The following is a 72,089-nucleotide window of genomic DNA, read 5'->3' on the forward strand; positions in this document are numbered from 1 at the left end:
AAGCTGTGGTTCCACCCTGTGCTAAACCCTCGGTCCAACTACATGCTAACCATCTTCTAACCCCTCAGTTTTTGCCCCATTGCAACTAATGGTTTCTTCTCTATTCTGAACCTCAGCTGAACTGCATTCTAACCCTTGTTCCACCATGTTCTTGCCCAAAGTTCCACCATGTTCTAACCTTTAGTTGAACTACATCCAAACTCCAGGTCCCAGCATGTTCCAACCCCTTGGTTCCACAACATTGTCACCTGCGGTTCCACCAAGTCCTGACCTAGTTCAACCACATTGCAACCCTTGGTCCTACCATGTTCTAACCCTCGATTCTACCATGTTCTGACCCTTTGTTCAACTACCTTCTAACCCTTGGTTCCAGCATGTTCTAACCCTTGGTCCTGCCACGTTCTTACCCACAGTTCCACCATGCTTGAACCTTTAGTTGAACAACATTCCAACTCTGGGTTCCAACACGTTCCAAACCTCAGTTCAACCAAGTTCTGATCTTCAGTTCCACCATATTCTAACCTCTGGTCTTGCCACATTCTAACCCATGGTTCTACCATATTCCAACCCTTGGTCCAACTACATGCTAACCTTCAGTTCTACCATGTCCTAACACTCACTGTTGCCATGTTTTTAAACTCTTTGTTCAAACAAGTTCTGATCTTTGGTTCCTCCATGTTCTAACACTCAGTTCCACCATGATGTAACCCGTGGTTCCACCATGTTTGAACCTTTGTTTCCACAGTACTCTAACCCTTGGTTTTGCCACTTTCAATACCTTAGGTCCTCCATGTTGTAACCCAAGTCTCCAATATTCCAATAATCGGATCCCCCACGTTCTAACCCTGGGTTCTGACACGTTCTAACCCTTAGTTCCACCACGTTCTAAGTCGACATTTTGAATCTCGAAGCAACAGTGTTGCTGACATGATTGGTACGAATTGAAAACAAAAACAAAACAAATAGAACATTTAACTTATAAACTAAGAGACAGTAAAAGTGTTAATTTATACCTCAGAACATTGGTTTAATCAGAACAACACTTGTATTTTCTTTATATATTTATCTATTTATTTGTTTATTTATTTATTCATCTTAACTTCATGATTTTCATTCATTTATTTTTTCCTAGCTTATTTTATTCCTTTACACCTTATATATGAATGTGTTTAGAATGAGAATGAGAACAACTTTATTTATCCCGAAGAAAATTGTTAAAATTATTGATGGACGCTAATCAGACACAGTTATAATCAAATTCCGGCATGCTTTTCTTACAGTAAAACCAAATATGGAACAGTTGCTCAAATGTTTACATGAATTTTTCCAATATCTAGAAAGAAAGAAATGAATTAAATAAATTGAATATTCTTTACACAGTCACTGCACAGAAAACACAATCCATCTTTGTGGTTAATTTTTGATCCACTTTTTTATCCAACATTGACCATATTGATCACTTCTAACAGATCAATAAATCCCTTCTGCACTCGACTGATGTAATCAAACAAGTCCCTGCCAGGCCTGTTTATTTTGATTTCTATTCCTCGCTCTCCTGCTGCTGCCCCGGGATGACGTTCAATTAAATCTCCTTGATATATTCAAATGAATGTATTAATAATGCTAAGCTAACAAAACAAGTGATAATAATGCTAATAATAGTAAAAAACAACCAACCATTGAATCTATTTAAAAAAATCCAAGTTTAATAGTTATATTATCAAAATCCAGTTAAGAGATATCATTTATATATATATATATATATATATATATATATACTGTAAATCTGGGAAAAACATCTATTCATTATTGGTCTCAGAAGATTATGATTTTGTTGTTGTTGTTATACCTCCTCCTTTTTGGGCCTAAATTTATTATCATTATTTTTCTAATATTTGTCATTTTTTCAAAATTCTTTAAGTTTATTCAATTATTTTTTAAAGTTAATTGTTTTCCATTTTTTAAGTCATTCTCCATAATTTGGTAAAAAATGATTTAAATCATATATTATGTATGTTTGTATTTTGGATTGAATTTATTTTTGTATTTTTTATGTTTTTGTTTTTTTTTGTTTGTAAATTTGTGGACTTTTTTTTTAACATTCATGGTTAAATCCTTTATTTTATTTCTTATTATCAATTTTTTTTCAATATTTGTTTGTAAATTTGTGGACTTTTTTTTAACATTCATGGTTAAATCCTTTATTTTATTTCTTATTTTCAATCCTTTTTGTCTCAGGATTTTCATGTTAAATTAAAACCAGATTATCTTTTTATTCACTTATTATTCAATTTTTAAAATGAAAATCTTACTGTGACCAAATGGTTCCCTTTCATTTCATTTAGAAATGAATCAGGCTTTATGTTTTTGAATTATGAAATAAAGATTATTATTTTACATATGTCATAATATATATAGTGGAAATGCTATAGAGAGAAAAATCCGTCCAGGCTCGCCAAGTTTCCACGAGAATAAAAGAGGAAGAAGAATCCAAGCTGTTATCAAATGTTAACTCTTTATTCGAATAAGTAAAAAAAGGTGCAGGTATCACAGGTGCCGTCCGCCTCGCTCTCTGCTTCCTCGCATGAAACACACTGCTTATTTTTTATTTTCATTTTATTTCTTTTTTTTTTATCCTCTAAAACATATTTACATGTGAAATGTCCTCGTTTCCAAACCGTCTAATTATTTATTTATTTATGTATTTCTTTATTTTATCTATGTATTTATCTATTTTAAATCACGTACAGGATCCGAATCTCGACCGGTGATTAAACGTTTTATTAAAGTGCTTTTTTCTTCTTCTTCTTCTTCTTCTTCTTCTTCTGCTTCTTCTGCTTCTTCTTCTTCTTCACACACACAGGTGCGTGCGCGCGCACACACACACACACACGCGTACACACACACACACACACACAGGCAAAACCTCCGTCTTTACATAGAAATACATTATATAGATCTGCACTGTGGCATGTGGTGGTTGGGGCCAAGGGTGGAGGTGGAGGTGTGTACATTTGTGTGTGTGTGTGTGTGCGCGCGTGCACGCGTGTGTGTGTGTGGTGTGTGTCACAGAGAGTCCGTAAAAGTACAAGTATTCGTCATCTCCGAAGTACAATTTGAAACTTGACATATACAAATAAATAGTAGTCATAGCCGAGGGTAGGGGGCGGGGCCAGGGGGAGTGGGCGGGGCTATCGCATGCAAACATCAGCAATTATCAAGCAGTACCATGTTTCATTACTGGTGATGCGTTTGAGCAGGGTGCAAAAAAAAAAAAAAAAAAACTTTCTGGTGGCGTTTCCTCAAAGTATTTCTACTTAAACCAGTGTTTCCGCCGGGCGCCGTGAAACGTTTGTTTTTTTTTATTTGTTTATTCTCTAAGGATGCACACCGCATGACGCTAACAGAAAGCTGGTTTGAAGTATCTGACCCGTGTGTTATCATAAAAAAAAAAAAAAAAAGTGAGGATAATGTTGCAAAAAAAAAAAAAATAATAACAAAAAAAAAAAAAAATATCCCCGAACTACTCCTTGTCCATTTCCACGTACTGCGAGTGGTTGTCAGGGGATTTGCTGTGAGTTTTGCTCAAGTGCAGTTTGACGGCGTGGTTGCTGGCGAATGTCCGGCAGCAGAGCTTACACTTGAACTTGGAGTCGCCGTCGTCCTCCGAGGGCGGGGCCTCCGCCGCCCTGACGCTCAGCGCCTTTGACAGCTCCGCCTCCTCCACCTTGGTCTGGTTCTCCACGGGCATTTTGCACATGTCCTTGATCTGGAAGCCCAGGTGGGACTCCAGGTGGGAGATGAAGGCGGTCGGTGAGCGGAACTGGGAGGCGCAGTCATTGCAGTAAAACACCGGGTGGCCCGTGTCCATGTTCTTCAGGAACTTGGTGCCCCCGGTTTTCCGCAGCTGGTACTTAACGTTAGCTAGCCAGTGGCTGATGGTGGTCATGGAGAGTCCGGTGAACTTTGAGATGTGCATGCGCTCCTGCGGGCCCAGGTCTGAGAGCAGGTACTTCCCCTCCGACGTCAGGAAGAGGCTGGAAGCGAACTGGGCCTGCAGGATGAGGAGGTGGCGCGGGTTCCAGTTGGACTGCCGGCCCTTGCGCTTGTGAACGGAGTAGACCTCGGCCGACACGTCCTCGAACCGCCGCACGTCCGACTCCAGCTTCATGGCCGGGATCCTGGACGGCACGGACGGCTTGGGCGTGGTGGCCTTGGGAAGCACTTTGACCATGTCGGCGATGTCGGACAGGGCGTACTTGTGGGGCATCGGCGCGGAGCCGGCCTGCAGGAGCGACGAACCCGTCCGTCCGGGTTTGGACTTGGTCAGGTCTATCGGCTGGTCATCGCCCAGGAAGAGAAAGGCGCTCCGGGGCCGGTCCCTCGCGGATCCCCCGAGCTTGTCGGCGCCCCGGTTCACGTCGGCGAAGATGGACTGGATGTGCGAGAGCCTTTCCGCCCTGGAGCTTCCGGGCTTGTTGGCTTTGCCCAGGTGGTTGTTGAGCACCGACTGCAGCGCGCTGAGCGGGTTGACGCCCAGCGTTTCCACCATGTCATCCGGGGGCTCCGAAGTGGCGCCGCGCCTGACGCCGGCAGAGGGGCTGGGCGACTTGCCTCTGTCAGAGAAGTCCGGGCTCAGCTTCCCTTTGATCGCCTCGCTCCCTTCGTTCCCGCCGTCCGCCTCCAGCTTTGAAGACGGCGAGGCATCGTCCTGACAGTCGCTGTCATCGTTCTCCGCCAGATCAAACCCGCCGCTCTGACTGTCTTTGCCGTCGCTAACGCCGGCCTTTTCCTGTTTGACGTCCAGGCTTCTGCGGTGTCCCAGGGGAGCCTCGGCGCCGGCGGCACCTTGGCACTGCTTTCCCTTGGGGGCGATCGGCCTCAGCTTGTGGTTAAACGGCTGCCTCAGAGGCGTCGGAGGCGAGGCGGAGAGCGGAGCACCTTTGATGATCCCCGAGAGCTGATAGGCGGCGTGGATGCTCGGGTAGGCGCTCCAGCTCGGCGTCCCCGTCTGAGCTTTGTTGATAGCGGAGGCCACCGTGTTGGCTAAAGATTTCAGGATGTCGCCCCCTCCGCCAGAGTCCTGCTCCAGATCTTCCTCTCGCAGATAAGGGTACTTGAAATCCCCATCGTCCGCTTTTTGATCCTCGCTCTCCTGCTTGTCGTCTTTGCTTTCCGATTCCTCCGTCCCGTCCGACGCGCCGCCTCCCCGGCTGTCCTTCTCGCTGCTCCCCCCCGGGGACAGGTGCGCCTTCGGAGACGCCTTCCCGCCGTCGGCGGACTCGGCCAGACCCTGGATCTTCTCCACGGCCAGCGGGTCGAGCGCTAGCTGTTTCCCCTTCTTGGACGCCGAGCTGGTGACCTTGATGAAATGGCCCGTCACCATCATGTGCGTGGTGAGCTGCTGCAGGGTGTCGTGGGAGCTGCCGCACTCCATGCATTTCAGGATCTGCGACTTGCACGTCTCGAACTGCCACGTGTAGCTCGCCCCGTTCTGATAGCCGTAGCGGTTGTTGGCGGCGTTGGCGGCCGTGGCGGCCCGCTGCGCTTCGGCGTACCCGGGCGCGCCGGTGGTGGAGTCCGGGGAGCACGGCCTGGCCACCTCGAAGGCTCGCTTCTTGGCCGGCGGCAGCAACTTGGGCGTTATGACGGGGATGGGCTCTTTTAAAGGCACTTTCTGGTAATGCTTGGTTTTGATCATGTGAACGCTCAGGTCCTGAAGCGAGTCAAAGGAGTGGCCGCAGAACATGCACTTCAGCACCTTCTGCGCATCCTCCTTGCCCTCCATGTCCTGCAGGTTGCGCTTCCTGGATTTTGAGGAGGATGCAGCGCCACCGCCGCTCTGTCTACCATGATTGTTGTCCTGGTAGTGCCCGCTCTTGTTCATGTGCACCGTAAGCTCCACCAGCGTGTCGTACGCCGCGCTGCAGTCCTTGCAGCGGAAGCGGCTGGCGCCCGTGAAGACGGAGCCGCACGGCTTGGCGCTCTGGCGGTACAAGTGGACCGAGCTGAAGAGGTTGGGTTTGGAGGCGGGTTTCGGTGACAGCGTCTGCTGCAAGGTCTTGGACAAGGCGTCCTGGTGCCAGTCGAACTCGCTCTTGGCGCCGCCGTTGGTGCTGTCGCAGTTGGCTTTGCTGGTGTTTTTGCCCATTTTCAGATCTGAACCCAGGTGGGTCCAGTAGGAGTCGGAGAGAAAGTTCGCGTAGGCCGCCTTCATCTTCTGCAGGCTGCCGCCCGTCTCGTCTTTCTGTACCGAGCCGCGGCTCTCCTCGTCCCGCTGGCTCTCGGGCGGCGAGGAGGTCCTGAAGTCGGAGAGTCTGTCGCTGGCGTCGCTGAGCCGCGACTCCAGCTCCGCCTCCTGGTTGGAGAGGACGCTGACCGGGGAGTTCTGCTCGCTGTAGCTGTTGGTGCTCTTGGCTTCAGGCTCTCGGTCCTCCGACATTTTCGGGTTGGGCTTCTCGGAGCGCTCGTCCTCGGCCTGAGCGTCGTTCTCTCCATCGTCGTCCTCCGTGATGGCGCCGTCGGGGAGAGCGCCGTCCTCATCGGGCTCGTACACTGGAAGACACCAGAGGAGATGCGGCACTTTGTCAAAACTTTTTGCTCCCCAATTTTTTTTTTTTCATACAAAAAAACATGACGATCGCAATCATGGCTCCAGATCATGTGACCGTAACCATAGCGACAGCTAAGCACAACAAATGAGGCATAAGATGGATAGAGTAAGAACTAAGACGTGTGACTGTTTTAAAACTACAATCTATAAACTACGATTTTAAAAATGGCCGCCGTTGTGAGGACAAAGCGATGTTACGAACTCCAATCTCTGACGGTCCGTACCATCTCCGACAGTCGGGGGGGGGGCTGCCTTCCGCCCGGGTCGGACCACGATGACAATCTTTCTAACTAATTCATGCTTTCACTTCTCGGGTCCCGTACGACTGTTTTGCTCCGTCCGAGCCGTTCAGAGTCGGTCCAGGCTCTCGCCGCCCCAAATGTTTTCGTTACCAGACGGCCGTTGGCCGGCTGAGTCATGCAGCCTGCCGACTTCGTGACGCGTTCGGGGTCCGTCTGGCCGGGAGTCGTCGTTTTACGGTATTTGCCGGCACCCGAAGGGACCCCCGGTTCTTCTGAGAGCTCTTAACGCTGATCGCCCACGGCCGGTTAGGGGGTGATTATGGCAGTAATGGAGGCCCTAAAGCTGCGATGAAAATACAGACCCGTAACCACGGAAACCATCACGACACACCCCCAGGGCCAAAGGCGAAATGTTTTGGACGCAAAACCCGGAGAGCAGCTCAAACAAACACCTAAAAAAGATTAAAAAAAGGGGACGATCCGTCAAGGCGTTCTATTTTCCCTGACAGCCTCATAAACAGCAATTACTCCCCGCCATTATTCACCTGTTGGCGCCGCACAAACATTATTGCTTTAATTAACAGGTAATTAAACCGTGCTATGTCTAATTGACACGTTTCCCACCATCCAATTAAGAGCGAACCCCCGACTCAGCTTCAGGGTTTTTTGTTTTTTTAAATTTTTTTTTACCCCTGTCGCACGGCAACCGTGTCGGGAAAAACGTGCATTTTTGACGCACACATGCGGGTGGGCGCGATTTAATATTTTTCAATTTCGTTCGAGGAACGACGGGAACCTTTCAGTTGTTTTTTTTTTTTTTTTTCTTGTGTCCCGTCTGAAAATAAAACTCTCGCTTTTTGTCCTGTTTTTTTTTTTTTTTTTTTCATGAAATCAATATTTCACAAGAGCCTCCAGAGGACCCCTCCCCTCCTCCCGGAGGTGGAAACGCCTCGGCGGCTAATGGACGGGAGACGTTCGGACTTTTCGGAGTGTGTGCGGAGAACGGGGGCGGAAACACACACACACACACACCAGATCCCCCAATGCGCCGTGACCTTGATCTAACGCGAGATGGGAGTCATGATTGGCCGAGCCGGACGGCTGATGGCCTCCGAAACGCCCCCGATCCAGAGGGAGGGGTTTCTGGGTAGCACATAGGTATGTTTTATTTATCCTCCTCCATACAGGACCGGCGGTGAGGGAGGACACCGGCGGCTGTGACAGGCTGCCGCTTGATGCCCTCGCGCTTCAAAGGTGTCACTAAAAACTGAAAAGAGCGATAAGACGTCGACAACAAAGCGTGTGTGAGTGTGTGTCGCTGCTGTGATGGATAAATGGAAATGGATGATTCCTTTCACAAACATGCAATTTTCTTATCCTCCATATTTTTTTTCGAGGGGCTAACACCCACTAACACTTTTGGTGATTTTGTGGGTAACTGTGGCAACAGAAATTACGCTAAATCACACGGAAGTAGAAGAAATCCATAGAAACGAATGAGTAGTAGTTTTTCGGACGGTTCCTCCCGAGGGGTTTTCATCAAGCCTAACAACGTGTAAATCAATGGACGCGATGTTTCCAGTAACCATGGCGACAAAAATAACCACCAAAATCCACACATATAAATTAAGTGAACGGATTTGGATCCAAACTGGATTTGGACCCGAGAACCCCCGGCAGGGTGTTTATATCTAAATATGTGTCTCAAATCGTGGCTGGTGAGGAATATCATTTTTGGTGACGGTTTTCAGGTGACCATGGCAACGGGGGCAGCCAAGAAATACACACAAAGAATGTGTGTATTTTTCCCATAGGACTGAATACGGACTCCAAGAAAAAAAAAATGCCGCCAAAAACGAAACACAAAATCCAAAAACGCACACACACACACACACACACACACACACATCCCTGAAATGCACTTTGCAAAACTTTAATACCCGTGGTTGAGTCTTATCTCGGTATCTGAGGGGAGGTAAACACCAGGGCAGCGCCTCTCCATCAGACGGAGGGAAAAAAAGTACTTCTAAACTCTTAGCAAACAAGGTTGTTGGGGAAAAAAAGGAGCCTTAATATCGTTCAACAAAAACAGGAAGTCAGATCCAGAACAAAACGCAACTTTGAAGTCGACATCGGTGAGCAGTGTTTCATCGGCATCGACGCTCATATTTTTAAAATCCCCCGGGATCCTCGGATGTACGAGAGGCGACTGGAACCGCGGTGACGCCTCCGGCAGGAACAATTGGGAGAATTATGTTACGATTATGGTGATTGGCGGCCCGCTGGTTCGCCTCACAGCAAGAAGGTCTCTGATTGGATCACCGACTGAAGGGCCTTCCTGTGCCGTGTTGTTCTGCGCGGAACACGTTCTCATCCAAATGCATCAACAGCTTGGCGAAGGGTTCCCTTGGCATCAAATATTGATGCATTGGAATCCCCTTTTTGTGTCAACATCAATATCTCTATCGAAACCCAAGCAAAGTAAAAGCAGAGAATTTTCTACATTTGTGTTCGACATGAGAAATTGCAACACTTCTTCAGGTTCGGCGTAAAACGACGCTCCAGGTACGCCAAAAAAAAAGGGGTGCCCAGGGTGTCCCTGGGCTTATTAGCCTGTAACAGGATTATTAGCCTGTTGCGCTAATAGCATTCTAGCTGTCTTACGTGATAGGCCTCGCCGCGCTGCCGGATTTAAGGCCTTGTTTTTCCGGACAAAGACGATGCCTCTTTAAGGAGCGCCGGCTCCCGGCGAGCAGCCCGTCGTAAGTAGCCTGACGAAACAAGCGAAGATTTAGCGCGTCGTAAAGCCTCCAATCTGTGTCACTGCAAATTTATGTCTTCAGAAAGAGATATGCAAAAGGTCAAAAAACCCGAGGTGTCCGTCATAAATCAGGCGGGCTGAGATGTTTTATAACCTTTATCCGTGGGAGCAGACTCCTGGCACAGCCAGGCCCCGGATTTACCGAAGCGGCGGCCAAAATACTTCTTCCTCTTCATCTATGCCTTTTTTTTTTTGCGTCCGCCGAGAAAAGGTTTTCACCGCTGCAGCCACGGCAGCCCGACCGCGCAGAACGCCGTCCTATATTTAGAGAACAAATGTATATTTTTAGCCTTTCGATCTCAATATGCGCTAAAACCCGCCGCCGCTGCTACTGCCGCCCCCTCCCTCAAGATCCTAAACCCATCAGTCATTCGCTCTCTTTCCAGCGAAAACAGAAAGGTTTCGAGCATTAACACGCCGGCTGCGATGTTTGTAATAGCAAGGGCGCCGGCGTTTATCCCGGCGAAGGTCAGCGGTTCCGCTGTTGATCCGGCGAACCGGGGAAGGGAGGGGGGGAGGCGTAGCGGCCCGGGGCGCTCGGCTAATGGACGGCCGCAACGCCCGCTCCGGGACTCTGGCGCGTTTCCGCGGTAACACAATCTTCAGAGGAGATTGGGTAATTCATAGGTGCCGGTGACAGGTCTGCAGGCCCCCCCCCCCCCCAATACCACGCCGCCGCTGTGGCCCCTCCCAACCCCTCCTCACTTGTCTCAGGCTACAGTTTTTTGCAGCTCACAAATCAATATCTCTTTTTACTTCCCATTGATTGCCTGGCGGTGGGACCGACTTAAGCAGGACTGTTATGACATTTCTAGACATCCCCAACACACACACACACACACACACACACACACACACACAGACATATACACACCAAGCCGGAACAATCAATTACATGTGCGCGGCAATCAAAATCTCTTTGCAAGAAAACGAAGCTGCTCCGTGACATTTTCATCTCACGGATTTATGCCGTGGAAAGTAAAGGGGAGGGGGGCGTGGGTTGTGTGTGTGTGTGTGTGTGTGTGTGTGTGTGTGTTTGTGAGGGTACACTAACGACCAAGGGTCGGGGGCCGGGCGCTGTTTCCTGATGTCTGCGCTCGATGATCCCGCCGGTTTAGGGGGGTCCCTTTAGCAGGGAAAGTAGTAATGATTTACGACCTGGGAAGTTTTGGCTCATTTTTTTTGTTGTAAAATTTAAAAAAAAAAACATAAACAACAACATTGTTCCACTTCATGGTAATTTTAATTCTTTTAAATTAAATGTGTTTTTAAAAATGCGCATTATGACAGAAAAGTTAAGTCTGTTTAGTCTCAAAAAAGGCCTTGCAAGTTTTTTTAATTTTTACAGTGAAACATTTCAATATTAAAAATGAAGAACAATCCATTGTTATACTTTAAAGGTAATTTCGATTTTTTTTTTTTTTATATATAAAATATTTTTAAAAATCCCCATATTGATGGTAAAATCCGGTCTGTTTTGTTTGGGGAAAAAAACAAAATAAATTATCTTGCATTTTGCAATACAAAGAGGGGTCTATAAATAGATAAATGACTGTTAATCTCCAGGGGGAAATCAAATAAATAACTTAATAAATGCTACATCCCATTTGGACACCAGTGCAGTTTGTAGCAGTGTTGCCATGTCCAATGTTTTACAGTTATTTCGGGCAAACCAACCCAGACGTCCTGTATTACTGCAAAGGAGTACTCCGATGTACTAAAGTGATACTTCAAAAGTACTTCTCGCGTATTCCTTTTTAGTATCCTGCAGCTTTCCAAGTATCTTTTTACTTTTTCTCCTCGCAGTCCTTCAGCCGCCTACATTTCAATGCGGTTGTTAGTTTCCGGGTGATTTCTCGCTACTTCTGAGCGATTATTTTTCCGTTTGTCACCCCGATATTATTGTTATGAGTTACTTTTTTAATATTTCCCAACTGTCTCGCCCATTTTTCTCACGCTTAGCAGATTTAAAAATGCCATTTATTCCATTTGCATGCTTCATCGGCAGTTATAAATAGGAAATAGAAAAGTAGCTGCCATTTGAAACTCAAAAAGTTGCAAGGGCCTTTTGTGTCTTCTTTTTTTTTTTTTTTTTAGTCTTCGTGACGACGTCTGATGAGACGAGCATGACGGCGGCTCTGATACCCGACAGTCAAATCCGACGAATCTCGCCTCGCACCCGACATCAAACGGAAACCCTGCGATCGCCTTGACGACGCGTCTGATGTCGGCTGCGAAGCTCACGTGAGGAAAGGGCTCCAGGAGTTAATTCGCCCCGGAGCTGTTCGACAAAGATCCATAAACACCTTGTTTTTGTTTTTTTTTTAGCTCCCGGTTGCTTCCTGTCAGGAAATGGCGCCCTGGGAGGGCGGGGGACACGACGATGAAACGAAAAAAAAATAAAAAATTCACCTGCAGGTTAATTGATATTAGGCAGACAAGAGGGAGTTGCCAAAAGAGCTTGGAAAAAAAATCTTCATCTTTGAATACCAAGAATTGTTTAATAAGCAGACGCCATCTTTAATCTGCTTACAAGGCCTTTGTTTCTTCTTAACATTCACAGATACATGTAGAGATATTTATACCTATATATCCATTATATATATGCATATGCAGTATACATATCAAAGGGTAATGATTGATCTCAATTAATATATTGAGGTCATGAATGAAAAATCAATAATTGATGCAAATATAATAATTTAATAATTTTCATCAATTATTTATTTTTCAATCATGGCTACAATTTTTTGAAAATCCTGTTGCCGTTCTAGATAGCCCTCTGGACTAAATGGGACAGGCCTGAGCCCCTGACCCCCGTGAACCCTTTTGAGGTTTATGAATGAATGAATGAATGAATGAATGAATGAATGAATGAATGAATGAATGTTAACCTGGTAAAAATGTTGATTTACAATCTGCTTTAATTTCATGTCATTTATCCAAATGGGGATTTGATCTGTATCTGTTTAGAATTGAAAAATTTAATTCAAACTAAAACTAAAAATGTTAAAAATTCAAAAATTTGGAAATAAATATAAATACCAGCAGTATCTTTTGTTTTAGACTTGCCGATTGTCACCGCAATTGTTTCGTTATATTTTTCCGTGCCGAATGTTACAACTCTTTGCAGATGATTTCGGAAACTCACGAAGGGCAAGCGAGAAGTTACTCTCTGAATATCTGCAAAAGTGAAAAAAATAACATTTTAAAGGCATCTTCAAAACAGTTAATTTAAAAAAAAAACCTTCTGTGTGTGGTTTTACCAATTTTAATAATTTCTTCATTTTTATTTCAAACCCCCCCCCAAAAAAAACCAAGCATGTCCGCATCCTTCGATCAGATTTGTTTCAAGAAAATGTCGCGCCTCACATGAACGTTCAATGTTAAAAATAAAATAAACGAATGAATGAGCAAATAGGACATTGCGGTTCAGAGGTGGGCTTCGTTGGCGCTCCATCAGCAGGACAAAACCGCAAGACGGGAAAAAGAAAGATGTGTTAATTTCCGTATGCATGAAGGAGATGTTACTTAAAGCGCATTACGTCCTCCACTAAACACGAGCCGCTCAGGCGGATAAACGCCTCGCCTTCCTGCACCCTTCGCTTCAATATTTCATCCTCTAATGTCGTCCAAAAGTTTGGCGGGCGCATAACGCGTCCGAGGACGGAGGAGAGCGCGCTCACGTGCACGCCCCGGCGCCGCCCCTCCCCAAAGGCCCCCGATTGACCGTACGAGGGTCGCCAACGTTACGCTGTTAACCTGCCATCTGGCTGCTCCCTGGCTGGGAAAAAAAAAAAAAAAAAAAAAAAAAGGGAATGAAAGAATGAAAAAAAGAGGAAAAAAATTATAATAATTGCGGTAATTAATCAAAACTGTTTTCACGATCAACGGCCTGTGAAGTAAAAACACAGCGAAGCTTTTAGAGTGAAATACAGGGAAAGAGAGAGAGCTTTTTAAACACTGGTCGTTTTTTTTTTTTTTGAGCTTTATTTCTTTTCCAGGACATTTTCATAAATAAAACACAGCTTCTCCCCGTGAAACCCATACGTGGCATAAACACTGGCATTAAAATCTTTTTTACTTCTCTTTTACTTCTGCTAATTTACTGCAGTTCTTTTAATAGTGCTGTTGTGGGAGGGGGTCGGGGGTTGTCAGGAGAATATTGGTAGGTAGTCAATAAAAACAAAGTAAAACCAAAACAAGTCAACTAATTCCTGCCCATTTTGAAATTTGGCAAAATTTACACACACACACATACACACACACACACACACACACACACACACACACACACACATACATACACACACGCACACACACAGACTCACGAGCATTATTTTTGCTGAATTTTTTTTCTATCGATCATGTCTTCTTTCTAATCTCAGAAATGTTCTATCTAATGTCCCCAAAAAAGAAAAATATTTACATATATACGTGTGCATGTATACTCACACACACATGTTTATACATTATATGTACATGTACATATATATATGTGTTTCATATGTATATATGTATACATATTGGTGTGTTTGTATATATATATATGTATATATATATACATATTATATATACACACATATATGCCATAATTTACATACACACACATATATATGCTGTAATATGTGTATATATATATACATACACATAATTTTATATATATATGTTTATATATATATATATATATATATATACATATATATAAAAATGTGTGTGTGTGTGTGTGTGTGTGTGTGTGTGTGTGTGTGTGTATATATACACACTGTGTATGGAAAATTTTAGTTCATACACACACAATTTTATACACACTCATAAACACAGTATATACAGTATGTGTCTATACAGTATGTATATTTGAAAAGCAGTTTGCAAAGGCTCATCCAGCTCAGAGAAAACAGTTCACCAGTGGTGGGTTTCCACGGTGACACGCCCTCCGCCCCTCCTCCGAGCAAACAGGAGCGTTTATGGATGATCCCTCTCTCGAGTTCCGGTCAGCAGAGCGGCACCAAGGCTTCAGCTCCGCCGCCGCCGTGAAAAAAGGCCACCTACCCGCGACACCGATCTCGACGCGACGAGGCCCCGGCGCCTCTTTTCCGGCTGGGCCCCCGCGCCTGCCCTCGTCACTGAGCCGGCGCCGTCATTTTACAGGACGCCACTCAAAACCGCCGCCCACGTCAGAGCCGGCCGGGCCACTGAGGAGAACGTCGCCTCGGTTCAAATTCCCCTGATTGAATGTCAGTCAGGAGCGGTTGACGCGGCGACGGCGGCGGCGGGGGAAAGGAGGGGTGTCGTCCGCGTACGAGGTCGCCCTTTCCTCGCTTTTCTGAGGCGGGGGAGTTTGAGATTCACAAAAAAAAAAAAAAAAAAAAAAAAATCAATTAAAATGAGTCCGGGGAAGAGAGACGGGTGTAAACAGGAAGTTGAAGAAATTTGATCCTGCCATTTAAAATTGTCTCTCAAATCATTTCCTTGAATTCTGAATATTTTTCTTCTTATTCTTTTTGGTTTCTGCTCTGTGGCTGATGCCTTGAAAATATTGAAAATTTCTGCCATATTTTTTCTAATTTCTTTGGGATTTAATTTTCACTTTGTTTTTAATTTTTTTGGTTGGGAAATAACTTATTTTTCAGATCTTTTTTTTTTAGAATTAAATCTTTGCTGATCATCAGGACCAGTTTCATCTGCTAACTTCCTCTAGAGATTTTCCACAAAAATGTGACTATTTTAAAAAAATGAAAACCATTAGCTAATGCATCACTGCTAACCGCATCGCAGCTTCTCAACTAGAGTCTGTATGAAAACGTGTCGTGCCAACCTGACATAAGGCTGGTTTTCCGAACCTGGACGACTTTTAATCGCAGCGTCTTTGCCTTTTAAAGTTTCTCTAACATTATCCAAGCCAAACACTCGTCCTGTTGCGAGCTAACAATTTCCTTGGCGGTGCTAAAAAAGGCGCTTAAAAAAGCAACACTGCGGACACGTATCAAATATTTGCTGAAGTTTTTACCTCCTATAGATCCCTGTTTGGAGGAAGACAGTAAAACTATTTATCTATTAGTATAAACAACGTACATTAATTAGTATTTATTACACACACACACACACACACATATATATGTATATGTATATATACATATACACATATATATACATACATATACACATATATACATATATATGTATATATATGTATATATACACACACATATATCTAATATATATATGTACATATATATATATTAGAATACTAATAATTAATAAATACATTTGAAAAAAATCATATTTAATTATATATTTGTATACATATGTTTCAATATTTATAATGAATTATTAAATATTATATATATAATATTTAATATTATATATAATATTTAAAAAAGGTTTTATATATATATACATAGAGAGAGAGAGAGCGAGAGAGAGAGAGATATGTGTATGTAAAAAAAAACAGCAATTCAGGTAAAGCAGCCTGTTCAAATGATTGGAACATGCAGTTTCCAATCAGCAAAGATCAGCTCAGAGGTGCACAAAACTATAAGTATCGGTCAGGCTGTAGTATTTATGCATGGAGAGAAGAAGCACCCCCCCCCCCCCCAGCACCCCCCTTCCACAGAAATGGTGGGATGGCTGAGGGACGCCGGGGGCCCAGGCATCATAAACTTTGCATGAACCCTAAACACCGGCCGTCAACCCAAACAACAACAGCCCTCCATCAAGGTCGGGCCTCCACCAATCTGATAGAGAAATGCCTACGTGTGTGTGTGTGTGTGTGTGTGTGTGTGTGTGTATTCTATTAAAACAATCTGCATTTGACTAACTCTTCCTGCCCGCTCGCTCCCTCTACGCCTCTTTCATTACACCCTGGATGAGCTCCAGACAAAAGCTGCCTTTATTTATTTATTTGTTTATTTTTTTCTGCCGCGACCTTTCTTTCTTTCTTCCTTTTTTTCTTCCTTTCTTTCTTCCAAGTTTGTTAACCGGAGCTCCGTCTCCTCATCCTCCCCCCCCCCACTACTCATCCTCCTCCCCTTCATTAAATGCAATGAAGCCGCGGAGAAGCCCGCTCGGTTCTGTCAGGAACGGCAGCAGGAACCCGAGGCGACACTTCACGGCGAGGATGAAGGCGGACGAGCGGGAGGCGAGACCAGAGGAGGAGGAGTAGGAAAATAAAAAAAAAATAATAATAATAAAAAATAAAACCCGGAGCTTGGCTCGATGGGGCGAGCAGCAGCGAGGCGTCAAAACACACCGCCTTTTTTCTTAATATAAATAAACTCACATTTTATTTTAATGGGAGATTTGATGTCAGGCCCCCCCACCCACTCCGCTCCTTCCCCGTCCAACCCTCCTTTTATCAGAGAAGTGCAAACTTCCAGGTTTGCCTGGTGAAGGTTTGGCAACTGGCACATATGACAGCATTCTAAATAAATGTAATAAATAGAAAAAAAAAAGAAAAAAAATACATAAAAAAGGTTTCCTGGAAAAAAAAAAATCACTTGAATTGACTTAAAAAGTTGTATATAAATCATGAAAAAATTATGATAATGAGAATGAAGTATATGCTGTTGCCTTTCACATCACAGAAAATTGATAGAAATTACAGGTAGCTGCTGACAACCACAACAAAATTGGCAGCCATCACAGACACCATAGCAACCACCACAAAAGCCATAGCAACGGGACAACAACCAGGCGCTATGATGGAAAGTGCTCTACATATATTCTCATTATCATTATTACTGACAACAACCACAACAAGGACCGTAACAGCAACCTCAACACAACCACAGGGACATAAACACGAACAACAACAACTACAACCACAACAAGGACAATAGCGACAACTGTAGCAATATCCACCTTCATCCACCTTGGGCACGGAAACAAGAAGCAGAATAGCAACAATAGCAGCAACAGGATCAACAGCCATAACAAGTTAGCAGGATGTAGGACTGTCAACTAAAAGATGAAACTACATTTTACTTAAATCAGAAAAACTTAAAATTATTTAAAAAAAAAAAATGTTATTAATTTGATTTTTTTTAAGTTTTATTTGAAAATTAACTGTTTAATTCTATTTCAATATTTTTATATTTTTTTATTTATCTAATTCTTTTTATGAAGCTGCACATGAAGTTAGTTGGTGTGAGAGAAGAGGACATGGGATTCAATGGAAGGGAGTAGCTGAAAGAAAAAGAAGTAGAAATTAATAATTGGGTAGGAGAACAAAAAAATAAAAGAAAAAAAAAACGACAATTTTCTAATCAGGCCCCAAAAAATAGCAAAAATTACCAAATACAGAGGAAAGTATTCCAAAACATTGGGGAGGAGACATAAAAAATATGCATATAATTAAAAAGATAAAATTATATTTATGTATTTGATTTGATTTCTGTCATTTTATTTATAAATTAATTATTTTGTTCTATTTAAATAGTCTTTTTTTTTTTTTTTTAATTTATTTATTAATTTTTTGTTTAATTATTTATATAGGACATGAATGTTGGTGGCAGGAGAGAAGATGGCAGAGAATAAGGGAGGGATGAGGAGGGGAAGCTGAAAGGAAAAGATGACAAAATAAATAAATAAGCAAGGACTACATTAAATACATTAAAAAGAATAATAATTAAAAAAAGCGAGAAAAAAAATTCTAGTGAGGCCCCAAAAAATAGCAAAAATTTGCAAATATGAAGGAAACCTGCAAAAAATGTGGGGGGGGTGGAGACACAAGAATTTGTTTACAATAAAAAAATATATATATTATTTATTTATTTTCTATAATTTTATTTGTAAAATCATATTTAATGTTTCATTATTTTTAAATTGTTTACAATTCATTTATTTATTGTTCCTATTATTTAATTGTTCTAATTGGGACCCAAAAAATTGCAAATACTGCTAAAAATGGGAGTGAAATTTCCCCATAAGTGAAAGAGAAATGCGATGACCAGTTGACCCTAAGGCCTATGATCATCCATCACAAACCGCAGTCTTGAACTGCTGAGAAAATCAGATACAAACAACAACAACAAACACACAAACAATCCTCCCTCCAGGTAAAACACGGGCGCTGGGAGCAGTGGAGTCAAGCCAAACAGAAATATTTCCCGGTTTCGCCTGGCAGACGACGCTGTGACATTTGTGTATTTCTTTTCTTTCTTTTTTTTTTCTATTCCGCAGGAAGAAGAGAAGAAGGAGGAAGAGGAGGAGGAGGAGGAGGAGGAGGTGCCCTTTTGTCTTCGTTCACGGCACGAAGGAAAGCGGTTAATTTATTGAAAAGAAGGTAGGCGGGGGAGGCAGCGGGACGGAACTGATACCCCCCCCACACCCACACACACACCCACACACACACCGGCAAGCGCACGTGCACATGCACGGCTTGTAGGTGGTGCACCGGCGGGGGCGGGGCGGGGGGGGTGGGGGGGGGTGACAGAGGAACGGTTAATGGAAATGAGTGACAGGCTTTCAGAATGATTTACAACGGGTGGCGCTGCGGCGGAGCCGGCGCTTGATGGATGATCCTGAAAGACGGAGACGAACCATAAATCATGTCTTTGAATCATTGACAGAGATAAAGGAGGGGGGCGGGGGTGGGGGGGAAGGGGAGGCAGGGCTGGAGAGGGGGGGCGCCATCGACGCTCATCCCTCCAATAATCTACATTGACGAGTTACACTACCCGGCCTTAATTAAAAAGTGAGCGTGGGTCTCCTCCTCGCCTCCTCCTCCGTTTCCTTCCCTTCCAGTCCCCTCCCCTTGCTCCACTGCCGTGTTGCCGGTAATTAAAGATGCGAACTCCCCCCTTCCACCAATAACGCTACCCGCTATCACCCTGTCCCGCCCTGTCCCACCCCCACCACTGCAGAGCTCCTCTCAGAGATAACCTCCACCTCCGGGACAACCGGCGGCTTACCAGGAATCCCCAGGAGAACCCGGGGTATCCGGGAGATTCCAGGAGGTCCAGGGTAAGCCGGAGACCCAAGAGGAACCCTCATAACCCTGGAGGTCTAGGAGAACCCTGAGCCGTGGGGGACTCAAGAGTTTCAGGTGAAGCCAGGAGAACCAAGAGGCTTAGGAGGCTTTGGAGACCCAAGAGACCCGGGAGGTCTTGGAGAATACCGAGGTGACCCAGGAGAACCCAGAAGCTCAGGGAGCCTAGGAACCCCAGAGAGCTCCGGAGACCCAGGAGAACCCAGAGGCTCAGGAGGCTCAAGAAACCCGAGATTCAGGAGAACCCAGGGGCACACATACAGTCTCAGGAGGCCTACGAGACCCAAGAAACCCAGGAAGTCCAGGAGAACCAAGAGGCTCAGGAGGCCTAGAAGACTCACGAGACAGGGGAGGTCGAGGATAACCCTGAGGTGACCCAGTAGAAACCGGAGGCTCAGGGAGCATAAGAGACCCAAAGAGTCTAGGAAGTTCCTGAGAACCCCAGAGTCCCAGAAGAACCCAGAGGCTCGGGAGGCCTATAAGAACCAAGACATGTAGGAGGCTAAGGAGACACCGGATAACCCAGAGACCCAGGATTGCTGGGAGGTCCAGGAGATCCCAGAGACCTGGAAGAACCCCGGAGACCCAAGAGGCCAAACAGATCCAAGAGACCCAGGAAATCTAGAGGAATGCAAAGACACAGGAGGTTCAGTAGACCCTGGAGAAGCAAGAAAACCCAGGACTGCTTGGGACCCAGAAGAACCCTGACATCTGGGAGACCTAAGCAGCTCAGGAGATCCAAGCGGTCAAGCATACAAAGAAGGTCCAGGAGACCCAGGAGAACTCACACCTTCACCCTGTCCATCACTGCCGCCCAGCCCACACAAATATATATGTAAATCAAAAGGCGCAGAAACAAAAATATATTTTTTTTAATCTAATTTTTTCCATTTTTTAATGACTTTTAAAAAATGTAATGATTCTAAAAAAATCCAGATTTGTTCTAAAATTTTCCTTTTTTTTTGACTGATTGATAGTTGGCTTTTTTTTTTTTTAGCAGATTTTAGGCTTTTGGGGGGAAATTCTTGCACTTTCCATTCTTTTCTTTCCAAATTTTTCAGCAAATCTTTCCAAAAATTTTGATGTCCTTGGGCAAAACACTGAATTCCCAAGTCACTCGAAAAGTCCAGACCATTAGCCCTTTAGCCTCAGGTTCTTAGCAACACAGAGAGCCTGCAGCGCCCCCTAGAGGCCTGGAGTTTCATTTGCGGGCCTCGTTTTCAGACTTGACCTTTTAAAATAAAAAATAAAATTCTCCACCAGCCGTGGGACTGGCATCGATGACAACAACAACAACAACAAGGGCATGGGGCTCCATGAGACGGCGGCGTCCGGCCGAGCGCAGACACCGAGGGGGGCGAGATTGGGAGCGTTCCGCTCGCCGTCCGTCTGAAAAAAGACAAACCACCCCGTCGGCGGCTGGAAACAGTCTCGCACTCGGAGGCCGTGAAAGTGATTTTTTTTTTTTTAGGGGGGGATGCGACGCTTTTTCCCAAGCCGAAGGTTTTTTTTTTTGACGGCGTCCTCGGATCACAACACCGTTTGACAGACAAGGGAAATAATTACTTGTCATTCACATGTCGGAGTCTCTGCGTTTGTGTTTGTTGCTCCTCGATTTCTCTCCTTGGCGGGAACTCCCCAACCCCCCCACCCACCAAATACGACTTAATGAACATGAAAGTGAACGCTTCCTTTCAAACACGCCTTTCTGATCACTTCCCGGTGCGTTGTGGGTAATTCTACCTTTTTGTTTCCTTTTGGCAAATATTTACTTTATTCCAAGTGGGGATTTTTGATTTAAATTCAGAGCAGTTGACCTTTACATTAGATGATATACCTTACACTTCTATATATATATATATATATATATATATATATATATATATATTTTTTTTTAATTTTTATTTTATTTTATTTTATTAGATCTCTTTATGGACCTTGCCGTTCCAGTATTGACTATAATTCTATATTGTAATAATATCCATCCATCCATCTATCATCTGTTAGCACTGGTAGCCGGTCAATCGCAGGGCCACATACAGATAACCATTCACCCACTCATTCTGGGCAACTTTCCCAATTTTTTCCAATTAACCTGCTACATGTTTTTGGACTGTGGGAGGAAACAAGAGAATAAACCAGAGAATAAAATACAATAAAAGTTTTAAAAAATAATTTAAAGAAAAAACATGCAAACCCCACACAGAAAGTTGCCCTTGTCGGAATTAAACCAGGGTCCTTCGTGCCGTGAGGCGGAGGCGCTAACCGCTGCACCGCCATGCTGCCCTTTGTGACAATAATTCAATACTGTCTTCACTTGTTGTATTTTATTTTTTGATTGATTCATGAATAATAAATCATCAATTAATAAGATTCTATTTCCCAGGATATCCAGGTGGAGTGGGACCCCCGCAACCCCCCCCCCCCCTTCTGTTTTTATATAAAACAGAGAATATAAATCCTGCCCTGAGAGCCGACGACTGAATGAATCAAATCCTAATGAACTTCCCGGAGTTGCTGGCGGGCCGAGCTTCCCTCGGACACCCAGGCTGATCCATCCCAACCTGGCGCCGCGCCCGCCGTCAAAGTCACCGAAGCGGGCGGTGTGTGTGTGTGTGTGTGTGTGTGGGGGGGGGGGGGGGCTATGGTCCATATTTTCCAAACAAAAGCCCAAACTGACTCTTCAAGCCTCGACCTCGGACGGAAAACTGGTGCTGTGTGTTCCCATTCACGGATCTGGCGGTGGCAATGACACACACACACACACACACACACACACACACACACACACATACATGCGGACACCCCCCCCCCCTTCTCTATAAAACCGACTCTTCTGCCGGGGTGGGGGTGGGGGGGACCACCGTGCTCGCCTTGCCCGGGACGCCACTGCTCGAGTCCTCGGACCGTCGCATTGTTGTTGTTGGACGGCGGTGAAAGCAAACAGCGGCTTGAGGCCCCCCTCCCTCCCCCCCCATTACAGAGAAAAGCTGTACAGTCATTCATCAAAGTGAAGACAAGTGCCCCCCCCCACACACACACACACGACACCTCCCTCCCCCCCCGCTACCAGAGCCTCCCACCACTCTGGGTTTTAACTAGGACTCCAAATAATCCCAGAAATGACAAATGATACTTATATCTGCAGCCCGTGTGCGATCAATAAGCGCGTGGTGCCGCGATCCATCTTCAGACGTATCGACGGATTCGAGGAGGAGCTCTTTATTCAACGAGGGAGTGTGTGTGTGTGTGTGTGGAGGGGGGGGGGTAAATTAACTAGCCGCTAACTCTTTTTTTCTTTCCTTTTTTTTTTTCCCAAGCAAACACCACTCGGATTTGACCTTTTTACACCTCTGGGCTCGTCGGCACGTATTTGACCCCCCCACCGTCTTTTCATCTTTTTATGTCCTCCTCTTTCAGTTCTGAAGTCGCAGCTGAGTTGGGTGATGACTTTGAATTTGCAGGTAATTTATGCGTTTAAAAATCAATTTGATGATTTAAAAACAGAGTTACATTTTAAAGACTTTCAGCTGGAACTTTGACTTGTGTTCTGATATATTTTGAAATTTAGGTCATTTCCTGACACTTTTGCAAAATCCAAGTTTCTTATTTTTTTATTTAATGTTAGCTGATTCTCCGTTAGTTATTTTCTATTTTTGTTCATTTTTCCATAAATAAATCAAATGTCTTGCTTTCTTTACTTTAATTAAATTTTGATTTTATTACATTTTTCTTGGACATTTTAGATCATTTCCTACCCACTTGTTCCTACTTGTCAAAAGAAAAAAAAAACGACAAAAACAAACTAACGCCGCCTCACGTTCATGCTAGCTTTTTTTTTCCCCCCAAACATGTCCGCCTGCAGACCTGAAGTGGGGGTCGACCCTCCTCAGACCCTCCTCCCTCCGCACATGTTTACACGGCGGAGGAGGATCTGACGAGGTGGGGGTGCAGCAGGAGTTGGTGTAATGTGTGTGTGTGTGTGTGTGTGTGGGGGGGGGGGGTCCCGGGGCGGCAGCAGCTGACAGATAGCACTTCACAGCAGCTTTAGCTGCAGCTTCCCCTCAGGGGCCGTGATTGATGACTCGCACCGTCACCTACATCCATTTTCTCCTCCAGTCTGACTCCTCGCAGGTGGAGCCCCCCCACCCCCAGCCCCCCCACCCAAACTCAACCCCCCCCCCTCCGTCACATTCAAGTGGGCCATTTTCAGCGGCTGGTAGTCACAACATCGACTTTGAGCAAAAACCATTTAATCGCACAAGCGCTGAGGAGGAGGAGGAGGAGGGGGAGGGGGGGGGATTTAGTTTGCGATGAAGTTCCCTCTCAGTTTGGAAAACCTTTCTTTTTCATTTAACTCTGCAAAATGAATTCTACAAAATGAATAATTACCCTTTTACCTGCTAATTCAAGTTAGTCTTGGTTTTCAAAGTTCTTTTGATTCATTTGCAATTTTTATATATTTATAAAAAAGCATTTTTTTAGATGATTTCTGAACAAGTCAAACACTGTTTGGTTTTTGGTAATTTCCTTTTTTTCTTCAGGTAATTTACCTGAAATTTAAAAACTTCAAATATGTGAACAATTATTTAAATCTAAAATACTATTGTATTTATTTATGTTTATATTTATTTATTATTTTATTTTCAGACATTTGCAGTCTGTTTTTAGTTATTTTCTTTGGTTTAGTTTTCCCTAGTTCCGCCCCTGTCAAAAGGGAGAGTCCGTTTGGTTCGATCCACACCAAGCCTCTGACTGTCAGAAACTAGCCAGGGCCGACTGGAATCGTCGGGAACGGACAGGGATCCGGGGGAACCAGCGAGAACCGGTTGGAACCGATAGGATAGCGAGGTATCAGAAGCAGGAACAAACAGAAAACAAACAGGAATCATAAGTAACCATCAGGAACCAGCGAGAACCTGAAGGTACGGACTGCAAATGGAACCAACAGGAACCCAGAGGATCTACAGGCTAACCGGCGGGAACAAGGATCCAAGAGGACAAGAACGGACAAGGAACATGCAAAATTCAACAGAAACCGTACAGCAAGTAAGAAGAAACAGGCTACGAACCAACAAAGACCATCATGATCTAGCAGGTACCAGAGGGTAACCAGAGTGAATGAGTAGGAACCAGCAGAACCCGGAAGGAACAGGCTTAAACTGGGAACCAACGAGGAGCATCAGGATCTAGCAGGTAGCAGGCAGGAACAAGAAGTAACCAGCAGGGACATTGAGGAGCCAGAAGCAAGAAGGATCCTCAAGGAACCAGAATAATTCAACAGTAACCGTGCAGTAAGTGAGAAAAAGGAACCAGAAGGAACAAGCTACAACTGGGAACCAACAAGGACCATCAGGATCTAGCAGGTACCTAACAGGAAAAAGAAGTAACCAGCAAGAATAAGGAGGAAGCATTAGGAAGGAGGAGGAACCACAAGGAATATGCAGAATTCAACAGAAACCATACAGTAAGTAAGATGAAGGTACCAGCGGGGACTAGAAGGAACAGGCTACAACAAGGAACCAACAAGGAACATCAGGATCTACCAGATGGGAAAAGGAGTTTACCAGAGTAAATGAGAAGAAACCGGCTGGGTCCATCAGAAACATCAGGTCAAACAAGAGTTGACACGAAGAAACAGGAACCAGCAGTAACTAACAGAACCACCAGAAATGGTCAGGAACCCAAAGATAACCATAAGGAACTGGCAAGAACCCAAGAGAATCACAGGGAACTAGAATAGAAAAATATGACCCCACAGTAATTAGATATCGATGAATCGTCATTGTAACAGAAACCAGTCCCTTTATACAAAGAGAAGAAGCTGCAGCCTGAATCCACCTGGATGCAGGTCAGTGTGTGTGTGTGTGTGTGTGTGTGTGTGTGTGTGTGTGTGTGTGTGTGTGTGCATTGCAGAGAAGAAAATAGGGCACCGCCGCAGTCGCACATTCTCCTCGGAGCGCGTGTCACCTGCCAGATCATGTGACCCGCCCGGGGTGGGAACGTTTTTTTGGCAAAGACCAGATGTTTTCGTTGAGCTCCAGGGGGTGACAGTGCGCCCCCGCCGGCATCTGGGTCGGACAGGGACCCCCAGCCGGGGAGTCTTCGCTCACTTCTACATGTGGTGCGAGAGAATGGAGGTCACAGCTATTTCCTGTTGGATCCAGTTACTTGCTGCTACATGTTGATGCATCCTTGTAATTTATGGTTTCTTAAATCCCGCAATGCCTCAACTACTTCTTGCTACATTCTACAATTTTGGTCAGAGACAGTTACATCCTGCTACTTCCTGTTACATTGTCCTAAATTCCGCTGCATCTCGGTAATTCATGGTATAGTTTGTTACATCCTGTCACTTTCTGCTACATCGCTCTACTTCCAAATAAATCCAGTTACTTCCTGCTAAGGTCTTCTGCTTATGGCTACATCCCGGTACTTCTTGCTACATCCTGCCATACGCTGTTATTTCCGGCAGCATCCTGTTTCACACACTCACACCATGATACACCTTGGTACTTCGGGCTACATCCTTTGACACCCTGCTACTTTGCAACATCTTGTTACTTCCTGCTACTTCCTTATACATTCTGCTACATTGCAGTACTCCATGGTTCTGTCTGTTACATTGTGCCACCTCCTTCTACTTCTGGATACATTCTGTTACTTCCTGCCACATCCTGTTACATCCTGGCGCTTTGGGCTCCTTTTACATCCCGCTGCAGCCGATAGTGTGAAAAATTCCCCGTCAGACAGATGAGTAAACTTTTGTAGCATCTTAATCAAAGGAACGTTCCATCTAATTGGTTTTCTGGTTTATTTGGGTCATTTCCTTCCTATTTTAATTGATTACTTTCTGGTTTGAAGTACATTTTCACTGACTTACTTCCAGGAAGCAAAGAATTTCCGAGCGATTTCATCTCGTCTCTTGTTTTTACGTCATTTCTCGCTGATTTCACAAAAATGATTTCTAAGGGTGACGAACGCCAAACTAAAGATATGCCTCGTCTCACCTCACGCTTGTATTTCTTTTGCGATGAGTTTGTTTGACAGGCCCACATGTGACTGGGTGGCGGGAGCGGGGGGCTCTAACACCAACCCCAACACGTCTATTTGTAGCCGTGGACTCGCTGACAGCACATTTAACTTTGTGATCGTCACATGAGAGACAGCTAACTGTCGCTGACAGCCGATGCGCCGTGGCCTCCATTTCCCTCCGACGCACCACGTCGACATTTTTCAGCTAATGAGCGCCACCGTTAGCGCCGGGAAGTCAGTACAAAGGTAGGACAGATTTACTGCAGATTTTTACATTTTCGATGCAGACATTTTTGGGACTGAGGAAGACGTGCATCTTCGGCCTGTAAAGGTGGGAGTCTGTAGGTAACAACGCGAGTCAACAGGAGTCATTAGGGGACACTGGGAGTCAGTGGTAGTTAATAAGAGGCACTAACAGGGAGTGGGAGATACTGAGAATCAATAGGAGACACTGTGAGGGAGTGAGAGATGCCGGGAGTCAATGGGTGATGCCGAGATGACATTGGTTTATGGAGATGCTCGGAGTCAAGGGGAGACACCGGGAGTCATTGAAAGCTAGTGGGAGTTAGCTGAAGACAGTGGGAGACACTTGGGAACAATGGGTAACAGCAAGGGGAGTGGGTGACACTGGGAGACACTTGCAAGGAATAGGGGACACTGGGAGGGAGTGGGAGATGCTAAGAGACAGTGGGAGACACTGGGGAACAATGGGTAACAGCAGGGGGAGTGGGTGACACTGGGGGACACTTACAGGGAATAGGGGACACTGGGAGGGAGTGGGAGATGCTAAGAGACAGTGGGAGACACTGGGAGTCCATGGGAGATACTGGGAGTCAACAGATGACAATGGGTCCGGAGATGCCAGAAGTCAAGAGGTTTGGGGGTTAGTGGGAGTCATTGGGAGCGAGTGGGAGTTAGTTGGAGACGATGAAAGACACTGGGCGTCATGGGGTGATAGCAGGAGGAGCGGGTGAGACTGGGAGTCAGTGTGAAACACTGGAAGCCATTGACAGGGAGTGGGAGATACTGGGAGTCCATGGGAGATATTGGGAGACAACGGATGACATTGGGTCTGGAGATGCCAGGTATCAAGGGGAGACACTGGGAGTTATTTTGAGTTAGTAGGAGTTAGTTGGAGATAGTGGAACACACTGGGGGTCATTGGGTGACAGCAAGGGGAGTGGGTGATACTGGGAGTCGATGGAGAAATGGGTAAGTCAAAGGGAGACACTGGAAGGGAATAGGAGACACTGGAAGGCATTGGGAGGAGATGCTCAGAACCAATGGGAGTCAGTGAGAGTCTGTGGGAGTTAATAGGAGTCCGTAAGACACATTGGAGGGAAAGGGAGTCAATGGTTGGCGGGGGAGGTCGACACCGGGAGTCAGGGAGAGTCAATGGTTGGCGGCGGGGAGAGCGGGTGACACTAGGCTACGGTGACAGATTTGGTTTGCTGGTTTGAAGATGTTTGTGGGAACAGCAGTCTGAGGGGTGAGGAGGGTGAGAGAGGATGAGGCAGGGTAATAGAGGGGATGAAGAGGGTGTCATGGAGGGTTCATTCAGGGGTGAGAGAAGCTAAGGTCACGGGGTGAGACGGGGTCAGGGAGGGTGACCGAGGGTTCGGCTCTGCATTTTTCCCGGGAAGCTTCCAACTCTCGTCACGCTCCTCTGCGAGGCCACAGGGGAGATTTTCCGATTGGCCGACGACGGCCAATCAGGAAGCGCCTTCTCTTTCTCATTACTGAGTGTAGTAGCATGGCCAGAAGGTTCAGAGAACAGCAACATGGAGAAATCAATTTAAAATAAGACATTTAAAGCAACCTCTTATTTCCGCTCAATGTCACCGCCTTTACTTTGAGTGTGTGAAGCCCCAACGATCAACAAGATGAAAAGAATATTGGAGAAGTTTGTCGACAACATGTTATCAAATCTTCCACAGTGACTTACATAATAACCAACCCCCGTTTAAAAAAAAACAGAAAAACATTAAGATATTACAGAATATAAAAACCACCTCCGTTTACAACTCACCGCTGAGGAAGGACACTGAACGCTGCTTATGACTGAGCGCTTCTTTTAACCGATTGGAGCTCTGAGGGTTTTTGCCTTTTGCAGCCAAAAAAAACACTTAAGTACACATCAAAAATATTTGACAAAACTAACTTTAAATTCAAATTCACATTAAAGAATAGCATTTTTTCAGAATTTTATCAAGAAACCCCCCCCCCCTTTTTTTTTTTTGGTAAGAACAGGCAAAAGAAAAAAACAAGCCCCTGGAAAGCAGCGAGAGGTCAATTTAAGAGTGATCATTTTTATTTAACACATTCCTGATTTCATGAAAAGTTAAGCCAAGACAAAAAAAAAAGATTTAAATCTAAAGAACCCCACTTGAATGATGTCTTTTATTTTGAAAACCTCTGGTCACAATCCTCCCTGCGCGTTGGGTTTTATCCACCTTCCTCTTAGACTGAGACTTAAATCTTTTTTTTTTTGCAGACATTTAATAACTGAGGCGGCCCAAAAGGAACCAAGTACCAGGATTTACTCATATCCCTTCTGTTAAAAAAAAAAAAAAAAAAAATCCCGCCTCCATTTAATGATTCACCGCTAAGGAGCGTCCACACACTTCCAGAAGAATCCAAATCCCTTTTCCCACAGCCTCTTTCAGCCCGTATGATAAATGACACCCGTCATTCGGCCGCTGCCAAACAGCACAGAGGGGAATTGTACTGATATATGATTCACAAGAACAGGAAATAGACTCGGCCCTGCTCGCCCACCCCCCCGATCCCCAACAACCCCCCCCCCCCCTCCCGGCACCCTCCTGCCAAGTAGGACGGACCTGGACAGTGTCTCAGCGTCTCAGTCGCCGAGGAGGATTTCGGGGGGGGGGGGGACTCAAAAAAGAGAGGGGGAGAGACAGCGGGTTCATTCCCTCCGTTCTTTCTTTGGAGAGAAAGAAAGAGCGAGGGCTGGGGGGTGGCGGGGGGGGGGGGGGGGGGGGGGGGGGGCTTCAGATGACTGATGAAAGAGCAGTAAAATGTAACCGAGGCGTCTCTGGGAACCGGCTTAGCGGGATCAGGGGAATCAAAGGGGGGGGGGCAGTTAAAAGTCTGCAATTATCAAACATATGTGTGTGTGTGTGTGTGTGTGTGTGTGTGTGTGTGGGGGTGGGGGGGTGGGGGGGGGGGGGGCAACCTTCCGCTGCCCCTAATTACAACATGGTGGGCAGCGAGGGGGGGTAATTACAGCACCGTGATTGTTTTCTGTTTTTTTTTTTTTTTTTTTTTTTTTTTTTACGAGAGACAGGAAGTAAGAAAAGAGGGGAGAGGGTGATCAGGTGACCTGGTGGATAATAACAAACAAAAGAAGAAAAAAAAATGGAAATATGTGTGGTGTGTGACCCCTGGAAATCAATATGACTCGTCGCTAAAGCGCTAAGCGCTAGCGGCAGACAGAAGTGGTTATCTCCCTCTGACCCCCGCACACACACACACATACATACACACACACACACACACACACACATACATGCTTCTCTTGCCGCCGCCCATCGCTTGCATCATGTGACCCACCCCCCCTGAGCAGCAGCTTCAAAAGTAGATTCCGACTCTGTATCCGGTTCGCTTCATTCATGTGTGTTTGTGTGTGCGTGTGTGCGTGTGTGTGTGTGTGTGTGTATGGGGGCGGGACAAAAACACTCGGTTTTACCTGGACATCAGCCATCACTATCCAACACAGACACACACACACACACATGGACAATCACCCTCCAGGGAGGGGATGTGTATTAAGGGTGGGGGTGAGAAGAGGAGGGTGAGGATATTTATGGGCTGGGTGGATCCCCCCCCCTGAACACACACACACACACACACACACACACACACACACATACACACACACACACACACACACACACACACACACACAGTCCGGCTGATATACAGCCACTGCCAGAAGGTGGAGGAAGCAGAAGTTCTACTTCATCTCCTCCTCCTCCCCGTTCTGAGGGACCCTGAGCCGAACCCTGGAGCCAAGCGGGGGGGAGGTCATGTTGGTAAATGGAACAACTTTTCCAGAGCTATCTTAATGCAATTTATTATAAACATCTTTTTCTGCCAGTTATTGAATTAGAACTTCGAAGTGCAATTTTTACCTGTTTTTTTAAATCAATATAATTTTTCCTTTTTTAATTTTTTTTTAACATTTTTCTTTGCGTTGATTTCTCATGCTCATGTCATTTTTCTAAGCAATTTTTTTTTATTTACATGAGAATTTTGTTTATTTTAAGGTGACCTTGTTGATAATTATTATCTATATCCTGTAAAGTAAGTAATTTTTCAATTATTTCGAAAAAAAAGCATCTCACTTTAATCCAATTCATGCATCTGTTTTTGTTTTTTTTCACACCCTGATGCCTGATCAAGGATATGTAGCCAGCGGAGATAATATTTTTAATTATGATAAAATTAAACACTATTACCGAGAGAGCTTTAAAACAATGGGGAAGATCTTACATGATCTTTATGAAAATAGCCAGAAAAGATTTCTTGCCAGATCTTGATGCTGAAATTTCTGCAAAAATCCAAACTTTTTAGATTTTTTTTTCTATATTTAAAATCAAGATTTTGCTTATTTTCCCTAAAATGTTTCAAAAGTAAATCGCAAGTTTTTGGTGCTCAAAAATGTTTTCATAATTTCTAATGTTTTTTTTAAACAAATTTTTATACAATTTCCAAAATGCATTTTTTTTACATTTTTTTAAAATAATGTATAAAAGATATGCTTTTTAAAATAATCATAATTTTTCATTTTAATTTTAATTTTTTTCAATAATTTGTCCTTTTAATTTTTTTCCATGTTTTGTCACATTTAGAATGTATATGAAAAATGTGTTTACATTGTGAAAGTACTTATGCTTTGCCCCATATTTTTGTACACATTTTTATGAATTTCTAAAATATTTTCTTTTTTTACATTTTTCAAACAATTTACTCTTACTTTTGAAAGTTTTTTTAAATGTTTACACTTTTCAAAAAAAAAAAATTACATACTTTTCTTTTTTTCAGTTTTAATACATTATGAAGCTTTTAAATATACAAAATAGCACTTTTAAAAAAATATATGTTTTTTTTATGTTCAGTTCTTAATAGAAATTTTCAAAAAAATTTTCTTTTTAATTTCCTTTTTTTTATTCTTCCTGTTTTCATATTTCAAGGGCCAAATCGTGGCATTTAGCTCCTCCCGCCACAAGGTTATTGACGGCTGCCAGTCACAGAACCACCCTTTCCTCATGTGCATAACCCCCGCTCCCCCTTAACACACTAAATAAGGCATTTTTTTTCTTCCAGAGTGTGTGTGTGTTTTTTATTTCCCTGCCAGCTCGCAGCCATCACACTATTAAAGGAGTGTATTCAGGCCGAGCCAGAGAGGGAGGGGCTTCATCACAACACTGATCCCTTTGTTCAAACGCCGGGTCGAAATCAATTTATAGGAAGCAGGAGCTCCGAATATTAGATTCCTGCTGCGTCGCCTTCTGTTTCTTTCTCACACACACAGAGGAGAGGAAGAAGAGAGGATAGGAGGAAGAGAACAGCGCCGCTACGATAATGAGCATTTCTTTTCTTTTCTTTTCTTTTCTTTTCTTTTCAGAGCGGAGGGTTCTCCTCTCCGGATTTATTCAGTGGGCGAGGAGGAGGACAGAAGAAATATAAGGATACTCATTTCCAGTCCCTGTTCTCTTAACTTATCAGTATTATTATTATTTCTTATAAAAAATAATGTCAGTATTATTATCATTTCTTTAAAAAAATAATAATTATAATAATAATTACTATTATTTTTTATTGCGTATAGTACCAATAATACATAAAATAGAATTATTATTATTATTATTATTATCATAAAATATTATAATACTTGGATATTATTTTTCATTGCAGTATTGCTTATGTTCCAAAAAATATTAATATTTTGCGGATTTCTTATTTTTATTTTTCTCCTGTAACTTATGTTTCTTTTTTTTTAATTCTATGTTTGTTGATTATATTTCTGCACTGTTTCGGTGTCGTTTTTTGCTAACCTGTCATTGTCAATTATCACACCATTGTCCATGTTATTATTATTCTTATTATTATTATTTGCTTATTATTAGCTCATCCATCGCTAATCTTAAACACAATTAATGATATTTACCAAATTTACTTATTTACTGAGTTATTTATTTATGGCATTTTTTCATTTTCCAACCCATGTCTAAAGACTTTTTTTATAATTACAGCTTTACTTATTTATTTTTACTTTTCGCTTTTTTTAGGCTAACGGCTAACAAACAAAACACACCTCTTTTTCAACAACACATCAAGGCAGAGGATCTCTCTCTGCTTCACTTCAGCTAACAGGAGTCTATGATCACAGATGGCCTCACAACATTCATTTCCTCGCCAATGTTTACATTTTCAATTAGCACTTCTTTCAATTAGCACATGCATAGTTAGCAAAAGGCACATCGGAGACTCAAAAATTGCCCAGATGTGTGAATGAGTGCGAATGTTTGCATTGGTCACAGGGTGCAGGAGAAGCAGTAGATAAATGTACGATCTTTGCAAGCCACGGCCAACCTGGTCCTCGTTAACGTAATGCCGTAAGTCGGAACTCAGTCGTAATGAAGCGCACAAAGTTTCCAAAAAATAACCAAAGTGAATGTAGCCCAATACAACATGGAAGTCCCACCAGCGAACGTAAACAAAGCTGTGTTCCTTGCAGGGACAACGTTTTCAACCGCTCTGGACCGGTTCCTGCGTGAAATTGGTTTTAACGTCGCAAACAGTGTACATCGGAATGATGGAACAAGACTTTCTTCATACATTTATTGGAGATGGCTATATAAATACAAAACGCCGTAGGGCCGGGAGGTCATAAAGCAAGGACTCCCCGTACTTCTATTGTGTTTTGTGTATTATTGATTCATTCATTATCTAAACTGCTTATCCTGCACTCAGGGTTGCGGGGGTGCCTGCGCCCATCACGGCTGCCAATTGGCGTTTAATGACCCCGAGACGATTGTTGGTCGATTAATCGCGTATTATAATGTATTTAATCTGGATTACACAGTTTGGCTTTCAGAGTGTGGTTGTTCAGGGAAACACAATTTCAATGTGATGATTTTCATGACAACAAACAACGATATTCACTCAATTCCTTGCAGGTTTTTGTTTTTCTCAAGTAATTTGAAGTGAAATTTGGATTCAAAGCATCAAACTTAAACTTGGGCTGGTTTGATTTTTTTTTTACATGTAATGATGAAAAGCAGCGAAAATAAAAGAAAAAGAAGAATACGCCAGGGATGGGAGCTGAAAAGCCACCCGTCAGGATGCGGCCGCATTTAAATACAAATATATGAGTGATAAAGTTTTTACGTCCATCTGCTTTTGTCCGGGGATGATTTCCGAGAAAAAAATGAAATCGTTAGCGTGAACTCATAAAAACAAACGTGGCGAAAACTAAAATGAATAAAAAAATATGACAAGACTAAATCAGGAGCACATGAAAATGTCAGATAACTGTAAGAAAAATATCTTCCATTGTGAAGGAAGAAGCAAAGTCTATAAAATAAGACAAAAAATAAATTGCAATATCGTGAGGGTGGAGGGAAGCTTTTATTTGGAAAAGAAAAGAAGAAAACGTTCATAGTATTAAAAATATAAAGTCTTTATTTGAAAGAGGGAATAATATCACAAAACATTAAGTACAAAACCCGTAGAATTATTCAGTCGGATTCTAAATTTTAATGTCTGTTTAGGCAAAGTTCAGGGAAACGCAAATTAACCTGTATAACAACAATTTTAAAAACACTTTAAAAGATTAATTTCTGGAAAATATGAATAAATGAAGAGATTAATTCAAAGAAAGAAAAGCAGCGAATTAAGAAATACAGGGCATGTCGTTGTGTGTGTGGTTGTGTGTGTGTGTGTGTGTGTGTGTGTGTGTGTGAAACAAGAAACTTTCAAGGGCTTTTTCTTTTTTTTTAATTCTAAATGTTCAAGAAATATTTTCCAAATTTTTCCATCATTTCTTCCTCATCTTTATATCATCATTTACAAAATTTCTCCATGTTTTTACAAGAAATTTAATTTAACAGATTTGGATTTTTTTTATCTCTCCCTTTTTCTTAATTGAATTAGATTATCCTTTTTTTTCACAAGTTGAAAACCGTTCATTTTCAAGCTGCTTTAATAATTTAGTTTTAATTTAATTAACTTTTACCTTTTTTAGAATATTTTCTTACAATTTTTTTTTTTTTTGGAAGGGGAAGTGTAATTAAATTACAGGTCTTCCTAGTCATTTCAGACAGTTTTAAATGAAATATTGGTGGGATGATTGAACTGTCCCATTATTAGATTTTCTTGATTATTTTTTATTTATATTCATCAAATAATTTTTTGCTCACACACAAAAATTTTGAGCAAATGTTTAGTCAATGTTGAAAAAGAAAGGATTTTCTTAACTCTATATCAATTTAAATGCATCTTGATAATAATTCAAAAGCGCATTTTTTTATCTTGACCTCAATACTTCCAATAAAGGCGTAAAAAGGGATCTTTCTTATTTGAAATTCAGCTTATTTTTTTATTTATACTTGATCTTAGTAGCAGTTCAAAAAAACAACAAACCAATGTAGTAACTAATGGTTTATGACAAAAACACTACGTTGCCTGACCAGCTCTCAGCTGGAGACGCTGGGAAAAAAACCTTGGAAGAAAAATGAGCGCTAATGATCGGGCAATTATTTTCAGCCGAATCATAGGTTTCCCTTCGGTCGATGGAGGAAAAAATCCCCGGTATCAGCCGTGAGATCAGCCGACGACAACAGGAAAACAAAAAAAGTATTTCTGGAGTGTTTAATGGATTCCTGCACTTCGGCGGTCAACGATCTCACTCCTCACCGCCGGCGAGACGCGAATTGGGGATGATTTATTAATGACCGCCAAGGTCGACTGAATTAGCTTTCAGGCTACAATCCTGGGGACCGCCGGGAAAAAAAAAAAACAACAAACGGCATCGTAGCACGAGAAGGTGGATGATAACGCAACACAACGCAACATGAAATGAAGAAAAAAAAAAAAGAAGTGGTCGCGCTCCGGCAACGGATTTTCACGACGGTTAACGTCGGAGTGTGTTCGTCCGCTACGTTCCTGTCACACCAGAGGCTGGGATGATCAGAAGACAGTCTTTCCCCTTTGTGTACAAGTGTGTGTGTTTAGGGTTGTCGCGGCAACCGCGAGCCCACCCTCGTCGCCGACAAGGCCTCGCCGCTTGCCTGCCTGCCTGCCTGCCCCGACACACACACGCTTCCAAGCCGCTATAATGCAGGACTGAGCGGCTAAAGCTAGCAGGCTGAGTCAGAAGTGTGTGTGTGTGTGTGTGTGTGTGTGTGTGTGTGTGTGTGTGTGTGTGTGTGCGCGCACTTTGGGGACGTGTAACTTTCTGGGTCCTTGTCCTTTTTTTTTGTTTTTTTTTAAATATGACGATTACGTGACCCACGATCGTACGTTGGCTTTCGGTGCTCGTTTGTCTTTTGAAAATTTTTTATATTTTTATTGGGCCTGGAAACAAAGTATTAAAGGGGCAAAGGTGACATTCATGTACGGGGAAAACAATAGTTTGACAGTAAAGCGGCTCCAAAAAACACCTATTGAATTGTTTCAATGCCACCTGGAACGTCTGGTGCGTCTAAAGATCGAGATCCGACTTATTTAGTTGCTTTGTAATTTATGTACCTGCTTATTTATGTAGTAGTTTTCTAGGTACTCATTTTTCCTTAATTTTCCAATCTGATTTTCAATTTTTTTTTGATAGAATTCAGGACACTAGCCCTTCAAACCTTTTTTACCTTAACCCTTATCTTCATTTTGCTAATTTTTCCTCACATTTTTAATACCTTTATGACTCCATTTTGAATCAAAATTCTAGGCTATCATTTTTATATAAATCTATTTGTTTTAATTTTTGGGGTAAAATTAGGAAACTAGCCTCATCTGTTGCTTAAGAACAACTTGAATTCCTCATATTATTTTATACATCAAAATGACTTTATTGTTTGATGTTTTTATCAATTTTCTAGGCACTCATATTTTCTTCATTTCCTGATCAGAAGTTACATTCTGGGAAAAAAGCCCTTACCTGCTCCTAAGGAACTTTTTTATTTGTAATGTATCTTTATTTTCATTTTTTTAAAGGCTCTAAAGAATAGCCATCCGGAGGATCTGGTGCGTTTTAAGGTCCGACTTTCTCCTTTGGGTACTTCATGATTCACAGCACAGTAGATAATGCAGATTGCTCCTTTTTCGTAATTTTTTTTCTTGAAATAGTGTTATTGTCTTATTTTTTTCTTTTTCTTTTTTCTTTTTCTTTTTTGTTTTCAAACGTATCTTCATTCTATTTTCTTTTTTTTTTTTTTTTTTTTCAAAAGCTGTAACTAATCCCCCTAAATTTTTCTACATTTCGAAATGAACTCCACCATTAGGTAGCACACTAACGGTACTAAAGTGTGTCTGGATGTTGCCATTATTTCTTCCGGTGATTACCAGCCTTGTTTTCCAGGATGAGTGCGAATCCATGCTGCATTCCAACAAGGACAGCTGCACAGATTATGTATGTATGCATGTGTGTGTGTGTGTGTGTCCTGAATATATACGACATCATCAAAACATGCCAATAATTACAGACTTTGGGTTATTACCGCGTGTGACTGTTATTTTCATTAACATTCATTTCCCGTTGCCGGAGGGAGTAAATACCCTCCTGCCGGTTTAATCACGGGTTTATTTCAGGTGCCGCCGTGACATCATAGTGGATTACTGACCTCAGCGGAGGGGGACAATAGATAATCGACCAATCAGCATCTTTGTGACTCACATGTACTAAAATTCCAGTTATAAAATACTTGCAGATGAGCAGGAAGTGACCCGAAAATGGGCGAGAAAATACCTGGAAAATCTTATTAGCGCAAAATCAAAGTGGAATTTCCTTACAGGAAACAAATTTGAAAATAATCATGTAAATACTTTAGAATACGAGTACCTGAACTACTTAAAGCAGAAATATAAAAATGGCCAAAAAATTTAAAAATGTAAAAGAAATTCTGATTGTTTATGAAAAATTCATTATGGTTGAGAAAATGTGGAAAAAACTATATAAATATAACAAGAAATTACCTGAAGATCATCTGAAAAATGAGTAAATGATCTGAGGAAAAAAAATAAAAAAATTACAAGAGAATTAGCATGAATTAAAAAATATACATATATATATATATATATATGTGTGTGTGTGTGTGCATGTATATATGTTATATGTTTAGCATTAACTGCTGAAATATCAGCCAGGCACTGAAAATTTGGGGAAATTCTGTAAAGTTCAAAAAAAAAAAAAAAAAAAAGCAACTTAAAATTTACAAAGCCCCTGAATTTCAATAGGAAATTAAAAAAAAATCTTTTAGCTAATTTCTGAAAAATATCTTGAATATATAATGAGAAATTACTTATCGGTGGTTCATTATCAGTGAGGTGAATATGAGACCTTTAAAATAGGGTAAAATGCCTCAATGACATATATGACTCAATCAATAAATCAATAGATAGCGCTCAAATTTTGAAAAATACTACAATAGAATCAGCTGGGAAAAAAAAGAAAAAAAGAATTTCAGGTAAAATTTCCAGAACATTCAATGATACAGTCAAAATGAGGACATAGTAAGGAATAACAAGAAAATCTGCACATCAGGGAAATCTGCAGGAAAGATTAGGATTCCGAAGAACAGAACTTCCTGAAAATTTCCCTGACAAGAAAAAAACTCAGACGTTGTTTTACAACCAGCCTTTTCCTCCTCCTCCTCGCGCGGCGCAACGCTTATAACCCGCAGACTGTCGCGTCCAAATGGGTTTGCATGGAAATGCTGGCAGGAAGCAGGAGGCGGGACGGCGGCCAGCCTTTCATCATTTCCACCGAATCAGAGCAGGAAATGAATATGGATGCGCCTCGGGCGGCGGTGGGGGGGATCCGGGGGGGCTGATGAGGTCCCCGAAGGACTCGCCTGGACGGGGCCGCAACTTTCTTGGTTGGGTCGGAGCCAGGAGGCGGCGGAGGGGGAAGGGGGGCTGCCTCCGGGAAACACATGCAAACAGGACAAACAAGCTAACAGGTAGCGGCTTAATGAGACCCATATGTCATGACGCACACACACCACACACACATGCAAGTGCACGGACATGCATGTATGGCGGTGAAATCCGGTATGATATGAGAGGAAAAAAAACATTGGTGCTCCGGATGTTAGCAACCGCTAGCTAACGGGATGAATAGAAAATTAGCCGCAAGTTAACCAAACAATAGTGATTGGAAATTAGCAGGGACCAAAATATATGTTTTAGAAATGTTCTTAAAATGTGATTGGAATATATGTCTTATTTAGTGCAGCTGCAGGTCTTGAGATTTAAAAGTTCATGAAATTAGTTATTGATGAATTTATTAATTACATTATTCTTTCTGAGTTCTTTTTTTTTGTAACTCCATGCAGATTTAAAAGAATTCTTCTTTAGTGCTTCTTCACTAAAATTCAGTTGTGTATATATAAACTAAAACGCATCCATTCATTTTCTACTGCTTATCCTGCACTCAGGGTTACAGGGGACACTGGATCCTATCCCAGCTGTTACTGGATGAGAGGCGTCACCAGCCAATCACAGTGCTGCATACAGAGACAGACAACGTTCACTCTTTCGGGGCAATATTTCCTAATTTTTTTCCAATTAACCTACTGCATGTTTTTGGAATTTGGGAGGAAAACGGAGAACCTTGAAGAAACCCATGCAGAAAACATGCAAACTCACTCACCCTTGTCGGAATCAAACTAGGGTCCTTTGTTTTGTATATTTTATCTCCACTTTGATAAATTCCGTCATATATCTTTTAATATTTTTTTGTATTTATTTATTTTTTTTTTTTTAGTGTACTGCATTATTATTATTATCATTATTACTTTACTGTCACTATTTTTTTTTAATTCCATTCTGAGTTCCAATTCTGACATTTCTATACAATTTAAACCTTGTCAAAATAAAAAGCCAGCTATTCAGCACATTTTTAGCGGAGTGTTGTCGGGTCACTCCGGGTTAAAGTCAAGGCCTTTCGGGCAAATGCAATGATCTGTGTGTGACCTCTGTTACGCACCACACACACCTCCTGGGGACAGTTACCGCGGTAACGGCAGCAAGCAGCCCCGGCGAGGACGCATCAGTCGGCCGGGCGCGGTGGAGAAGAGACAGGTGGGACAAACCGGCTTTGACAGAAACGGGCAAAATGGCCATGAGATGCGAATATTCACCGCCGTCAATCTCACAGGGAGGAAATGCGGTTTTTCAGCGCGGCTCGAATTCGGGCCGGCTGGGGGGGCGATGAGGGCCGATGGGGGCGACGTGACAACTTCAGCTCGCTTTCTGACAGTTTAGTTCCGGATGAAAGACTTTTCACAGACAGAGACAATGAAAAATATGACAAATAAAAGTGCAAGAAATTACTGGGAAATGTTTGGGGAAAAAAAAAAAAAGGCAAAAAATTTCATAGGAAAAAAACAAACAAACAAACAATGCAATCTAAATCAGATCGAGAAATAAAAATGGTAGTTGCAGAAAAAGGCAGAGGAACTAAAATCAGCAAAGGATTTCATAAAAGTCAGTGGTGGAATCACAGATAATGCTGACAAAATTTTGGTCAAATTGGTGAATAGAAATATTTCTAAAATTCAGCGAAAAAAATTACATGAATACCAAAAAAAAAAAAAAAAAAGGCAAAAATTAAAAAATAGTGAGAAACATCAACAACAAACTTGTAAAAAAATTACGGGGGATTGGCGAGACAGGTCCCTGGTCGCAAGAAAAATAACAAATAAATAAACAAATAAATAGATAACCAGCAACAAAAAAAAACAACAAATAACTGAAAATCAATCAGATTATCAGAGGTTTACTCTGCTGATGGGGCAGTGCCAGGACTGGTGAGGTCAACAGGCTTAACAAGCTAGAGAGGAAAACCTGCTCGGAGGTGGGACTGAACCTGGACCATCTCCAATCGGTGGCAGTGGGAAGGACAAACTGGGAGCTATCCTGTCTTCTAACTGTCACTCTATTTATATTTATATTCATAATCATTTTTGACACTATAACTTTGTGACAGGGCTGTGACGAAAGAATTTCCCCAATGGCGATCACTAAAGTTTATTCTATCTTATCAAAGCTGCAAGAAATGGCCTCCAAATACGATTACTACTAATGATAATGATAATAATGACAGAATTATTATTATGGGGCGGCACAGTGGTTAGCGCTTGCATGCAGCAGTTTAATTGGGAAAAAATTGGGAAAATTGCCCCGAATGAGTGAGTAAGTGAGTGAGTGAATGTATGTCTGTATATGTGGCCCTGCAATTGAGGTGTACCCCAACTCTCGCCCTATAACAGCTGGGATAGGAGCTGACCCTGCGACCCTGAGTGCACGATGGACGGCGAACGATGGACGGATGGATATTATTATTTGTAGTAGTCTTTTTATATTATGATCATCATTATCCTATAATAATAATAATAATAATGATAATAATAACAATAATATTAATAATAATAGCCATTATTTTTTATTATAATAATAGCAATTATTATTATTATTATTATTGTTGTTATTGTCATTGTTATTTTATTATTATTATTATTATTATTATTATTATCATTATTATTATTATTATTATTATTATCAAATTACCATTAATATGAGTAGTAGTAGTAGTAGTAGTAGTAGTAGTAGTAGTAGTAGCAGTAGTAGTAGCAGTAGACATAGTTTTATGTTTTACAGACCGACAGTATCAGCAAGAATTTATTATAATAAAGCCAGGAAATAAAGAGGCATGAAAGAAATGATCTGAAGGAAGACATAGCTGAAGATGACCCAAAAATTAAAAAATGGCCACTTTCTGCCGCTTTGAGGGGGGAGGGGAGGTTGACGCTGACCGACGCTGAGAATAACGCTGAGTCAATGTTTGTAAGGACGGAAGACGGCGGGAAAAGAGCGTCCCTGACAACCACGGCTCCTTCCTGACACTTCAGTTCTGGCTGGAAGTGGAGATTCGGAGACCGACGTCTCACTGAGAAAAATCTGCTTCAATAGGATCCAGATGGAGAGAGAGGTAAAACTAAAGTACTGAAAACCATTATTGATAAGTGGAAAATTTGCAAGAAATTATCAGGAAAGTGGATAAAAATAAACTAAATAATATCGAGAATTTGAAGAATTTTTTTTTTAATCAATGCCAGTAATTACATAGCTTACAAAGCTTGAAATAATTGTAGACAAAATATTAAAAGAAAAAAATTGGGAAGAGAAGTCAGAATTTAACGCAAAGCTGACAAGCAGTGACAAAGCTGTGAGAGACTGCTGAATAAAATAAAATAAAATAAAATAAAATAAAATAAAATAAAATAAAATAAAATAAATCTAAGCAAAACATTATGAATGAAATAAATCTAAGCAAAACATAATGAATAAAATAAATTATATTGGAATAAAATGCCATTAAATCATGTAATTTAGAAATATAATTAAAATAAATTTTAAAAAAATATATAAAAATATAGAAAAAAAACATTCGATATTAACAAAATTCAGAATTGAATCAAACCGTAAATAAAACCCAAAGATTAAAAAACAAAATGTCTCCCACCTTATTACTGCACATTGGATTTGGATTTATTAAGGCTTAGAAATCCACATTGTTTTACAGTACTTTTCTAACAAGCTCTTTCTAAATATCTATATTATAATTACTTGTAATTTTTATTTATCATTATTAATTTCATCGTCATAAAGTATCAACAGATTGTCTTAAACAAAGCAAAATAAAATTCTATTAATTCTACAAATTGAATAAAAACACAACTTTTATTGCTAAAATGAAATTAGGACAGCAGCACAGACACAAAGACAAACACACACACACACACACACGAGCAGCCTCGGTCTGACCCCTCGCCTGGCGTGCACGTACGGGGACGAGACTCAAGCTTTATTATTGTCCGACTAATGAAAACCAGAATTCATCTGACTCCTGTAATACAATACCATTATTTCCTCCCTGAAGTGCAATACTGACCCTGTTACACACACACACACACACACGTACACACACACACACACACACACACACGTTTCTTCCTGACAGTCAGTGGAAGTTGTGATTCCTGACGGATCAGCCAGGGCTTTGTATAAAAAAAAAAAAAAAACAATAAAAAACTCCATGACAAATTACCATGAAATGTGGGAAAATCAACGGGAAATTACCAGAAGGTTTGCAGGAAATGACGGCAAAAAAATTACCTTGAAATGTAAAAAGGAAAAATGAGTTGGGTATAAAATACATTGCAAAAAAAAAAAAAAGTCATAAAGTCTGCAAGGAGAATTTGGAGATTTATGACAAAACTTTCAATTCACTCAATTTGCTGAAATATTTCAAAAAATTCCCTGAAACATTAAGCAAAATTCCTAAAATGATAATCAAATATTTAAATACATTATCATCATCTATTATAAAATTATTTCACTATTTTTTTGAAGAATGGCCCCCCTCCAAATCATTATCATTAACGTCACCATCATCAGCATCATCATCATCATACGTATCACCATTATCACATCATTGTTGCCATCGTTATCATCGCCACCATCATAATCACGATCTTCATCATCAACCCCGTCTCCAGCATCATCATATTTTTGACCATCATCATCGTCACGATGACGTCATCATCATCATCATCATCATCTTCATCCCTTCTCACCCGCATGATGTGTGTGGTCATGTGACCTGCCGCCGGTCCAGACACACAGATCAGACTCACTGCTTCCCACACAAAGACGTTCACTGTGTCACGTCTAGCATGTGACGCGCGCACACACACACACACTCGTCATCGGTTACATTTATCATTTATAATCTTTCATACTCTGTCTTTGCGGGAATTTACCTGATCACTAACATAAGAGCGGTAAAAACACGAGTCACATGGTCAACACTCAGCTCCGCCATCTTGAATTTCACATGGAAAGGGAAATTTCATAAAAATTTTCTGTAAAAAAACATTTTTTTTCTTGATTCTGAATTATTCTAATTGGGAGTTTTGAAAATATATACTTTATAGCAGGAGAGTGTGAACAGGCGTGCATACGCACAACATGCTACGGTAATCAGATTACTTTTACCCATCACAGATCGAAATATCCCGCCGGAAAAGGGTTAAATAATTCGAATATCATTTACGCAGGATTGATTTTGTCCCGAGGCCGCGACATACCTTTTAATGAATAAAAGATGCTGCACCTTAAAAAGTATTTTATTAAAACGTAAGAAAAACGTAAAAAAGAATTGCATTTAAAAAAAAAAAAAACATTATTCAACTTTTCCACCATTAGCGGAACAAATACATGCATTTGGTTTTCAAATCCAGTGGTTTTGAATAAGAGGTATGGATTTGTTCCCGCCTGCCTCGTCTTCCTCCTCCTCCTCCTCGGGTCCCACGGACTGTTTGTCCCCATTCGAGGACAAACCGGCGCATTATTCTCACGAGCGGCGGGAAACCATCATCTGAGCCGACCAAGACTTTAAAAATGATTTTCTTAAAAAACTGCTTTTCCTCTCCCTCGCTCTTTCTTACTTTCACTTTTACTTTCAGAGACCGATTAAAAAAAATGGAAAAAAAACTCTCCCATTCACTCAAATTGGACGTCCAAAACAAGAGCAGAGGAAACAAGATCGGGGTTGCAATACTCGCGAGTCGTGACGTATACAGAATCAGAAAAATTTTATTTGTCCCTGAGGGACAATTGGGGGGGCAGTAGCATTGATATTGTGAACATCAAGAGTAAAAGAAAAAAAAAGAAAAAAAGAGAATTGTATATATATATATATATATATATATATATATGTATATACGTATTTGTATATATGTATACTATATATATATATTATATTATATTTTATATATATATATAATATATATATTTATTTAACCATTCATATATATAAATTATACAAGATTCTGCAAAATTTTTGGTATGCTTGCTCTGCATTCATCATGAGCAGCATTAATTACATTCATTATTCTACCCAAACTACTTATTAGTGTGTGTGTGTGTGTATAAATACATAATATCATAGTCAGTGCATGAGTACCACAGCGCTAGTTTCATTGTTATACACTGTACATATAATGTGTGTGTGTGTGTATGTGTGCGTGTGTGTGTGTTTGTGTGTGTGTGTGTGTGTGTGTGTGTGTGTATGTGTTGTGCGCGCATGTAAAGGTTTCCTCCTCTTCCCCTTTCAGACCGCAGGCATTTTAGCGTTGTCACATCAGGAAAAAAAAAAATAAAAAAATTGAATTGTGAAACAATTTAAAATTTAAAACAATTGTGAAAAAATCTTGGCTAATTGGAAGTACATTTTTAGCAAAAGAGCAAAACATCTAGAAAAAAACAGGGGAGTAATGAAAGCATAATCATTTAAAAAAAAAAAAAGAAAAATTAAATCAAAAAATTCACAAAGTGAATCTTGTTTTTTTTCACTCAGAAATGCACCTGCCAGTCTTTGCACTTGATTCTCCCTCCTAACCGACAAGCAAAATATCCTCTCACCTCCAAATTCAACTGGAAGCTGAAGGCAATAAGTTATCTGACCAAAAAAGGCATTGTAACAAGCCCCGTTACATTGTAATCACATGTGTGCTACCGTGTTGCATTGCCAACTTTTTGCGACGTAAACAAAAAGGATTTTTTTAATCGATCGCAATTGTACAAAACTGTTTATTAAGAGAAGCATGTCGTTTTTCTCCGTCGACGTGCTGTGACGCTATTATGCTTTATTACGTTGTAGTTACACAAATAAGCCTGGCTGGTCTTTGCTTTCCCCCCAAATGTGGAAGCAGGACTGGAAGTTCTAACAAGCCTCGTGTTTCATCATCTCTGAACTTCGTCCTCGTCTTTTTATGAGCTCCTTCTTCTTTTATGGTTCTGGCCTTTATGTTTTTCACGCCCGGAAGAATCTAATCGCATCCCGACCTTTGACCTCGGAGCTTCATCTTCCGCTCCCTGGCATTTTATTGCTTTTTAAAAAATGCTTTTAATTGTCAAAAAGTTAATTTTTCTAGACGTTCATTTCAAAATGAATGAGTTGTCACATTTCACATTCACCCTCTCATTCACACAACTTTTTTTTTTTTTTTTTTACAGGATTAACAACTTGCTAACTTACCAGCTAACATTCATCAAGCTAATTTTTTTAACCGCAATTTTCCAAACATCTTTCCAGATCATCACGGGGTTATTCAGATGTTCGGGTAAAAAATAAAAAATGTCAGCGGAAAAAACTGTCACCGCCACACCGGCCTGTTTTTCAGAACAAAACAAACAGCCGCGTCGCTAATAATCACATCCCATAATTGCTGTCCAATCTTCATTAACAGTGGTCACGTGACCCCCCACCCACGCCGCCGCCGCACACCTGAGCGTGTATTCCGCAGACTCGACGAGCGTCGGAGCGACGCCCGGGTTTACCTTTTGTAATTGTTACAGATCGCGCCGTTAGCGCGGCGCTGTCATGGCTGCTGCTCCGGCAGCCGAGGGTTAATTTGCATAATAAATCTTAATTGAAGCTCGTTAAGGGTTTGATAAGAAGCAAATCAGGTAACAGCATCGCAGAACTCGAGATTAATGCTTCCTGCTTTTTTTAAGCGCCGGCGCGGAGAAGGGATATGTCAGGATCATTTATAAAGCGGGAGGCGTTTCGGGGAGGGGGTTGCGGGGGTTTAACCCTTTTCTCGCCACTTCGAGGAAAATCAACCGATCCGGAGACGGAGCTTTTGTCGGTCGGTAAATTCAGAGCAATGTGAATAAAATTTTAAAATTTCTCTGCTTGGGAAATCTGCTTTTAAAAGTGGGGTGTTTAAAAATAGGGCATGGGAAAAAAAGGGAAAATATCATATCATAAGTTCATGAATTCCCGGAAAATAACAAAATGTTATTTTAAAAATTGGCTAAAATTTAAAGGGGGAATCATTCAGATTGAGGGAAATGGAAAGTAATGACAACTTCCCAAATGATGAGGCAGGAAGTTTGCTAAAAAATGGCATTGAGGGATTACATAAAAATAATCTCACCCTCCAGAAAAAAAGGAAATTACTAGGAAAATATTGAAAACAATATTAGCTATTAATTCCCTGAAAAAACAGGACAACAACAAAAAAAGCATTGAATAGAATAACGTCTTATGATAAGAAATGAACTAAAAATGATATTGAAATAACATGACTGCCCAAAAAGCATTTTCTTAGAGTCGACTGCAACTCGCCAAAAGTAATAGACTATAAATTGTTTTTTTTCTTAAACTAGCGACAAATAATGAAAATATCTACCAGACATCAATTTAAAAAAATTGAAAAAATTAAAAAAATATATATCACAGAAAAATCAGCATAAAAACAATTTTAAATTACTAAAAATACATAAGAAAATATATAAAATACTGAAAAGGATCAGAGGGGAAAAAGGTGAAAAAAATACCAGGGAAAAAAGATAGGAGCGAAGTTTCTGTTGATTGAAATATAATATAAATATAATATATCTATAAAATATCAATGAGAAAATCAGCATAAAATCAATTTTAAAAAATCATCAATTGTTATAAATACATAAATGAATATATAAAATATGGAAAAGGATCAGGGGAAAACAAAGATGAAGAAAATACAAGGAAAAAAAAGACAGAAGCTAGGTTTCTGTCAACTTAAACTTACTGGATTTTAAAAAAATGAATAAAACTACAACTTCCTCTCTTTCCACTTTCTGCCCAATCACAAGTAATAAAAACATGAGCTCACTGCGGCTAGCATGAAGCGCTAATTCAATCCCTCTATTGAATCCACACGAACTGGGTATCTCTGCCTCTTGTCATATTAATGAGCGAAGAAAATAAAAAATAAAGCAGGAATAAAAGGACAATCTAAAAAAAAAAAACAAAGGAGAAGGAAAAGATGGAGGAAAAGGAGGGAAGGAGGAATAATGTCGACCTTCCTTCCTCATCCTAACTGTGTCATTTTGGGCAGGAAAGTAGCGCAGGTCTCAGAGGGGAGGCCAGGTGAGCGGGCCGCCGGCTGCCACCACCTACTTCTCCTTCTCCTTCTTCTTCTTATTCTCCTTTTGTCTGCAGGAGGAGGCAAATGGCGACACACGCCTAGTTTTTGTCTGTTTTTTTTTTTTCCCTCGCCTCGGGGCGTCATTCTGGTGGGAGCGCGACGCCGTCTGCACACCTGTCACCTGACTGACACTGCCATTTTTTTAATGTTTTTTTTTTGTGCTGATGAGGAGGAAGTTATTAGAGGGGAAACCTCAGCAGGACGATTCAGGGATAGAAATTGCAAGCCGGCAGGAAATTTAAAAAAAAAGTATATATATATACATATAAACTTGGCCTTGGCTCGCAAGAGTGCTGTGCGATGAAGGGAAGCCGAAATAAAAATTATAACATGATAGTAATGTAATAATAGAACTACGGAAACAGAACTTCCTGCTTGCTCATTATAGTTTGAAATGACAGAAAAATTGACTGATTTCATATTTTGTTTGGCTTTTAAAGCTTTTGATAAATGTATAAGGGCAAAAATATATGCTATATATATATATATATATATATTTATGTAATAAAAATATATAAAAGGCAAATAAAAGAAGCAAGATAGGAAAATGTGTTTTTCATAACCGATTTATACAATGAAAAACAGTCAGTTTGGACAGGAAATGTAAATATCTGGTTTAAATCGATGTGACCAATCAGGATGAAGGACGGAGGAGGGGGAGGAGTCAGGAGCACCGGCGCGGACGATACTTTAACCACAAATGTGATCGATCTGAAGAAAATGGTATGAATAAAAAAATCATTTAAAAGAGAAAATGAGCGCCGGTGATCCGGTACTGAAGCTGGAATCCCACTTTCCCCTCCGGGCCCCTTAGCAGTCGGCGGCCATTTTCCCGGCGGGGCCCCTCGGTGACACGGGCCGCACTTCCTGTTTCCCAGCTGAAGTGGATAAACAACAGCCATCGGAGGGGCGGATCTTGTTAACGGCAAATTTGGAGCAAACGCTCTCAGGGACAGGGAAAAACAGGAGAGAGAAGAAAAAACTAAAAAAAGAAAAAAAAGGAAGAAAGAGGGACAACACATATGGTTCCCTTCACTCAAAAATGCGCGCGTGTGTGTGTGTTTGTGTGTGTGTGTGTCTGAATTTTAAGGAAAATGAATAAACAATTACATTTTTCTTCTTAAAAGCTGACCTGACAAATCTTTATTAAAAAAAGAAGAAAATATATATTAATCAGTATTGAATGAGCGGGAGATGAGAAAGGAATTATTTCAAAAATGTAAAAAATTGCGGGGAAAAGGATGATACAAATGAATGAGTGACAAGAAAGAGAAAAATTTGTTTAAAAAAAATTACGTATGAAGTAGAAGGAGAAGAAATGACTGACAAAAATAGCTGAAAAATTACACGACTATTCACCAGGACAAAAACAACACAAAAAAATCAAAAATAGTGAAAAAAAATTGCAAACTTAATATAAAATTTGCAACAAAAAAAATAAAATAAAAAATGACCAAAACATTTTTTTCCTCAAAGTAAAGATGCAGTCACTCCATAAACACCCCTAAATCTAATCTTCCTCCTCCTCTTCCTCCATCAGACAGCGAAAAAACAACAAAGCAGCTACAAACACAGCCAAATAAAAAACAATAAAACAATAAACTAACATCCTGAAAAAACATCCCTTCCGTACAAATCAACTCTCAATTATTTTTAAGATTTAAAAACTTGGAAATACATTGTACAAAATAGAAAAACAAAGTTGAAAAATAAGCAAGATATTTACTGAAAATAAAAAAGGTTAAAAAATTTTAAAATTCTAAGCGCAAAAAACAGGAAAAGTAAATCAAAATGTTAAAAAAAAAAATCAAATAGGGAATCTGGTTCCATTCTCTCATTAATGCATTGCATCTCTATACGAAATCAAGAAGAAACCGTTGACGACAAATTAGCAGAAAAAATAAAATAAATAAAAAAAGTAATAAAATAAAATGTGATAAAATTAAATAAAATTCAAAATAAATTAAAAACCAGTAAATCAAATGAATGAAACAATATAAAATGACATCAAATACAATTTAAAAAAATAATTAGAAAAAAAAGATTTATGATAAATTAGCAGAAAAAATTAATATAAAAAATGAAATAAAATAAAATATAATAAAATGAAGAAAAATTTAAACAAAAAAAAACACTAAATCAAATCAATGAAACAGAAAAAAATGACATCAAATAAAATTGAAAAAACAAATTAATTTGAAAAAAAAAAAAAATTCTCCAGCTTTTTCAAAAATAATAATAAAACAAATGCATCTCTCTAACCAGGCATCACCGGTTTCTCCTCGCAGTGTCACATACTGAGCAGACCCCCCGGCAGGGGTTCTGCAGTTGAAACCCTCTGCAACAATACAAAACAAGGCAAAAAAAACAAAGAAAAAAAAAAACCCTTCTGCGCCACCTCCGCCTCGTCCCCTCTTTCCACACGTCATTAAACACATTATTATAACATGAGCGTCAGCGCGCCTGCGCCGGGCGCGCGCATGCATGCATACCGGCGGGTGGGGTGGGGTTGTGAAAGGGGGGGGGGGGGGGTGCACATGCACGTGCACACTGTCTCCTCGCGCTGCCAGGTAATCAATTTGTCGTCACTCTCTGTAACCCCAGTAAAGTCATCAGGCGAAATGAGTTACAGCTGCGGAGAGAGATCTCGGAGAACGCTGGGAGGGGAGGACGAGGAGGAGGAGAAGGAGGAGGAGAACGCGAGAAAAATGACAACACCGGGGGCCCGGGAATATTCCGCCGCGCATCCCCGGGTCCGGGAGATGAAATATTAATGCACAATTTGTTTATCTGCGGGCCTGCATCGGCCTCCACCCCGTCCTCCCTCCTCTTCCTCCCCGCCGCCTCCCTTCCCCGAGCCGGGCTGTTAATTTTCTACCGGCGCAGACAACGGATCAGTCAGTCATGAACTCTTCGCAGCCATTACCGGGAGACGTTTTGATGAAGTGTTCCTAATGTAGTGGATGGAAAGAATGAAAACACTCTGCCTGCCAACTTTTGATTGACCATTAAGCCACTGATGAATGTGCCTGTCAGAGAGGAGACAATTACCTCAACAATGAAGAAAGTCTTCTGGAGGAAACAGAAGAAGAAGAAGGGAAAAAAAAAAGGAAGGAGGGGGAGAAGAGGAGGAGGAGGAGGAGGAGGAGGAGGGGGGGTTGGTGTAAAGGGATCACTTAGCCGTCTCCTCCTTGCCGGCTGAAAAATAGAAATTACATTTCAAAAAAAAAAAAGAAAAAAGTTCACGGGTAGATAAGCGATCGCAACAGAGAGAGGAGGGTGCGGAGGGGTGCGATTTTTTTTTTTTTTTTAATAAAATAAAGAGCAAAGAGAGGAAGACAAGGGTATATATTATTTGCCGTCATTTTTTTTGCTTCTATTTAAAAAAAAAAAAAAAAAAACCTTGGCAGTAACAACTGGCCAAAAAAAAAAAAAGAAGAATGAGTGTTTTGTTAAAAAATAAAAGTATAACAAGGGGAGAGTGACAAGGGTATATTTCATTTACCATTTTTTTCAATTAAAAAAATCTTTGGTATGTTACAAAAGACAATTTTTTATAATAATATCAAGACAAAAGAGTGGACGAGAAGGGTGTATTATATTAACTGCAATTTTTTTTCTATTTAAAAAAAATCTTTAGTATGTAACACCAGACAAAGGAAAACATCTTTTAGGAATTACTTTTTTAATAAAATCAAGAGCAAGGGGTGGAAGATATGGGTATATTTTATTTGCTGTAATTTTTTTATTTGAGAAAATCTTAGTAAAACCATACAATTTTTTAAGATTTTTTTAAATTAAATCAAGAACAAAGAGGGGAAGACAAGCGTATAGTTTATTTGTCTTTTTTTGGGGAAAAAAAATCTTCAGTACATCACACCAGAAAAAAAAAATGTATATATATATTTTAAGAATTACTTTTTTAATAAAATCGAGAGCAAGGCGTGGAAGATATGGGTGTATTTTATTTGCCATAATTTTTTATTTATAAATCTTAAATATGTAACACCATACAATTTTTTTAAGCACAAGTTTTTTTTTTAAATAAAATCAAGAACAAGAGGAGGAAGACAGGGGTATAGTTTGTTTTTATTTCAATAAAACTCTTATTTTATTAAAAATCAAGAGATAAGGGTATATTGGTTTGGTGTCAAATATTACAGTATTTTTGGGCAGATAATATCAGACAAAAAAAAAAACTTTTCTTTAAAATTAATTATTTTTTGAAATAACCCCAAGACAGGGGAAGAAGAGGAGAGAATGTTTTTTTCAGTTGAACAAATTTTTTTTCTATTCTAAAAAAAATCTTCTCAGATAGATAAAGTGTGGAGGGGCTTTGGTTTTTATTTTATTTTTCCTTCTCTTATAAAGAGCAAAGGAGGAAGACAAGGGGATACTTAATTTGGTTTATAAACAAATAAAGATTTTTTTCGAAAGAAAATCGAGAGCAGGGAATATAAGGGAATGTTTTATTTGGTTATTTGGGGCTTTTTTTTTTTTTTAATTAAAAAAAAAAGTTCTCCGGCTGGTTAGTGATCACACCAGAGGGAGGGGGCTGATTTTATTTTTAATAAAGAGCAAGGGGTAGATGAGGAGAGTGTAATTTATTTGTTGTAAAATATTTTTCAAGTTACAAAAGAAATCTATGTAACAACAGTTGAAAAAAAAAACCATGCAAAAATAAAATTTAAAGGATTTTTTTTTAATCAAAGAAAGAGCATTGGAGGAAGACGTGGGCATGCTCCATTTGGTTTAAAAAAAATTCTGATTAAAAAAAGTCTCAGGTTTCTAGGTAGATCACAACAGGCAGGGCGCTGATTTTTATATATATAAAATAAAGAGCAAGGGAGAAGGATAAGGGTATATATTATTTGGTCAAAAATGTTTTTTTAAAATAAAAAAAAAATAAAAAGTTTTAAGGTAGATAACACACCACACAAAAATAAAATTAAAAAGTGACTTTTTTTCCCCCCTCCAGTGTAAGGGGCTCACTTGGGCATCCTTGTGGTATAATAAACTAATAAAACAATGATTAATAAAAAAAACAACAAATAAAAAAAAGAAAAAGAAAAGGAAGGGTGTTAAAATTATTTCACATTATTATTTTAAAAAAGTAAAGAGCAGGTAACATAGAACAACAGGGAAGGAAAAACTTAAATTAAATTAAATTAAATTAAAGTCGATTACATTAAATTAAATTAGATTTAATTAAATTAGGAGGCGTATAGGAGGCGTCTGATCAATAAAAAAAATTAAAATGATGAAAAATGAAAAATGAAAAATAAATAATAAATAAATCCCACAGATAGATCCAGGGAAGGACTTAAAAAAAAAAATCTAAAATTGTAAGAAAAAGATGTGGGGGGGGGGGGGGTTCAGCGACGGGACAGGGGTGTGGATTTTTAGGTTTAAGCAGAAAAAAAAAAAAAAGAAATAAAAAAGTTCACACGGTAGATAACAGATAAAAGAAGAGGAGATTTTAATTCGGGGCTGAGCGGCACGGAGGGCAGGAGGAGGATGAGGAGGAAGGAGTTTAGGAAAGACAGAGAGAGAGAAAAAAAGAGAGAGACGCTGTTATTGGCAGGGAACAATCGCCATCTGGTTGCTACATCGGCAGCCATAATAAAGACTGATAACTCGTGAGTGATTACATCCCAGAATGAGAGAACGCCCTTGATCAATCTCCTAATCCAGACCATAATGAGCCAGCTTTCTCTTCTTCCTCCCCTTGTTTTTCAAGCGGGAGGAAGAGGAGAAGAAGAAGTAGGAGGAGGAGGAGGAGGCCGGGTGTCATAATTCATCCGGGAATAAGACAGAGAATAAGGTCAGATTTCTCCTGACCTTTCCGGAAGATGGTATAAAAAAAAAAAAGGACGCACACGCACACGCACGCGTGTCAGTGAAACCTCTCGCTAATCCCAAAGTCTCTCATTCTCTCTCTCTGCTCCTCTTCTTTTCGCATCACACGTAGGAATAAGAGGAAGAGGAGGAGGAGGAGGGGGGTGAAATCTCGCGGGATTACGTCGCCGTGACACACGTGGGTTCACGCGCGCGTGCACGCCACCCCAGCCCGCACCCACTCCCTCTCTCCTCTTCTAACACGCACACTTTCAGAGTTTACGATTTGAACTTGTGAACCTGCGACAATGGACTGTGTGTGTGAGTGTGTGTGTGTGTGTGTGTGTGTGTGTGTGTGTGTGTGTGTGTGTGTGTAACCCCCCCCCCCCCCCCCTCATTTGTCCATATGATGATGTAGAGTTCACGCAGAGTTCACGTGCTCCGGGATCCCGCAGCCTCCGCCGGCGCGCGAGGCTCCGACAAACTTTTCTTTTTTTTTCTTTCTCTCTCTACGAATAAACCAATCAATAATCCCATACACACACACACACACACACACACACACACACACACACACGACTATTAATCTCACTTCTAATCCGGCGAATAGTCAAGTAGTCAAGCGCACAATTTTCTAACTCAGAAACGTGTGTGTGTGTGTGTGTGTGTGTGTGTGTGTGTATGTGTGTGTGTGTGTGTGTGTTTGTATATGTATGTGTGTGTGTGTGTGTGTGTGTGCGAGGCGGAGGGGTGGATTATAATCCCGGGGGTGTAAAAAGCGCATCAACGGCTGAGATGTATGTGTGTGTGTGTGTGTGTGTGTGTGTGTGTGTGTGTGTGTGTGTGTGTATGTGTAAACCGATGATGGGGGTTGAGGGGTACACGGGTACCCCCCCACACCTTACACACAAACACCACCGTACCACAAAAGTTTACAGCGTTGAGCTCCGACACACACACACACACACACACACACACACACACACACACACACACACACACACACACACACACACACACGATGATCGGAATAGAACAAGATAAATGGACTTACCCGCAGCCCGTTTAGGCGCCTGCTGCTTCCGCCGAGGCATTCTCACTCTTTTTATAGATAGAAATATATAGATGCAGTCTTTGAAAGTATATATATATAGATATAAATATGTGTCAATATTTATATTTATATATAAATATTTATAAAGGGAGTCGCGGTTCACAACAGAGTCCAGGTGAAATGTGAATGCGGGGCTCCGGTAGTCCAAGCAGAGATAGAGAGAGATAGAGAGAGAGAGAGAGAGAGAGAGAGAGAGAGTAGTTGGTCTCTCTCTCTCTCTCTGTCGCCACACACACACACACACACACACACACACACACACACACACACACACACGCACACAAAAGATAATAATAATAAAGATCCGGGTTTCCTCTCGGGCGAATCGGAGAGGCGTCTGTTTAAATCGACCTTCCTCCTCTTCTTCTTCTTCTCCTTCTTTTCCTCCTCCTCCTCTTCCTCCTCCTCTCTCCTCCTCCTCCTCCTCCTCCTGCGGGGGTCGGATCGTCTCCTCCTTTCACCATCCGTTTTTGTCCATCGAGCGGGCGCGTTCACGCTGATCGACGCCTGTCACTCATCGCGGGTACGCGCACGGCGGGAAAGAAAAAAAAAAAAAAAAAAAAAACAGAGGGAAGCGGCGGCGGAGGCGCGCATGAAAAAGAGGAGGAAGAGGAGGGAGGAAACGCGGTAATGGTTACGGTGTGTGTGTGTGTGTGTGAGAGAGAGAGAGAGAGATAAGGAGGGGGGAGGAAGAGGAGGAAGAGGACGGAGGGCGGGAGGCGATGCCGGCAGACATCGATCCGCAGAACAAACTGAACATTAAAAACTCCTCCCTCCTCCCGAGGAGACATTTGTTACAGCAGATAACCGGGAGTTTATTAAAGGCGCAGAGGCCGAGGAGGCTGAGCTGCTCCCTCCTCTTCCTCCTCCTCTTCCTCCCTCCTCTTCCTCCTCCCTGCGGTTTCAAGTTGTTTTTTTTTTTTTTTTTTTATTTTTTTTTTTTTTTTTTTTATTATCCGGAGAGTCGCCCGATCGGTGGGTCGGAAAAATTAAAAAAAAAAAAAAAAAAAAAATGTGCGTGTTTTTGTGTGTGTGTGTGTGTGTGTGTGTGTGTGAAGTACAGATACTACGTCCGAGATCGGTGTGGGTAAAAGTGTTGTTATGGATGCATGTGCACGAAATCAAGTGACTGTAAGAAATGGATTATGGATAGAAAAGATGATTGATTTAATCAATTATCAGTTTACACTATGGGGTGAAAGTGTGTGTGTGTTTATAAATGTATGGATACATGTGCAGGAAGGCAGGTAACTGTAAAAACTAGATCATGGATGAAATGGGGTCAATCTGAGATAATTGATAAGATCAATGTATACCTTACATTGAGGGCTAAGTGTGTGTGTGTGTGTGTGTGTGTGTGTGTGTTTATCAATGCATGGATGCATGTGCACAAAGGCAGGCGACTGTAAGAAACTGATTAAAGTAAAAAATGACCAATTCAAGATTATTGATCCAAGACCATCACATTATAGATAAAGGTCTATGTGTGTGCGTGTGTGTGTGTGTGGGGGGTGCCTGTGTCTATGTGTGGATGTAAGAAATTGTTTTAATTGTTTAATGATCAGTCTGAGATAATTGATTAGGTTAATTTTCAGGTGTGTGTGTGTGTGTGTTTGTGTGTGTGTTTGTGTGTGTGTTTGTGTGTGTGTGTACTTGTGTGTCTGTGTGTGTGTGTTTTTCTACAAATATTTGAATGCATTTTCATACAAATAGACATGTGACTCAATTTTTCACATTTTAAATTAAATATGTCAATCTGAGGTTATTGAACACATTGATTAGGCAAGGTATTATGAATGGAGTGTATGTGATGTGTGCATGTGTGTGTGTGTGTGTGTGTGTGTGTGTGTGTGTGTGGATCAGATTACAGATTATATTCAACAGATTATAATGACTGGTAATCCAAAGATCAATATCCCTAGAAAACCAATACGAAGAAAAGTTATAAAAAAATCAACTTCTATTCAGAACAGATTATGGATCACATTCATGTATGCATGCAGCAGATTTTCGATCAATATATATAAATAGATTCTAGAAAATAGTTAGCATATAATATATACCTACGAAAGATGCCATTTTTATTTACAGAGCACATTATGGAAAAGTTCATTTGCCTGTATAACAGATAGACCTGGTTGATGAGTCAATCTGAGATTAGGAATAAAGTTATGTTATGACTAACTGTGTTTGAAATTACACATTGTATCATTTTATATATACAGTGTGTGCAACAGAGATTACAGAATTATTAATCTATGGAAGAAACAGAGATTATAGAAAGGCAGATTTTTTTATCACAGTTAATTTAGAATTTTTCATTTAACTAATTACTGGAAGTTTTATAAGTATAGATCAAAGAAATGATTGTAGAAAGACAGAATGTGTTGTGGATTAGGTTGAAATTCTGGAAATAGAAACAATGGAAAAAAAAGAAGGGGAAAATTAAAATATACATGCAATATGGAAATAGCAGATTATGGAAAAAGTACTGAATCTGACACATTATTGATCGATCTATTGGTGGGGGATTACGGAAAACTCAATTTGTAGCTAGATTAAGACAGTCACGCTGTAATTTACCAACACCTCTGTTCATTAGAGACTCCTGCGTCGTCTACCTGGAAAAAGCATCATCTCGTCACCACGGCAACCAGACACCTGCGTCTCTGCGGCACCTGCCTCTTAAAGGGCAGGAGAATTTAGCTCCTGATCTGGTTTAATCTGTGTTTTGACGCAGAGGACTCCCAGGAATTACCCGCTAATTTGTTGTCCTTTTTTCACAAATCTCAAACTGGAATTATTTAAATGAAGTCGTAAATCTTTGCGACGGTGGCCTTTCATCACACCAGGATTTGCTAAAAAAAAATTATTAAATACATTTTGATGCCACAGATCCTGCCAGTTAATCGCATCTCTTACAGTCAGATTACCAGTGAATTAATTTTCCTGAAAGTTAGTTGCCAGTTGGGCAATAAAATGATCAATAAGCAAGGAATAAATCAACTGAGAAAAAGATGGAAAAATAAGACGGATAAGGCAAATAAATCTGGACGATACAGAGGAGAAAATGAATGAATCGGATATTCAGAAAAATAAACAGATAAATAGAATGAAAAAAAAATTAAAATTGAAATCAAATAAAAACCAAAATTTTTATATTTGTTCAAAAATGCACACAAAGCAGCAGTAATAATATAGTAATAACAGTATATCAACTGCAATCGGCGATTGTTTGACTGAATCCGTCAAATGACTCTGTCAACAAATAAATCTAAAGTTAAAAAGATATTCGTCTTGCATTTGGATTTTAAAAAGAAAATCTTTTTTTTTTTTTTTTGTCTGAACCTCAATTGGATTTCTGCGAGCCGTCTCCCGACCCCCAGCGGCCGCGACCCTTGACCCCATCTAGTCTCAGACGCTGCGCACTGGGAACCCAAAATTAGGACCAAGGGTTGTGACCTCCAACGGTCACGAACTCCAGGGGTTGTTTAAAATGACCAATTAGTTTAGACGGAGAAAAAAAAAAAAAAAAGGAAATTCAGGGAAATCAACAAAAACCAGCCAAGTCATCATTTCCTACCTGAAATCTCTCCTTAGAGAAGCCTGAACTTAAAATGAACTCGTCCTGAAACTTTTCCCGGGTACTTTTTTTTCTGGCAAGTTGTATTTATGTGAGTATTTCCACTCTCCGGCCCGGCGTTCCTGTGTGAAAGCCGACGGGAGGGGAAGCGGCGGTGATGGATGAGGCCGATACGGGGGAAGCCCACCCCTCCTACGCCTTTACAAATGGCTCCCTGAGAATAGTCCATCTGTCAGTCGCGGGACGTCTGGTACCGGAGACCCGAGCCCGCCTGTCAATCACGGGCCGCCGCCCACTTTGAACCGGCGCGGCGGAGGCCCGTCTGAGCTCGACCCGTGCCGATAAACCGCCCCAGACCTTCAACATAAAGCCCCCGTACCCATTTGAATGGCAGCTACTTGTATTTTTAATCAAGTCTAATAAGTTTGAAAAAGCCAACAAATATTTCTAATCAACTTCACTGATTTTTTTTTTTTTTTTGTGAATCTTATTTTATTTATCACTGATATATATATATTTTCTCCACCAGTTTTCACCTGATGTCTTGTCAAATTTACGGATTATATTTTCTCAAATTTCTATATTCAATCCAAAGTCATTCAGACAAACTTGAATGCTGCTGCTGATTTTCTTTTTTCTTTTATTTAGATTATTAAATGCACTTCTAACTTGGTTTTCAGCTTAAATTCAACAATTTCTCTTGATTCGGCACCCAATCAAATCAATCAAACTTCTATCTACTGAAAAAGTGATCAGCGGAGCAATAAAAAATTATTGATTAAAGAAACTTGTTTAAATGAAGTAAATTTCTTCTTAAATATGTGCAACGGTGAAAATAGTGGAATTGATTATTTTAGTGCTTTGCTGTGCTGTGATGAGCAGAGAAAAAATAACAAGTATTGATCAAGCGTATCAGTGAGCTTCTGAATCAATAATTCCAACAACTAATCCAGTAATTGATAGTTTAATTCACCGTTTCTAAGCATTTCTTGAGATAATGACACGCCCCGCCGGCTGACCTCTGGAGTCCCCCGCTTTGGGAACGCTGTTTTATTTTTTAACACTCCCAACTCAGCAACATCTTACCTCTCATCCAATTTTTCACTCTTTTCTCAGGGAGGGGATGCTGGGATGGCGAGGGTCCCTTGGTTTGTTCCACCTGAAAGTAAAAACAAGGAAATTGGAAGTGTTTGTTGCTTGCGTGAAGGCAGTATGTATATCTGCTAACCCCAGCTTACGAATTGAATTGGTTCTTTGACTCGGTTCGAGTTAAGTAAACCCAAAGTAAAGTTCGAGTCTAGTACACCCAAATGTTCGCAAATCAAATCAATGTTTCCCATTGAAATCAATGTTAACCCCATTAATCTGTTCTCAGCCCCAAAAAACGTACTCTACGCTTTGGAAACTTTTTATGGGTTTATTTGCGGCAAAAATACAGAAAGGACTTAAAGATAATAATTGCCGTGTTCTTTCTCTTCTTGTCAGTCAGTACTTGTGCACGGTATTTCCTTCACTAAATCAGCAAAAGCCATCTTGCATATGAGACCCTTGCTAACACTAATGCTAATGCTAATGCTAATGCGACCTCATTAATACAAACATACAATTACTTCCCAAATTCTTCTTTGGAGGTTCTCAGTCACCCGGGTCATGGTGAATTCTTGTCGAAATCTTCTCGCCGTGGTATCTTGACTTGAATTTCTTCACTTGAAGATGTTTCACCCCTCATCATCTTTGTTCTTCAGAATTGTGCAGTCGGTTGACCTAGCCATGTTGTAGTGCTTAGCAAGATCTGTAGCGCTAACACTGCTCTCACGTTTAGCTATTATTTCCTTCCTCAGATCGACTGTGATTCTTAACTTCTTCTTAGCACTACCATCACCAGCAATTTTAACTTTTTGGGGAGCCCACAATGAGGGCTAACGTACTTAAAAAAAGCACAAAAAGTGTGATAACAGGAGAACACAATGATGGACGATGTAAACAACGCATAGCATGCACAACTGCTGCTACGCTACAGTGCCAGGACACAGGTGACCTGTGATTATCTATTATTTGTATTATTGTATGTGTTCATGCACTGAGGTTCGTTCATAGATCAATTCAAAATTTGATCGAAAACTATTCATATATTATTTGTTTGTAATTAGGGGCATTCGTAAGCTTCTACTGTATATTCATTCATTCATTCATTCATTCATTCATCTATACGACTTATACCGCACTCAGAGTCACACGAGGAGTGGTAGGAAATCCCTGGACACTCCATTTTCATGTCATATGGAGTTTTACAACTATTCACCCTCTCATTCACATCATTCACACGTTATACAGAGACATAGAACATTCACTCTGTCATTCACATATAATAGACATTCAACTCACTTATTCACATCATTTACACATCATAGACACACAACATTCACCCTCTCATTCACATGTCATATAGAGACAACAACCATTCATCCTTTCATTCACACATCATAGAGACACATGATATTCACCCTCTCATTCATATATATTATAGACATACAACATTCACCATCTCATTCACATATATGATATATATATCATTCACCCGTCATGTTGGGACATTCACCCATTCATTCACTCATTCACACATCATAGACATACAACATTCACCCTCTCATTCACATATCATCGAGACATGTGTTATTCACCCCCTCATTCACATATATTGCAGACATACAACATTCACCCTCTCATTCATCTATATTAGACATACAACATTCACCCTCTCATTCACACATGTGGCCCTTGAATCTCGCGGACACGGGAAGAACATGGAGACTCCACACAGTAAGGCCCCCTAATCGGGTTCCAATCAGGTACCGTCTTGCTGGGGGGCCTAAAGTGCTAACCACCGCTAACCAATGCTAACCAATGCTAACCAACGCTAACCAACGCTGCCAGTAAAAATCTATTTGCTTTTAAGTCGATAAAGAAGTTATAGCGCATAAGAAAGCAGCCAATGTTGTTGGTCTCAGGGAGAATGAAACCCAGGCTGGTTTGATCCTATTTTGCTGGGCGTTTACTCCTTTTTTTTTCCTGCCGGAGGATTTTCCAGGATAAAAACCCACTTCCTCTCCCTGTGATCCTCGGCCGGAACGCCGGCAGACAAACACATGTCTCGCCGGGGCCTGGTGTTCTTTTTTAAGAGCCACCTGTGGCTCCTCTCCGCCGTGGAGAGGCGAAACGTGGCGGAAAAACAAAGTAAACAAGACTTAATCAGCGTCCTCCGCTGATCTGGAGCGGCACGGCAGCCCGACATATGATTTGAAAACCGTCCCGGCAGATTTTTCTCAAAGCTGTGAATCAGATAAGTATGTTTTTCTTTTTTTTTTTTTTTTTTGATGGGGGGGGGGATTCGACATTCTTTGGATGTTTGTGGAGATTTTTACACCCAATAAAGAGACTTGCTCCAGCTCAGATAGCTATTGAAGAATATTAAAAAAAAAAATTAAAGTTAACAGCCATCTGAGGTTAGCGGCTCTGAAAATTAGCAGTTTATCACATGATAACAAGCAAGGAGTTATTTGAGAATCGTGAAGAAAAAGAGATTTGATTTTTGCAAGAATCACCCAGGAAGAAGTTGAATAAGTTTCCCTGAAGAATTAAGACTACATTACCGGAAAAATTAAAAATAAAGAGGGTGAGAAACTGAAGGGTTAACAAGAAAGCTAGCAAACATATGACCTGAGGATTAAAAGGAACACTCGTTTCGTGTTAGCGAGAAACTGCATGGAATTTATGAAAAACAAATCAACATTTTGATAAGTAGCTAAATTAGCCTGCATGCTAGCAATTTTTTTCCTTTTTCTTTTAATTCTTAAAAAGTCAAAAGCGAAAAAAGAATCAGGCATAAAATTAGCGACAAAATACCTGACCTTTAACATGGAAATGATGTTAATTTTTTATAAGGAAAAAATGCGTGAAAATGTGAAAAATTCAGCAAAACATGTTCTTCAATTAAATTAGATTAAATCAAAATAAATTGTATTAAATTGAATTTTAGTTTATATTCAAATGATGTTAATCCCCCACTCAAATCATGAGATGACCAAGAAATGGTCATGAAATCACAAAAAAATGTAATCTGAATATGATTAAAAAAAAAGTTCCCAGTTAAACCAGCAGATGTTTCTTGAACCCCCTGCATCAGATAAGACGATTCTTTCATCTCCACGGCAACGGCAGCTCGGCAGTTTCTGCATTCCTGGGATGCTTTGCCGGGAGCTCCTCGCACCCAAGTGAAGCTGGAAGCGTGTCCACGTTGTTGGGAGGTTAGCAAGAACGTTTGTTGACAGTGAAGGATCTTCGCCTCCGGGGTCGGGATTATCTCTCTCTCAGCTCAGTTTTGATTCGTCCCGTCTGTTCGGGCGCACAAACGTTGGCTTCTGGACCCAAATCCGGTCGGTCCAGGGGTGGCTCACACATCTTGGGGGTCCGTGGGCAAAACCGACAGCAGCGGGCACCCGAACCATCACACAGGAAGGTAAGTCAAGTCTTGTTGCAGCATACATTTGGTGGTAAAAACACAAAAACTAGCATGTAGAAAAATAGAACTAAAGAGATCACCTGAGAAGATCAGCAAAAAATTAAACAAGGAGTGGCATAAAAATGCAAATCATTGTAAATGGTGGAAATGTGTTAGCTGGACGTTAGCATCCAAAATAAAGAAAATAAAAAAAAACAACAAAATTGAAAAACGTCACATGAAGTAAAGAATATAAATATATATTGTTTTTTTTATTATTGTTTTTAATTTTTTTTAACATTTTTTAATTTAATATTATTTTTTAAAATACATTTTTTAACTAATTTTTTAATTTGTAATTGTTCAAAGAAATTCACTCTTTGCATGAAATTTACTGGTAAAAAACAGTAAGTATGATATATCTTTGATATATCTATAATATCATACTCCTAATATCTTTAGGAGATTGTGAATTAAATATTTCCAAGAATTACCTAATAGAAACCTTTTTCTATCCTGTTAAAATCAATCAACTTGAAAAATCATTCCTTTAAGATGTCCGATAAAGACAAAAGTAATTGAAAAAATGCTTTGACTTTGCAGGTGATATTTCTTTGAGATGAAAAAAATGGATATATATTTTTAAAATTGCAATATAATCCACACAAATCATTTAAAAATCATCCAAAAAAAGATTCAAAATAAGGAACCCTGGGAAACTGAGATAGATGCGATGCACCCGCTCAAGCCCGCAATGGCCTTCAAAAGGAAATGGAAATAATGGTTGACACCGATGATGCAGCTGCAGACCGACAATAGTTGTGACGCTGGAGGCGAACATCCCTGAAAGTAAGAAAGAAAGAAAGAAAGAGGAAGAAACAGCATCATTACTTATTTACACGGCACATCGCTGGTGAGTCGACTGGAAATAAATTCTCCCTGACGGAACATCTGGTTTGGGAAATCTGAAAAAAAAAAGACAACGTCCAGCCATTAATCTGCGCGTCAGGCGGCGAATGGCGGTGAGTGATAACGCCGGCGGGAATTGTTCACGGCGATAAAGTCGGAAAAAAACTCCTGAAGACGCGGATCACACAAACACAAAGCTGACCTCATTTGGGCGAGGCTGTTTTTTGCTAATGTTAGCATTTTTTCGCATTTTTCCTCGAATGTTGCTAATGAATGCAGTGAAAATGAATTTTGGATTTTTTTTTGTTCAAGCTCCGCTGACATAGGATTAAACCACTGATGACCATGTTTGTGAGTCAGATCCTGTCGGCGCTGTTTTCGACAAACCCGTCGAGCTGCCCGTAACGAGCATCTGCATCAGTCGTCCGTTTAACATCAAACAGATGTTTGATTAACATCAAAGAGACCGTGATTTTACATCACCGAGAACTTGAGTTCCATCAAGGGGAACATGATTTAAGATCAAAAACAACACAATTTAGGATCCAAGAGCCCATGACTCTACATCATAAAGAACCTGATTTTACATCATAAAGATTATAATTTAACATCACAGAGTCCATGATTTGACATCATAGAGACCAGGATTTAAACATCATAGAATATGATCTTTAGTCTTATAGAACATGACTTAAGATCAATGAGAACATAATTTGACATCACAGAGTACATTTAATATCTTAGAGGACATCTGACATCACAGATTGTATCCCATATAGGATGATTTTACATCAAAAGGGAACTTGATTTAACATTTCATTGATGATTACATCAAAGAGAAAATGATTTATCACAATCGAGGATATGATTTAATATCACTGAGAACATGACGAAAAGGATTTAACATCATTGATTTCCTCATAGAGAGCATTAATTTACATGAAAGGGATGATCATAAAGAAAATGTTTTTTCATCACAGACAAGATTTGACATCACAGAGAACATAATATAACGTAGAGAACACTAAAACTGATTTACCACCACAAAGAAGATGATATAATGTAATGAAGAACATGATCTAGAATTTCACAGACGTCAGTTTATAATCCTAGAGACGTCGATTTAGCATTTCAGACCTGGATTTCACATCAGAGAAACGTCAGTTTGACATCACAGGGGTGTCAATTCTACATCACAGAGATCAATTTAAAATCAATTTGACGTCACAGAATATCTGTGAAATGCTGAGACCTTGATTTTACATCATAAAAATGTAGTTTTGGCATCATCTATCGTAATTTTACATCATGGAGACATCAATTTGACATCAAAGAGGTGTTAACGTTCATTTGACGACAGTTTAACATCGATAGACCTTGATTCGGCATCAAAGAGACAATTGAAAACGAGACAACTATTCAACATCAAAGAGTTGTCAATTAAACGTCCAACAAATTTTGACGTAACATCTAAGAGATCTTGTTACATCTTACAAATGTCACTATGGTATCCAATAGATATCAATTAAAAATACAATAGGCTTCAAATGATGTAAAAATTAATCTGCACTGGAATTATGTGGGTTGGCTAGTCAGAAGTTGTGGTTGGTTAGCGGCCAGTTCACAACTAACCAACACATGACTGATGATACGATCACCTCTTGTTTTAGCATAAAACAGTAGAATAAAACAACTATTTCAGACTGAATCTCTTTAAAAAAATGTATGCAGACTCTTCTAAATCATATTTCACTCTTTTCAAACGAAAGAAGACGTTTTAAACTGAAAACCTGCAAACTTGCAAACTTCCCCTGCAAATATTTAAGATTTTATTGAGGGTGCGTTGTGTTTCTGTTTATAACACGGTAATGATTATTAAAGAAGCCCTGCAGTCAAACCTGTTTTATCGCCTTGACACAGTTTTCGCAGAGGAGGAAAGTTATAATAAAAGTTTGTGCAAGTTCACAATGAGGGCTTTGCAAAAGTTCAGGAGCGTCTAATTCATTGGTTCCGTGAAACATTTTTAAAACATTTTATTTTATTTTATTTTATTTTAAATTAATTTTATTCTATTTTATATCAGAAAAATTCTGAAAAGATCTGGAGTTCAGAAGAGAGAAAGACAACAGCTGCAAATAGAGAGGAAATTAATGACATTTTATCATTTAAGAAAAACATCACCTGATCATATAAAATTAAATGCTATGCATTTCATCAGGAACAATTTCCAAAAGATTGTTGAAAAAATATAGATAAATTAGCATTAAAAAATTTTTGATTAAATTTAAAAAAAAAACACAACATCTGCAAGAAAAAAATGCCGGAAATCAGATGTGTAATTACAAAGAAATAACCCGAAATCAACCGTTTAGCTTGAAACCGCGACGCTGCTCGTAGATATTTGATGAAGAGTGTGAGGATGATCAGTTGTGAAGGACTCGGGGGACGGCAGTGTGTGAGCATCTATGTGTGTGTGTGTGTGTGTGTGTTACATGCCTGTGTGTGTCTGTGTGTGTGCGCGCGCTTGGGTGTGTGTTGAAAGCTACTTTTGTGTTTGTCCTCGGGGCTTGGTGTGACACATGACAAACACAGATCATCTGAGTCGTTCCCTTTTTTTCCCTTTTTTTCACGCTGTCAGAACTTTATTGCTCTTCACAGGCTAACAGTGAACACGCAAAACACACACACACACACACACACACACACACACCTGTGTTTGTACCTGCTGATGCCACCTGACAAGTGGAAACTTGTCGTGATGCCGCTTCCTCCTTTTGTTTCATGCAGGAGAGAGTTCCCTCCAATCGGACCTACAACATTTATTACAGTATTATAGCACTATTATATTAATGTTTTAACAAATAGTCAGTTTTTTTTAAACTAACGACCGATAGAGGAGGAAAACCAGCTGTTGCGCTGTTTTCCCAAAGGCTCTGTTTTCTTGCCCATTTTTTGTTTGATTTCCTAACAATTTTCCAAGAATACCACATTGATTTCTTCAGTTCATGAACGTTTCAAGTTTAAATATCATTTCCCTTAGTCTGTCTCACTGTCTTATAATTTCCCTGCCCATTTAATTGACATTATTTTGACTTATTTGGAAAATGTCTTGCCATTTTTCGTATTATAATCCATTTCCTTTTTTTTTGTAGTTTGTCACAAAATTTGTTCCAATCCTTCTCCTGGATTTCTTTTCGGAAAAGAAAAAAATAAAAACAATTGTAGCCATCCTGGCGCTAATTGTGTTTACTTTCTGGTTCCTGAGAGATGAAAAGCCTTAAAACACACACACACGCACACACACACACACACACACACACACACACACACACACACACACACACACACACACACACACACACACACACACACACGTGCACGCTCTCGTGTTTCTCGTTAGCGGTTTTGTGGTGAAACATGCGGTGACCCCTCAGGCGTTTAATGTCACCATAACAGGAAGAAGAGGAGGAAGAGAAAAAAACTCAAAAGAGGGAGGAGCTAATGAGAGAAGGAGGGGCCACCAAAGAGGGGCGGGGCCTATAAAAAGGGGCGGGGTCAGATTGTTGTAACCCAGTGAGACGATCTGGGAAAACATGGCTGCTTGACCTATTTCCTGCCGCGTAATGTATCGTTAAAGCGGCTTCGTGAAGCGGCTCAATTATTCATGCTTGATTTCAAAATGAAGAGCTCCGGCGCCACAGGAGGACGGGCGTGCACGCACACACACACACACACACACACACACACACACAAACACACACACCGCACGCGCACACACATTCGGCTTCACGAGAGAAGATAAACGCCACATCAGCGGCTTCAATGATTTATTCCAAACGTTTCCCAGCCGGCCAATCGGGGGACGGCGTGCGGCAGGTAACGCTCGACTCACACACACACACACACATACACGGTTTTTCTGCAGGTCTCTTCACTTTCATGCACATTCACAAAGGTGTCCATATGGACGGGCGTGCACGTGTGTGTATCCGGGCCTGCTGCTGTGCTCCCCCACCCGTATGTTTGGTAGGTGAGGCATCATTGAAGCAGCTTGCAAGTGTACCACAGTGTGTGTGTGCATGTATGTGTGTGTGTGTGTGCTCACCCCTGGGTCCGTCAGCGTCTGTTCGGACTCGACCCGTCCTGTTCGGGCACATGGCGGACGGATGCTGATGGACGTTTCCAGTCCTCCCCTGCTCAGTGTCCGTCACGGACCCCCCCACCCCCCGGTGACAGCTGCAGAGGGTGGTCTGCACTTCTGTCCCCCCCCATTAGGCCCGACGCGCCGTGACTCCGGCTGCGGGGGAATGTAGGTCGCCCGTCGGCCGATCGATTTTCCCTGCTAATCATTTCTGAAAATTGAAAACAACATCGCAGGAAAAGAACAGTTGGGAACGAAAGAAAGAAAGAAGAGCGTCCACGTTTTTTTTTTTTTTTTTTCTCTTGACGCACGGAGGGAGGAGTGGCGGGGGGAGTTTTTTTTATTTGTTTATTTTCTTGTATTTTTTTTTTGTTTTGTTTCCAAACTGAAGGTTGGATCCGAAGGCCATAATATATATTTCTTTATATTGATTTTTGTTTGCGAACTCAATATTATTTTTTTTTCAGTTTAATTTAATTAATATAATTTCATTCATTTATTTATTTACATCATATTCATTTGTTGATTTTGTGTATGCCTTTGTTTCTCTATTTATTTATTAATTTACTTTATTTTTTGTTTGTCTGGCTGTTTATCCTGCCAGGTCGTCCTGCAATTGATTTATCTGCCTATTTATTTTCCCCTAATTGTTTCCACAAAAAGATGGGGGGGTTGGATTTTTTTTATATTCTATTTATGTTGTTTGTTTTTAATGAAGGTAGGAGGAAAGGTTCCAGTACTTTTTCATTTATTTGAATATGAAATTTTTGGATTATTTATTTTTTTGTTAATTTATTTCCAAAGCAGCCGTTGTGACACGTTGTCCTAATTTTTTTTTTTTTCTTGACACGGGTTTAGTAGCATTTTTTGAATATTTAGGTGCTTTTTGTTTCAATGTAGGTTTACTTAAAATGGAAGGCCAGATATATTTTTACACTTATTTTAATTTAATTTTATTCTCATTTTTACAAATTCACCTCAAAAACCAAGACGCCTGGTTTGAAATGACACGCGTTACATTTTATGTTATTTTATTTTATTGATATCATTTTCAATTTTATTTTATTTCCAAGTGAAGGTAGGTTCCCTGGAAACATGTATTTTTTACTTATTTATTTTGAAGCCATTGTGGAAGGGAGGAGGAAGAGAAGGAAACATGGGTGATTTATTTAGCTGTTGATTTGTAATTTATTTACTTCACCAATCCCGCAGGATTAGACTCATTCATCCCCTCTCCCATGTCCTTCATTTTCCACCCGTTTGTTCTCTTAATGCAGAACAAGGAAAAGGAGACGAAGAAGAAGAAGAAGGGCTGTTTAATTTGCTCCCGGTCTGTTCTCTTCAAACTGGTTTATTCTTGTCTTTTTACGAGGACGGGGAGCAGAGAAAGAAAGAATGAGTGTTTTTCTTAATGGAGACTGAGGCGGCGATCAGATAATGGACGCCGCCACCTCTTGCCCTCGTTCTCTCTTCCTTTTTTTTTTTTCTAATTCCTGTTTTACTCCCCTTGCCATCGACATCGGCTTTTAATAAACACGTAATAAGAAAGGGGGGGAAAAAAAAAAAACAGCTGGCTGCCGAGTCGCAGATGGCGCCGATGGCGGCGTCTCGGCGGGGAAGGGCGCACACGTGCAGATGGCTCATTATTCTGGCATTTGGTTCTGCATATTGCGTTTCGTCTTTTTTTTTTTTCTTTTTTTTTTTTTTTCTTTTCCCATCTTACCTTCCGATGCTCGACAACAGGCGTACAGGTGTTACTATGGTTGCGTCTGTGAGGGTGTTAATAGACGCTGATTCACGGCCAGTCAGATGCTCAGGATCCTCCATCTTTGCGGCGCCAGTGGTGTTAAACTGTTTTACATATTTATATCTGTATAAATAAGACATGTATTCATCTTTTTTACTTCCCATTGAAATTACCCAAAGCATCATCTTCCAAAAGGCAATGGATTTCAGGTTCCCGTGCCACGGGAATTTATTGCACAACAACTCGAGAACTTGGAAACGACCCAGAAACGATATGAATAAAGGTAGTTAATAAAGTAGTTCGAATGTTGCTATGGGCGTCACCAGCAGGGCGTCGCTGCCGTGCACAAAAGGGTTCCGAGTTCTCCGTCTTCCTCCCGTGGTCCAAAAAACAGCTTCACTGAGGATCGATTCGTCCGGCGGATGCGAAGGAGGAGGTGAACGATCTGCAATTGACAGGTCAAAGCTCCGCCTCTCGCCCCAAACGCCAGCTGGGATTGGCTACAGCCTCCACCGTGGGCAGAACAAGTCCAAAAACATCAGGACGGAAGGTCAAATCAACCATCCAGGTGGTTCGGACCTCCGAACGGAAATACAAGGATGGAATTCAGTTGCATTGCTAAAAAATAAGTTAAATGGTTTCCATTTCCTGTTTAGAGAAAAAAAAAAACAAGGGGGGGGGGCCTTCTGTGTGGAGCGTCCATGTTCTCGCCATGTCTGCGCGGGGTTCCTCCTGGTTTCTCCCAAAGTCCCAAAACAAGCAGGAGGTTCACTGGAGACCCAGTGTGAATGAGAGAATTAATGGTTGAGTGTGTCTATATGTGACCCAGTGATGGACTGGCGGTTTGGAGATCCAGCAGAGCGCGACGGTGAGCTGGACCCACGCCGCCGCCGCCGCCGCCGCCGCCGCCAAGACAACCCCGACCCCCCGACCCTCCCGCGCAACCCCTCCGACCTCCTGCTCATTTGTGTGAGCAGAAAGAAACTAGGAGACGGAAAAAATAACAATACATGATAATTATTTGAACACAAGGATCTGTGCCCATGGGAAGAGCATGAGAGTGTGTGTGTGTGTGTGTGTGTGTGTGTGTGTGTGTTCCAGGTTCCTAAATGACTCCGGCTCTCTAATTGGCTACGGTCAAATAAAATCCCGCCTAATGAGGCATTGCATTCATTTGCTTATTTCCTTTCAAGTTATTTCCTTTGTATCTCGGAGCCAAAGGCTGCCGCTTTTTCTTCCACTCTTTCTTTTCCTCAGTTGAAGGTTTATTACGCCGCCAAAGGAGCAGGTTTTTTATATTTTTATTTATTTCTCCTCCCCGCCGCACCCGAAACCCTGGGAGTTTACTCATTAACCGTACACAAAACCGTCGTCGTAATAAACCTCGCACTTTGAATGTTTTATCACCGGCCCGCCTCGCCGCTGACGACCGGTGTTTATCAAAGTTAAAAATAAAATGAAATAAATAAAAGGAAAACGAAAACGGACGGAGAGATGCTGGATTTATTGCAGCATATGCAGTTTTTAAAGTGTTTTTTTTTTTTACTGCAAAATCACATTAGGCCTGGAAGAAGTTATTTCTTAAACTTTAAAATATATTGAAATATAATATAATATAATGCTTTTTAAATGATTAAAACAGGCTCTTGTATTAAAATGTATTTAATACATTTAGTAGAGTAGACAATTTCAGTTAAATTAACATTAATTTACAGATATTCTTATTTGTTATATAGCTCACTTTTTTATTTTTGGTATATTCCAATGCAATTATTGGTTCATTTCATTTTAACCCATTTCATTTCATTTTATTCATCATTTTCTTTTCTTTTATTTCAACTCGTATTTTCTTCCTTTTTCTTTTTTTGATACATTGTTATTATTATTTTCTCCACATAAAGAGCCTGCATGTACTTGACTCTGGATTAAGAGAATTTGTACTCTTCATAGAATTTGTATTCATAATTTAATTATTTCATAATTTGATTAGTTTATTATCAGATTAAAACAGAGGTCAAGTCTTAGACCCGGTTCATCTTTGTTTCCCCGGACAGGTTAAAAACCGGCTTCTGCACATTCAATCCAGGCGGATTATAATCCCTGATCAAATGGAGTCAACCGGGTCTCACCGTCGCTCAAGAAACTCGGAATAAGTCTAACCAAACCCGGCGAGAGGGAGACTCTCACGCATGTGTGTGTGTGTGTGTGTGTGTGTGTGCGTGCGTGGAAATCCCAGGGATTTTCTTTCAGACCTCCTCACACTCGACGCCCCC

The 72,089-nt window shown here is 40.8% G+C and overlaps 1 protein-coding gene across 1 annotated transcript; it reads right to left on the minus strand.

Annotated features, from left to right (window-relative positions):
• Window positions 1–2,789: 2,789 nt before the first annotated feature.
• tshz2 (teashirt zinc finger homeobox 2) lies at window positions 2,790–55,507 on the minus strand. Its single transcript, XM_086159676.1, has 2 exons — window positions 54,879–55,507; window positions 2,790–6,555 (listed from the first exon to the last, which is right to left on the minus strand). Exons 1-2 carry the CDS (start codon window positions 54,916–54,918, stop codon window positions 3,524–3,526), a joined length of 3,072 nt encoding a protein of 1,023 aa, XP_086015802.1. The 5' UTR covers window positions 54,919–55,507; the 3' UTR covers window positions 2,790–3,523.
• Between the last annotated feature and the right edge of the window lie 16,582 nt (window positions 55,508–72,089).

This window comes from Fistularia commersonii, chromosome 14 (genome assembly GCF_037954325.1).
Source record: "Fistularia commersonii isolate RoL2024-O1a breed Wild chromosome 14, RoL_Fcom_v1.0, whole genome shotgun sequence".
Taxonomy (NCBI): Eukaryota; Metazoa; Chordata; class Actinopteri; order Syngnathiformes; family Fistulariidae; genus Fistularia; species Fistularia commersonii.

What these genes read in the sequence shown, in the direction of transcription:
- tshz2 (XM_086159676.1), bottom strand. Translation starts at nt 54,918, where the DNA reads ATGCCTCGGCGGAAGCAGCAGGCGCCTAAACGGGCTGCGG. An exon ending in GGCGCCTAAACGGGCTGCGG is followed by an intron (nt 6,556 to 54,878) that starts GTAAGTCCATTT and finishes GGTGTCTTCCAG; the next exon opens with TGTACGAGCCCGATGAGGAC.